Source organism: Diospyros lotus, chromosome 15, assembly GCF_014633365.1.
Source record: "Diospyros lotus cultivar Yz01 chromosome 15, ASM1463336v1, whole genome shotgun sequence".
Classification (NCBI taxonomy): Eukaryota; Viridiplantae; Streptophyta; class Magnoliopsida; order Ericales; family Ebenaceae; genus Diospyros; species Diospyros lotus.
Window position 1 is genome coordinate 27,532,324 of NC_068352.1, and position 72,089 is coordinate 27,604,412.

At 33.9% G+C, this 72,089-nt stretch overlaps 1 protein-coding gene and 2 long non-coding RNA genes across 11 annotated transcripts; 2 read left to right on the top strand and 1 right to left on the bottom strand.

Annotated features, from left to right (window-relative positions):
* The first annotated feature begins 8,299 nt into the window (after positions 1 to 8,299).
* On the top strand, positions 8,300 to 14,407 carry LOC127791863 (uncharacterized). Of its 2 annotated transcripts, XR_008021002.1 has the most exons (4): positions 8,300 to 8,793; positions 13,211 to 13,302; positions 13,524 to 13,608; positions 14,001 to 14,407. It is a non-coding gene; the product is annotated as an uncharacterized LOC127791863 (long non-coding RNA). The 2 variants fall into 2 exon arrangements; XR_008021001.1 differs by lacking the exon at positions 14,001 to 14,407 and having other exon boundaries at positions 13,524 to 13,963.
* A 1,909-nt stretch (positions 14,408 to 16,316) lies between these two features.
* Positions 16,317 to 28,072, bottom strand: LOC127791534 (uncharacterized). The gene is made up of 3 exons (XR_008020966.1): positions 27,570 to 28,072; positions 26,939 to 27,022; positions 16,317 to 16,483 (listed from the first exon to the last, which is right to left on the bottom strand). It is a non-coding gene; the product is annotated as an uncharacterized LOC127791534 (long non-coding RNA).
* Positions 28,073 to 43,355: 15,283 nt separating this feature from the next.
* Positions 43,356 to 56,869, top strand: LOC127791787 (probable disease resistance protein At4g27220). Of its 8 annotated transcripts, none has more exons than XM_052321838.1 (8): positions 43,356 to 43,571; positions 43,691 to 43,714; positions 43,921 to 46,652; positions 46,953 to 47,621; positions 48,222 to 48,890; positions 50,958 to 51,715; positions 51,842 to 52,026; positions 52,212 to 55,958. In XM_052321838.1, exons 3-7 carry the CDS (start codon positions 43,950 to 43,952, stop codon positions 52,005 to 52,007), a joined length of 4,965 nt encoding a protein of 1,654 aa, XP_052177798.1. In that variant the 5' UTR covers positions 43,356 to 43,571; positions 43,691 to 43,714; positions 43,921 to 43,949; the 3' UTR covers positions 52,008 to 52,026; positions 52,212 to 55,958. The 8 variants fall into 8 exon arrangements, 7 of the variants coding, with proteins under 7 accessions (XP_052177798.1, XP_052177800.1, XP_052177797.1 ...); XM_052321840.1 differs by having other exon boundaries at positions 43,926 to 46,652; XR_008020992.1 differs by adding an exon at positions 56,462 to 56,869 and having other exon boundaries at positions 43,356 to 46,652; positions 52,212 to 52,284.
* Positions 56,870 to 72,089: the final 15,220 nt, after the last annotated feature.

Consider the following 72,089-nt stretch of genomic DNA (forward strand, 5'->3'; position numbering starts at 1 on the left):
CATATTTAGCCATAAATTCGTAGAAAAGTAATTCTAAGTAAATATAAGTATTTTTTGAGTAATATATTTATTATTAGGAATAATATATGTATTTTATTTTTTACACATTTAATTTTTTTATTATATGATAACGTTATAAAATTAAAACATCACTTATAATACATAAAAAGAAAGAGAACATATTTGATTATAAATGTTAAAAACATAACTTTTATCTCTGTTACAATTTATCTTACAAAAGATTAAAATAAAATCATGTCCTGTGATATTATTATATTATATAATATTTATCATATATTATTACATATAAGGTTTAATATTTACCTAACAATATTTTTCAGCGAAAAAAGTTTTATTTGAGTTTTATAGTGTCTAAATAGTGGCATATAGTTTTATGAATTTGTTTAGTTTAAGCACTAAAATGATTTTAAAAAGTAAACAAATCATAATACATGATATGCTGCTGTTCAAATTACACTGCGTAAAACCTAAATCAAACAAAATCAAAATCAGAATGAGTCATGTTCAGAATGAGTCATGTCTCCTCTGTAAGCCCAAATAAATTGATAAACCGCCTCCCCACGCCGGAGAGAGAGGACGTAACGGCCACTGCTGGAGGGGATGGCGGAGGTGAAGGGGACTTCGCAGCCACTGCTGGAAGGGACGCGCCGAGGACCATGGTCGCTGTTGGAGGGGACGTCGGAAAAAGAGAGGACACCGGAGGAAAAGGGGACGTCGCGGCCACTGGTAGAGGGGACGGAGAGAGAGAAAGAGTAGAGAATCGCTGCTGGACGGACGCTGGAGGTGGAAGGCCGCTGCTGGAGAGAGAGATGCTGGAAAGAGAGTAAGAGTGAGACAGAGAGAGAGAGAGAGAGTTGCGTGAGAGAGTGAAGGAAAAAGTGCTGGGAGGGGGGGCGGGGGGTACATGGGGCCGTGTAAAATTAATTAAATATTTTTTTTAATTCTCTAATAACTCTCTACAGTTTACACCACCTTTTTAAGTTAACGGTGGATATGACACTGGGTAAAGTTACCCCAGTTAAATGGGGTGCACAAAATCGCACTCCCGCCACGTAGCGTCATGACTGACAGTCATGACACCTAGCATTGCTCTTATGGCAGGTAAACTTTTGACTGCCGCGTGAAAGAAATTCAGAATGCCGATTCCGTGAACGGGATAGTTTACAGTGTTGAAAAGGTACGTAATTTATGCTGCGATCCGTATAATATATATATATAGGAGGACTCTCAGGCTGCTAAACACATTAATTATTTAATCAGCCGATTATTGTTTGATTAGTTGTCCAATCAGTGCCGGACCTGAGTTTTTGAGGCCTGAGACGAGACTTGAAAAATGCCCCAAATTGTATAATAAAATATAAAAAATAAATAAATATTTATACCATAAGAATAAATTTTTTTTTTTTAAATTATCAATTAAAAATTACCATAAACGAAACGAAATGAAGAGGCAACTAACCGCTGAAACTTGAAGCAGATCTGGAGTTAGAACATCTGAGAAACAGATCTAATCTAATGACCCAATTGACAATTAAGAGGTAGCAAGCCACTAGCCACAACCCACAAGGGCGAGCGACGGAGGGCGATGGTGAGCCAGCGACTGAGCAAAGCAGCGAGAGGTGATGTTGCTGGGCGAGCCCCGAGCAGCGAGCCACCGGCCACGAGGGCGAGGTAAGTCGCTGAGGACGATCCATCACCGATCGAGCAGCAAGAGGCGAGAAAGCGAGGGCGAGGGTGAAGGGCGAGGAGCAACAAGAAGAGAAAGGGGCAGCGAGATACCGACAACGGAGTAGCAGCGCGAGAGGCGAGAAAGCGAGGGCGAGGGCGAAGGGCGAGGAGCAGCAAGAAGAGAAAGGGGCAGCGTGCTACTGGCAACGGAGCAGCAGCGAGAGGCAGGAGCGAGGGTGAAGGCGAGGCGCGATGGAGCCAAAGAGGTAGGGCTAGGGCAGCGAGTGAAAGAGAGAGAGGGAGAAGGGTCGCGAGAAGGGGGGCGAGGCACGATGAAACCAAAGAGGTAGGGCTAGGGCAGCGAGCGAAAAAGAGAGAGGGAGAAGGGTCGCGAGAAGGGGGTGGGCGAGCGGAAAAAGCATGGCGCCTGAGCTATGAAATTTTCATGGGCCCCTAGTTGTGAAATTTGCGTAGGCCATTTTCAATTTATGGGCCCCTAAATTAAGGTCCGGCCCTATGTCCAATGATGACGTATGGAAGTATGCCTCCATGGTTGAAATGCATAAGCCAACTCTACCTGTTGATGCAGACAGCAAAGGAATTTCTTAATTTCTTGCAAACAGCTTGGTATAAGATCCACCATCTAGATAGATAGGAGCCCTTACGGAGACTTTGAGACATAAAGTTTCAAGATCATCTTTGTTCACACTAATTGTTGAGTAGTAAAACATATTAGGCAAAATGTACATATTTTAATTCTTGAATTTGCATGTTTTTTCATTTAAACACTCAAACTTTTTGTTATATCAATTACACGCTTAAATAATCTATTTCAAGTTAATTGCATCCCTAAATTTTTGTCATTTCAATTACATCATTGAGCTATACTTAATTTATTATTTGTTAAGGTGTACAATTGATGCAAAATTACATAGTTTAAGGGTATAATTGAAATAACACAAAATTTAAAGAGTGTAATGGATTAGAAATCGCATAATTGAAATAAAAAATTTGAGTGTTTAAATGAAAAAAAACATTTTAAGTATAGAGGTTAAAATATGTGTTTGATCAAACATACAATCTGCAAAATATAATTGTTATGGAGATGAGAATGTTACGATAAATATAGTCATACAATGTCCAACTTTATATAAGATATAGTCATACATAAAAATGATTAGCACATTAGAATTCATGTTCCCTAACCCTCAACTATAACAAAATAACCTTTCGCTCGATTTTTTTTCTATGTAGCAAATTTTTGCTACAAAACTATTAAATTGTAGACAATTCAAATGAGTTAAAATTTTTTTCATCAAATATAATTTTTAATTATGAAAATTTTATCACGCTATAAGGGTGTGTTTGATAGTATTTAGTTGGAAAAGAAAATATTTTCTAACTTGTATGGAAAACAAAAATCACCTCCCCTAGTTGGAATTTTCATGAAAAATAGGTCAAATGATATTTTAATGGTTATACTATAGAATTCAATTCCACGAAAATTGTAATATGTCAAACGACAAACATGCAATTCAATTCATTGGATGAAACATTTTTCATATATTTTTCATGTTATCAAACACATCCTAAGTTTCGTAGATAAAAGTTAATATTTTACTATGTAATTATTAAATCGTAAGTAATTTAAATGAGTCAAATTTTTTGCCACCAAATAAAATTTTTCAATACGAAAATTTTATCTACGATTCTAAATTGTGTGTTTTGCCCTTATTACTTGGATTCATTGTTTATGTTTTAGTTATAAAAGCACACCATATGCTTGATAAAATGCCTATGCTTGATCTTTGCATGTATGTTTTAGTTGTACAAGGATACCATATGTTTCATATCTGTTTGATAGAAGACTCAATGAGACATTGAGTGATACAATGGGATGGTATTGGAGTTTTCAAAGATATTCAACAAAAATTATGCATGCATTGATTCTGCGTGAACACCCTTCATTCCTGGTTAATTTGATCAACTTTGGATTTCAGAATATGTGTTTTACAACACATCCAGTGATCCCGACACTTAAAATTATTGTTAGGCACATTTACTTGTATTTATTATGCATTGTACGTCATAGTTAAGAGTTGTTCAGTCCCAGCAAAATCCACCTATTCTTATAGCAGAGAAGATTGGTACAGAGATAAGAACTTGATTATTAAATTTATGCTTTTCTATTTCCAGACATGCCTTCTTTCTCAATGTAGTGAATATGCAGCAAAACAGTTGATTTGTTGCTACTTTTCCTTGGTCCACCTCAGCTTTATATTGCAAAGGTCTCTTACTTCATGATAAGCCTAAAAACTGACTTGCAGTAATTAATAATTAGTAAATTTCTTTAAAAATTGTGAAGTGTTATATGAATGTATGATTTGCGACGTGCTGAATTCTAACACTTAAATTTAAGTCTTTATGGAATTATTTTATGCAGAGAGAGTACTAATTTTACCAGTGAAAAAGAAAAAACAAAGTAGGGTCTATTGACCCCACTAAGTTGGTTTCTTTTCTTATATATATTAGATTAATTATAAAAGATGAAAATTTTCAATTGATCCAATCATTAGGAGTGGAAGAGAGAAAATTGAATGCAATTTTATTCCTTTTCCTTTTCTTAACATAATTCTTAAATTCTATAGTATGTTGGAATTAGCAGTGGTGGTGTTGTGTTGTGGTGTGGTGGATATCTGTATTTGAGTGACAAATGATTGGCTTAAATTCTTTATAGTTGGTGGGTAAATTTAGGTAGAGAGTCATCACTAGATTAGTTTAGTATAGTTATTTTTAAGTTATGAGTATAGTTAGTTCTCTTTATTCAAATTGTTGTAAATCTTTTATATTGAAATAAATTACACTAATTTGTCTAATTTTTTATTTACTTTTGTTTTTTAGGTTTTTGGCATGTACAAGTAGTAGAGGAAGAAAAGCGCTTGTAGCTAAATTTTTATATTGTGTTAACTATTTTCATTTTAAGATTTAATGTTGCTATCATTATATGTATTGATATTATGTACTAGTCACATTCAAAATACTTTAAACGGATAGTGGAGATTGTGGTTGAATTTAGTTTTATTTTATGTGATTAATTGAAAATTTTTGAAGTTATGTATTATGTTTTAAATTTCATCTAGATTATAAAAGTTGGTGTAGATTTAGAGAAAAATATTATTCTCAAAAAATGAATTTGTTTTGTGTTATGAAATTGAATTTAGAGATTTCATAGTGATATATTAATTATATATAGAATTAATTATGAAAATTTAACTTTTGACTACAAAAATGTTAATAGAGAAAATTAGTTTGTTACGGAAATTGGTATGTGAATATCATCAATTTGTTACGAAAATTAGTATGATTATTATAATTTGATGTGAAAAATAAGTGTTTTCTCTACAATATAACATTCGTAGTAGAAGTTATATTATTTATTACGAAAATTGATATCACCAACTACGAAAATCAACATCACCACTAGCGAAAATCGTCATCACCACCTATAAAAATTGGCATAATTAGTTGTGATATATGTCATAATAGAAAATCAATACTTTCGTTATATTTCTCTTATCATAGCGAAAAGTATATTATTTTTTATAACACGTTAAATCATAACTAAATATTATTAGTTACGAGCTTTTGACTACAATTCATATTATGAATAAAATTTCGTACTTAATTAGTTTTTGTTACAAAAATTAAATTTTTAACTATAAAATTTTTTGTAGAGAAAACAAAAATTTATTGTAGTAACGCTTGTTGTGTAGTTGATGCTTGGGAGGAGGGTGGTGGGAAGGATTTGCCTATGGTACAATTCCCATTCCCACCAAATCACTGCTTTGGATCCATTCAAAACTTTTTGCAACAAAATCATAAAGATAAGTCACAAAGCACTGGCCGGCTCCCCAATACAAATACTCACCAACAACATTTGACCTTTAGCAGCCCAGTCAAGTGAGCCCCCACTTCCATGCTCGGCTCCAACCAAGATGATATGGTATCCTGTCCAGCAGCCTTGTACATCTGGAAAATGTCGATTAAAGTCAAAAAATTATAAATGGCACAGTAAATTCTGGAGCCAGTTTATCAATATCTCCAGTTAGTGAAATCTTAAGAATCGTTAATTCAAAAGAAAAGGTTTGTCACTAAGACATAAATTAAATCTTAATAGGTGCTTAGAAAATGAAAATGTAAACACTAAGGAAAGAAAAAGAAGATGTCTACCAACTTTGTTGATAATGCTTCTGATTTCCACACTGACAAAGGATGCAGTCTGATTTAATGAGCTAAATTTAGAACTATAAATGAATGCAAATGGGGCTCTTACTAAGAGCAACTCATACTTTCCGAATTACATGGATCCCGAATTTATGCTCCTTGGAATGTTCCATAACTTTGCTGAGGAAATGAATTAGTTCATTTTTTTAAAATAGTCATAAGAATATAACCTTTTCAAACAAAACTATAAAATAACCATAGGCATAATAGACTGAGGAAAGATAAACGAGTGGGAAGAGAACACAACAAAATGTCTGAATAAAGAAACTAACCATTGCTGCATCAAACACGTAGAGTTTCTCCCCAGTTGGAATATGAATCGTCTTTGGCCCAACTTCTTCATTTAATAGCTTTGTTAACAAGACGTACATTTGCGAAGTTCCCCTTGCCATCACTTCATCATTATACTACCATAAGAATTGAAGTCCTTGCGCTCCACCACACGCTGAAGGAGATACTTGGCAGCAGGACTGTCCTTGTGAATGCTTCATGCTGGGGAAATGTGATCTGTGGTAATACTGTCACCAAAGTTCAAGATGCAATAGGCATATCCTTCACTGCACTGGGTCCTGGAGGATCCATGGTCATGTTCTTGAAATACAGTGGCTCATGAATGTAAGTAGAACTAAGGTCCCATGAGTACAGTTTGGATGAGGGAACAGATAACTGATTCCACATGGGATTGCCCTTTGTGATGGCCTCATAAGTGCTCTTGAACATATCAAGCAATACACGGGATTGAACAACCTAAACAACATCCGGCCAAAGTTATTTCATTTGACGATGTAACAACTTTTCTAAAATATCCATAGCTCAAGTCTATGTACCTCTGCAACTTCTTCTGTAGATGGCCAGATGTCCCTGAAATATACATCCTTGCCATCCTTCCCAACTCCAATTGGCTCCTTGTCAAAGTCAATGTCAACCTGTGAATCAAATTTCATTGTAAGTTGAAGCAAAGGATTGAGCACGTACTACCCATTATTATACAGACGAAATAAGAAAAAGTCAAACATGACTCCTTTTTTTATTTTCATCCCTCCACCCTTTTCAATTTTATATCAGGGAGAGAGAATTTTAAAAGAAACCTTCATCCATCCTTGAATATTAAACTCATTTCTACCATCCCACAATTCTAGAACCCTGAGTCATCTCTTAGACACGTAGGATGCTTTTGTTGCGCTGCATTAGATGTTCGATTACACAAATCAACAACGTATAAAGCCATAATGCCAATGCGCATTGGGCATGCTTGGAAATTTTATGAGAAGAGAGAAACCACATGTTCAAGATTTAAATCCCTTTGATGAAGATATTGGAAGTGTCCAAAAAATATGAGAAAACTAGAAAATTGCCATTGAACTCAAGTAGTTCCAGAGAATACAGAGACGATAGAATTGAAGAAATGAATCTCTCAAAAAGAAAATTTAGTTACAGAGAGTATTTATACCCCAGCCTTGTAAAACAGCAACTACAACAAACTATAACAACTTAGAAGGAGCCAAAACTAATATCACTGTCGGTGAGAGAAAAATAAAATGACAGCAAATATTATCTACAACACCCCCCCCTCCTCTCTCAAGTTGGAGGTTGGGAATCAAATGGCCCCAACTTGCGAGCAAGGGAGTGATGTTATAGGGAGCCCAATGGCTTAGCGAAAACATCGGCAAGCTGGGAACCCGAAGAAATATGAATAGGTTGAATAAAACCTTTCTGCAGATATTTGCGAACAACGTGACAATCAAGATTCACATGTTTGGTGCGTTCATGGAAGACGGGATTAGCTGCAATGTGTAGGGCAGCTTGATTGATGCAATGCAGTGGCACAGGAAGCGAAGGAGTGAGCTGAAAGTCACTGGATCCTGGTCATCTCTCTAGTCTAGCTTGCAACCTACGACTATCACGGGCACCTTTACCTGCTCAAACATATTCAATCTATGTTAAAAAGAATGTAATATGAAAATGAGAAGATAAAATTTATAAGTCAACATTCATAAGCTTGCTTTTCAAAATGGTCTTTGCATCTGTACCAGCTCAAACAAATTAATCTACAGTAATAGAATGTAGAAAGAATATGAGAAGATTAAATCATAATTCAACACTCTTCAGCTTTTTCTTCAAAATGGTCTTGATATCAATAAATACTTCAACAGAGCAAACTGTTGTTTGCTAACCCAACTTTAATGAAGCACAAACCTCTACTACGAAGTTCCGGGAGCCAAAAAGTACTCAACTTGTCAAGGGTGGCAGACTGATCACAGGCATAATTAAGCACAATAGCATCCGGTCACTTCAGTTCCTCAGCCAGTCTACCTCTGTTCTCCAAACTGAGAACAACAATGTCGCAGAACTATTCAATTTTGAACTTAAAAATTACAAAAATTGTGACAAAGAAAATTAGTCCTTAGGTTAGGAACCGTGGCATATTCACGCGCATACAAATCCAACGTACATTTAGTATAAAGTGGCAAAGAAAGACCTAGAAGAAGTATCGATAATTGGGACAAGGACTCGATCGGGGAACGTGTCAACGGGTAACCTGGTTGGTGGCAACACAGGGGGAACGTTGGTCGGAAAAGTATCCGCGACAGCTGTAACAATCAAGCTCGATTTCCCTGTGCCGGGGTCACCGTGACAGAGGAGTAATAAGGGAGATATGATCAAGTAGCAAGGATAACAGGGTCATTACAGCAAAGCCCGGTGCAGATAACATTCGGTTTGGATAGCCCCTTTGGTCGAGTACTAGAAACGGGTCCTCAAAACTCCAGCCCCGAAGCTACCAACAATGGCTTCCTCAATCTCTGCTTCTTTGTAAACCTGGTAAGTGTTATATGCACATCGTATTTGTCTAAATTGGTAATGTATTTTACTTGGGTCATTTCAATATCGTGAGTCTGAGATGGTTCTTCTTGATTTCAACACAAAACCGGGTTTTCTGGGTGTTATTTTCTCTGAGGAATTTATTCGCCTAAATATGAATTGGATTCTTATGATGGATTCCTGATATGGGTATGCAGTCTTATCTACTTGAACACTGGTTTAGGGTTTTTGCTTGGTGGTTGTTGTTCAGTAGTTTTATGGTAACGCAGCAACTGTTTCTCCTTTTGTTTGAATACTGAACAGCATCATTTAACCTTATTGGAATGGAGATTAATTCTGAGAAAATCTTTGGGTGGGTTTTTGGCCGTAATTGTTATGGTTCAGTTAAGGTAATTGTTATGGTTCAGTTAAGAATTATGGTATTTCATAATAGCATTAATGGGAGAGAAATGGAATAAATTTCACAACTCCAACTTTGATAGAATAGTTACTCTTTGATTGGTTGATGATCGGAGCATCTTCAGTGTAGAGTGCAGCATTAACGGGATCAAAATTATGTGATTGGTTGCTATTCATCAAGGGAGTTGGGAGGTTAGTCTGAATTTGGACCTAATGTTGCATCATTGCTACATTGTTAGACTCACACTTAGTTCTTGTTTTTGGCACTCGAACTTTTAGGTGTATTTTTTGGTCCCAGTTTTGCCAGTATGATTGGTTATAGTTATCATTGGAGAAGGGTATGAACTTCCTCTTTTGTGTAGCATTGGCCTTTTCAGGTTTAATTGATTTTGTAAGGGGTTGAACAGAGCTGTTTGATAAATGATCTCTCTCGTGGGCTGGTTCTGACTTAAAAGTTTCCACGCAGAAAGAGCTTTAATGTCATAGTTATTTGCTCCAATGAAACTGATCCAAATTAATTCTGACTTTTAAGAAAGTTGTATTCATTTCATGTCAGCAACTTGAGATCGGCATTTTGGGGAGAAAGAAATGGGATATGTGTTTCAAGCACTCCCATTGTAACATCTTGAAATTTCAAAATAAATAATAATTATAAAAAATAATAATTAAATAATTAGAGATTATTATTAAGTAATTGAAGGTTTAAAGAAAAATAATAATTTATGTTGTTTTGAGAAAATAAAAAATTAAGGATAATTAATTAAATTATTTAGAAATATTTATGAAAATAATGATGGAATTAATTAGATGAATTTTTGGAATGTTTGGGGTATAAGTGGAATAAGCGAAAATGGAAGTTCAGGTGCATGTGTAATTAAAGGGTATTGTGGGGGTTAAAATGTGATTTGCGAAAGTGGCGAAGATTCATTTTAAATTTAATTATGTGTATATAATAATGAAGGTGATGGTTGGCCGAGTGGCACGTGGGCGTGAGGGAGGCAAGCGCGGTTGCGGGTTCTAGTCCGCGGGAGGTTGCACGCATTAGGGAAGGAAATAATTATTTTGGGCAGCAAGGGGAGGCCGAAACGGCATCGTTTTGGGGCGCCAATTTGCGGCCACGTGGCGTGCGCTAGTGCGCCCATGCTACTTTTGATTTCACGAATTTTAAGGCAAATTTGGCAATGTATTTTGATTTTACTCCATGCAATTAAAGCTCTGAAATGCGAGGTAGGTTATTCAACTTGTATTAAACATTTTCTACAGATTAAATCTTGTTTTTAGGCTGTATTTTAGCTTATTTTAGTGTTATTATTATTATTTTACAGTGTGTGGGCATTTAGGGCTCAAAATCTACGAAATAAGGCAAACCCTCTTCACTTCCTAAATTTTAGTGATCTCTTATACCCGTAATGGCCTCAATTTTATACCGAATTAGCTAGATTATTGGAGATACGCGTATAGGTCTCGTATTGAAATTTTGTGTAATTAATAAAAATTATTAATTTGTGCAGCGGCAGAGTAAGGAGGTGGGAATTTGCTATTAAAAGGCAAGCTCTAAACCCCTTTTGTAAACCCTACAATCTTCGTTTAAATCCCCATTGTTTCTTGTATTTTACCCTCTCCCTTACTCCAATTTGTCGCTTAGCGTTATTTATTGAGTTATTATTCATTTGGTATAATTTAAATTAAATTCGGGTTTTCTAGAATTTTAGTTGTTGAAAGCCTATGGGCGGTTTGTACCGCCCCCAGTTCTTTTGGAATGATGCTGAACCCAACTTGGAGACAAGGTTCTTAGATGTATGGGTTTATTTATGGGTTTCTAAGAGGTGTGAGTCAGCTAGGGCTATCGAGCAATGGGGCAAGGGTTGGCTGTTTGGTGACGTTGGGGTAGACTATCGTACGGCCCTGAAGTGGATCGTCGGGCAGACACTCCTAGTTACTGACCCTTGACCGGTGCCGGATACTGCTGACTAGCCTTGTCATTATGTGATTTATTGCATGATTCGAGATGTTATTTTATCGTTCATGATTTGATATGCACATGGTACAAGATGCATGTTGGGATATCCATCTATTGAGTATGCTTGAACACGAACATTCTAGCATGGTTAGGCTGCATCTGGCACGGGCATATGCATCGCGTGTGGTTTACTATGTGGGTGGAGCATAGCCTAATGCCTGGATGTATGGGCGCTAGTGTATCTAGTTGATGCTCATTACGGTATTGCATTTTTATGTGTATTGTATGGTTACTATATGTTCAGCAGTCTCGGACGGGAGGATCGTTCCGAGTGAGCCTATGGCTCGGCTATTCTACAGCTCGGGTGTCGGGAGGACCGACACAAGCACGCCGGTGACAGGAGCACCAACCCGGGACAATGCGCACTGGTTTGTTGGAGATATATGTTGCCTTTCAGGGTAGTGGTAGGTTGGTATGGGACTTGGGTGTCGTGTGTCTTGTGTGGGCCCCAAGGACTGATATGTGCTTTTATTTACGCTTTTATACTGTGTTGGGCGTCTCATGGGTTGTGTGTGCTTGGGGATTCACGTTCTGGGAGAGTTTATTGGATATGTTCAGCCTTCAGTCTTCTTTCCTTTATGCTTACTGAGTCTCTCGACTCACTTTGTTTTTCATCATTCCAGGCAGTAGCAACGTGGGTTAAGGGCAAGGGAGTCAGCATTTAGCTGTAAAGTCGGTATGGTGTACAGGCAGTTCTGTCAGTCCCTGTCATTTCCTCCGTCTGCCCTAGTTAACTATGATGTTTGAGTGGGATTGACGCTATTATTATTAATTGTGCCAGGTCATTCCTCGTGTCTCATGTATGTCGACACATGAGTCTGTATTCGTTTATTTATCATGTGACCGTTGTGCTAGCGAAGTACCCCTGTATTGCATACATGTGTATAGCTTAGCTTCCGCTTTCTTAATTCTTGTGTATACATGCCAGGATAGTTTATAACGACCCGTTTATTTGTGAATTAATGTGAATTTGGGTGTGAGAAATTAATTGGAGAAAAATTAAAATTATCGAGTAAGTTTTGGTAATTATTCGAAATTATTTGAGGTCATTATGAAATATGTGAGAAAATGGGTAATTAATTATTTTATTTAGGAATATTTTGGAAATTGAAGATAATATCTCTTTTTCATTGTTTTGATACAATTGGCTTTGGAAATTAAAGGAATATAAATGATGACCCTTGAAAATTGAAGGAATATGAATGATAACCCTTGGAAATTGAACCTTGAAAATTGAAGGAATAAGCATGATGACCCTTGGAAATTGAAGAAATAAGCATGATGATGTTTCTTTAAGCTTTGCAGAGAATAAACTAAGTGAAGTGTAATAAATTGAGTGCAAAATTGAGTATAAATAGAGAATGTGGATGTAAAAGAATTGAAGGAGGAAATGAAGGAGAAGCAGAGGAATTGGCCATGAGCTTGAGCGGGAATTTTGGCAGTAAGTGAGAGTGTGATAAAAACGATAATCGGTCATTTAAAGGCAATTTTTCTTCCTAGTTTTCGTAAGTTCTTCTTCTTCTTTGTTTCATTTAAGAGACAAGATCTCAGTTTTCTTACTAAATTACAAGTTCTTCTCATATTTTATAAGTTCAGTTCCTCTTTTCTCAAGTTATGTTTTAAATTATAGGTTTTATTCTCTATCTCTTGTTATTGCAAGATCCCACCTCTTAATTTTCTAAATTGCAAGTCATTTTCCTATTTTACAAGTTATTTTCCTTTGCTAGTAAATTATTCTATGATTTACATTTATACCTATTGAGTTTCAAATAGGGTTTTCTATCATTCTATCTTTCTTTCGGAATGATTCTTTATTGAGGACATGTCAGGGTTTGATATTGTCTTGCATGAATGTTGTCTTGTTGTGCTTATTGTTTCGTTAATCGCATGTTAGTTATATATGAGGAGTTATTACAAATATGCATGTTATAAAAATGCATGAAGCATGTGCATGAAAATAGTTTTTAAAAATGTGTAAAGGCCTCATGATGCGTGCAGCGGACGAGTCCGCAGGATATATCCGTGGAGAAAGTGTTGAGCTCAAAGTTGGACTTCAGTCCCAAGTTTATGATATGGACTTCGGTCCCAAGGTTCGGACTTCGATCCCATGGTTTTGGACTTTGGTCCCATGATTATGGTTTTAAAATATTGCATATGAGCATGGATGCATGTTTCATCATTTTATCATGTGAAAGTACCCTAAATGGCATTCATGTCTCTTTTGCTTCTTGATACCCATGACTCTTATGCTCGTTTTTTTCCAATTATACTTGTTAGTCTTTGTGGCTCATGTTTGCTTGTATCATTCTAGGTAAAGGTAAGGCTAAAGTAGAGGGCAAGCAAAGTGAATCAGGATCCATGGGTTAACAGTGTGTACAGAGCCGTCTTAATCAAAGGTTCTTTGGGGTGTTTGGTGGTGTGTAATATTAAATTATGCTTGTTTATGTTTTAGGTTGTACCCTTGAGGGGATATGTTGGGTTTATGGACCTTGATGCGGTGTGTAATATTGAGTTACTTTTGTTTATGTGAGCATGTGGATACTATTGTGTTTGTCTATGAGTAAGAATGTATGAGTGTGACTTCCATTATCGAGGAGGATGTGTAATGTTTTAGTGGGTTTTGACAATTATGTCATCTTATTGTGGGTCCCTAATTAGGGGCTCCTACATAGTTTCTGTCTTGTATTTCATTCTTTCTCCTTTCGTAAGTTCTCCCGTTCGAATAGTCTGGGTAGTTGAGATATTCTGACGGGGTGTTTACACCTATCGCTTGTGTTGGTTTTATTAGGAAGACTATAGAATGTAAAGAATCCAGAATTGGGAAGCAACCAGTTGAAGTTTCATCCAATGTGACAATCACTTTGGAAGGTCAAGGTTTGCAAGTGAAGGGTCATCTAGGGCAGCATTCACTCACCTATCCACGTGAAGTAAAAGTTGAGAGGGAGGAGTCAGGTGCGCGCCCTTAGGGTTAGAAAGGCAGTGGAAACAAGACGGGCCAATCAAATGCATGGTCTATTTAGGTAAGGTCACTTCAATTTTGTTTTCTAATTAATTCAGTTATTTATTCATGCTTGGAGATTTATGTACCTCCTTCATTCTTAATATCTGTTTATTTTTGTAATTTTAGGACATAATTTGATTTGAATTATGCTGGTAGATCTTGTTTATGGAGCAGAAGATTTTGAAATTTCTTGATTTTCATGGTGTCCATGTGTACAATTCTCTGAATGAGTGACTAATAATAGTGATATAGTTGCATGACTCTATGAGACAAGTTTGCTACAAATGGTAGTTACATAAAATAATAGTGATTAATCTTTTACCATGCCAAGTTACCAAGAGATGGGCACTTTCTGCAAAATGCAATCAGAAAGTACAGGAAGAACCTACACTGTTGTCACTCCTAAACTCTGCAAGTTGATTGCTTTTGTTATATTGGAAGAGCAACTATTTCGAAATCGTAACAAAGGCATTCTGTTGAATAAAGTTCAAGATTATGGAGCATTTTAATCATCTTTTTCTTTTTCTTTTGGCTTAGAATACAAGCCTACCTGCTTTGGTTTCCTTGAGATATCAGCGGATAATAATATCACCTTCCTCTCCCCATAGGGGATGCTGCAGGGGCCTACCCTGCATTCATCCAATTTGTAAACTTGAATATCTTTCCTTCTCTCAGTATATAATGTAATATATTTATACTTATGGATGGATATGTGTTTACTGAAGAAAAGAGAAACAAATGACCAACTCAATTTCATTGAGGCTCTTTAAATTGAAATGAGAAATTTATAATGTATACTATTTGTAACAACTTTTAATCATGTTCACTTATGACTTAACAGATGCATGGTTTAGTTAGAGATATAATAATGGAAGAAAATGCGAATTTCATGCCCCCTGTCATCTTGGATGCATCGGAAGCCTTGAGGTTCATTGAAATCTTTTTTTTTTTTTTTTTCTTTGTCTTTTGTCTACTCAATATTATCTCTTTTTTTTTACATGTCACAATCTGGATTAAATATAATTGAAACATTTGTCATGACCGTTGAAACTCTTATTTGTTAGTCTCATAGCACAAACAATAATATCAAATGAAAAATTAAGCTTGTTACTGTATTTTTTTTTTCCCTAAAGAAATGGAAAAACAAGAAAATACCAAGATGGTCTTTTAATGATATGCTCATTGAAATATGTGTTTCTTTTTTTATAAAGAATTATAACTGTTAAAAAAATAAAATTATATTACATGGACTCAGGAAAGTTTTGTCACTATATGATAAAAAAATAACATAAATAAATTTATCAAATAGCTTTGTGTTTTTGTTTTTCAAAAATATATCATTTTCTATTACAATAAGCCTCTATAAAACCAATGGGTAAAATAAAGTTCTTACAAGCACATTTGTAGCGATACTCTCTAGAAATGTAAACAAGACATTACCTAATTCATCTTTTGAATGACCTTCCTTATTCTCCCATATAACCTAATTAATTAAATTAAAACAAGGTAATAAGCCAAGTAATTATATTTGAATGGTAAATTAGATGTGGCTTTGGTTACATATAGTCACCATGATAGAATTATTTCCAATTAATATTGATATTAAACTTGGCTACATATAGCTAATTAGATGTGGCATTGGTTAACATTAATGATATTAATGTTGTTAACATTAATGATGTGGCATTGGCAAAAAAAATTGGAGAAGTTATTGGTAATTTTCTTTTTTCTCCTAGCATCTTTTTTAACTTCTCTACAATGACATACTGTTATATTAATAGAAATGATAAAATTTCGATACGACATCAAATAGGTTGTCGATAATGTACACTTGATATTACGAGGCCTAACACACTGGCAAACTACATCTGGCGTGTAACGCCCCACTTTTCCCAAGCGAGCGTTAACTCGAGATTTCGGGAATATTTTTTTTTTTTTTTCAACATCAAACACACAACATAAGTCTCTCAATACATATACCTTCATCATAATCATTTCCCGTCAATCCCGATCGTACCTTCTTAGCATATTAAAATTTAATAATAAATAAACTAAGACAGGCATTAACAATCGCATCAACAGAAGCAAGATCGAAACCTCAATGATATATAATCGATAATTCCTTTACAATAACCAAATCGATGTTTCACATGAAAATATCAAAATATTACATAACCTCTGAACATCGTAATCATGGACAAAAACTACGAAAACTAAACATAGTCGCTACATCTCGATGATATTCTTTCCCTTGGCGCCACTGCTTTCACCTGGAACATTTGAATATTCCAGGGACATAGTCCAAATTAGATGCTGAATCATCTAAGTGAGAGTTCAAAAGCGTTTTCATGCAGATATGAAAAATCATATACAAAATCGATAAATCCCGACATGCACCAGCCTAAGAGAATCCTGATAGAATTGAGCTGATGTGATATCCACCAAGAGGGGGGGGGTGAATTGGTAAGAAAAAAAATTTCTTTTGGAAAGTGAAAGTATTTATTTATTTTTTTTTTTTTGAAGAGGAATAATGATGTGGTCTTATTGAAGATTACACAAAGTCAAAAGTGCAACGATGCAAGCTTAAAGGAGAAAGTATGAAGAGCAGTGAAGACACAGATTTATAGTGGTTCAGCCTTCCAAGCTTAATCCACTACCTTAGTTATCCACTAAGGATTTTTAAAACCAATATCACTATCAACCCCCTACTCAATATGAGTAGGTCCTCTAGTCCTTGACTAGGCAATGTACAACCTCCCAATTTAATGGGCCCTCTAGCTACTGCTAGGAAGAAATACAGACAATGAATTAGAGAGGCTAAGAGTACAACTCTTAGTTACAGATTTCTCTCTTTAAATAAATAAACGAGGCTTAAAAGAAATAGAACAGTATATATCAAAGCCTCTTAAATGAGAGTACAGAGAGAAAAGAAGTAAAAATCGATGTAACAGTGAAGGCACGATCGTTCAAGATATTCAATAGTTTCTCAACAGCCTTTAATGCATCTTCAACCACCTATTTATAGTTGATGGTGGGTATGTTTGAAATTTGGACCGTTGTGGGTGGTTGGCGAGCATTTAATGCACCAAAAACTAGCCGTTGTAAAATCTGATAAACAAAATAGTCGACAGAAGAAAAGATTAGTCAACTATTTTTACAAGTAAAACTAAGAATAGTCGACAGACATATACTGATAGTCGACTATTTTTAATACAAAAATCCAATAGTCGACAGACATACTTGAATAGTCGACAGTTGCTGAAATGTGAAGAAATTTTTGAATTTCATGAACAAAAATAGTCGACAGATCAAAAGGCATAGTCGACTATTTTTACTCAATAGTCGACAGATGTTAAAATAGTCGACAGATACTTAAATAGTCGACAGAACAATAAAAACAGTCGACTATTTTGAAACATAGTCAACAGAATAAACCTGATAGTCGACTATTCTTTTAGAAAAACTTAATTTTCAAAACAACCTTATTCGATTATTTAAAAACTCATTTTGATTATCTTTAAAACAAGTTGAGATTATCAAAAGTATGATTTTGAAACAAATCACTCTTAACAAATCAATCTTTCATCCATACTCAATATTTCATATCTTGCTTTTCCATATAGATTGATTTTCATATATTGATTTTCATATAGACATTCATCAAAACCATTTCATTACTCAAGAGTAAAATATCAATCTCCCCCTTTTTGATGATGACAAAACAAATATGAAAATCAAATTATTCAATTTATCTCCCCCTTTTTGTCAATATCAAATAATAAGAATACTCCCCCTTTTTGAAACGCACTGAGGCTCCCCCTTAGACCAAGGGCACATAAATAATTCAACCAGATCATTCAGCCCTATTTAAACATACATTAGCAAGAGTGAAATGTCAATACTAAAACATTCATTCATAGAGTAATAGTTGAGTTCAACAAAACATATAACAGAAGCTACTGGTAAATTTTCCAAAACAAGCATACATAAGGTAAAAATAAAGTGAAATGTATGATGAGGGCATCATCTAAACATCTGGAGAGATGGATGAAGGAGAAGACTGAGCGGAGGAAGGAGAGTCAACTGGTGGAATGGATGGAGATGCAGCAGGTGGAGGAAACTGAGAAGAGAACAACTGAATAAGGTACCCCATCTGAGAAGATAGATCTTCTTGCTGCTGATGAAGACTCTGTAGATCTAGCCTGACTTCTTCTCGAAATTCTTGTAGGCTGGCTTCAACTCTTGATATATCTAATTTAAGATCTGCCATTCCTTGAACCACTAAGTCTTCATGAGATGATGATGGTCCTTCTGATCTTCTTTTCTTGCTAGGCCTTTCAAGTTGGTCTGCTTTAACCCATTCCCCATCCCTGTGTGCATAGCCAGTTCTAATAGGTGTCTTGTCACTAATGTGTTGAGATTGGCTTAGATATACTTTTCTAGCACTGTCCATGTCTCCAACCAAACGATCCAGTAAAAGACTGACTGCCATACCATAAGGAAGGGACCTAGTTTTTGTGGAAAGAGCACCTACCATCAAGTTAATCATCAGATGACACAGATTTGGCCTTCTCCTGGCCTTAATACATTGGAGTAACCACAAGTCAAGTCTTGTAACAAGAGAGAAACTTCCATTTCTAGGGTGAATCATTTGACAACAAATCAGATGAAGAATCCTAGTGTTCAAGTCCATTTTGGATGTGTCAGAAATCTTAGATGTAAGTGAGTCATCTCCTATGACTTCTTTACTGGCTTGAAGAAAATCTTGAGTCCAGGAAGCATAGTCCTCTCCATCCAAAGGGATTTTAAACTGTTCGTGGATTAGCATCATGGTGATTTCCATATGAACAGCCCCAATGTTAGTCTTGAACTTCTTATCCGATTTTCTCTTATGAAAGATATTGTTGGCATTGGAATAAAAAGCCCTAACCACATCTTCATATATGCATCGATGAATTGTTAAGAAATCCCACCAACCGAAATCCTTAAATGTCTGAATGTAGGGAAAACCAATGGATTCTAGAAAAGATAAGTCTAAATAACGACCCTCAAGGACTTCACGAGACTCAAAGTACATGGAATACCTTTCTTGTTGTTCTTCAGAAATGAAAAGTTGGATTTGAGGTCTCGGATGGGATGGAGGACGGCTTGAAGAACCCGATTCTTTTTCTTTCCCTTTTCCTTTGCCTTTGCCCTTGTCTGTGTTCTTAGTCCTTGCCATATGGAGTGATTGAAACACGAAGCAGAGCAAGAGGGATAGACAGAGCAAGAGTAATCGTGCGAAATGGCCGAGAGATCGAGCGACAGATAGAGCCGAGGGATAGCGGATGAAATGAAATACTTTGGCACTTTGATGGAGCACGAGAAACCGAAATAACCGAATGCACTAGGTTAAGGAAAAATCGATACTTCGAGAGGAGGGAAACGACAATACGGACGGTTAGGGTTTTTAAAAATAAAAGAGGGCCGATAGTCGCCTGGTCTTTAAATAGGCGCGATGGGATAGTCGACAGATGCAATATAGCTGTCGACTAATTTGGCTTACACTATGCGAATAGTCGACTAGGTTGAAACTGCTGTCGACTAATTTGGCTAACACAAGGCGAATAGTCGACTAGGCTGAAACTGCTGTCGACTATATTTGGCTAACACAAGACGAATAGTCGACTAGGCTGGAACTGCTGTCGACTATATTTGGCTAACACAAGACGAATAGTCGACTAGGCTGGAACTGCTGTCGACTATATTTGAGAAAAATATTGATAAGCTTGCAGAGATGCCCCATCACAAATGAATTTTGGCTTGATAACATTCTGTCAATTTTATAAATTGATTTGACAGAATTGAATCTTTGCCTTCTCAATAATATATATGTATAAAAAAACATTTGAAAGGAGCACAACACACTTACTCATGTTATGATTAATCCTAGTTCACTTCTAAAATATTCAAACTTTTCTCCATCAAGAGGTTTTGTAAAGATATCTGCTACTTGATGATTTGTATCTATGAATTCAAGACTTATGTCTCCTTTTTGAACATGGTCTCTAATAAAATGATGTTTTACTTCTATATGTTTAGTTCTTGCATGAAACACTGGATTTTTTGTTAAAGCTATAGCACTAGTATTGTCACATTTTATTGGGATGTTTTGAAGCCTTATGCCATAGTCCTCTACTTGGTATTTCATCCATAATATTTGAGCACAACAATTTCCAGCTGCTACATACTCAGCCTCAGTAGATGATAGAGCCACTGTATTTTGTTTTCTACTTGACCATGATACCAAACAATTTCCTAAGAATTGACAAGAACCACTTGTACTTTTTCTATCTATTTTACATCCATCATAATCTGCATCAGTGTATGCTACTAGTTTAAAGATATTTGATTTTGCATAAAATAGTTCTAGATTTGTAGATCCTTTTAGGTATCTCAAAATTCTTTTAACTGCTTTCAAGTGAGATTCTTTGGGATTAGATTGGAACCTAGCACATAAGCACACACTAAACATAATATCAGGTCTACTAGCTGTTAAATAAAGCAGAGAGCCAATCATACTTCTATACAGCTTGTTATCTACAGCTTTCCCTAATTCATCTTTATCTAGGCTTTGAGAACTACTCATAGGTGTAGACATAGGTTTACAATCTTGAACATCAAACCTTTTGAGAAGATCTCTTATGTATTTTTGTTGAGAAATATATATACCTTCTTCTTCTTGTTTTATTTGCAATCCTAGAAAGTACTTAAGTTCTCCCATCATACTCATCTCAAATTCTCCTTGCATAAGAATTGCAAATTGATCACAAAGAGATTTATTTGTAGATCCAAAAATGATGTCATCCACATATATTTGAACTAATAATATGTCCTTATCATGACTTCTTATAAATAATGTTGTATCTATTTGGCCTCTTTTAAATCCTTTTTCTAAGAGAAACTTACTGAGTCTCTCATACCAAGCTCTAGGGGCTTGTTTTAGACCATATAAAGCTTTAGATAATTTGAACACATGGTCTTCATATTTGTGATTTTCAAATCCCGGGGGTTGTTCTACATAAACTTCTTCATTAATATACCCATTTAAGAAAGCACTCTTAACATCCATTTGATATAATTTGAAGTTTTTGAAACAAGCAAATGCTAACAACATTCTTATGGCTTCCAACCTAGCAACAGGGGCATAAGTTTCATCATAATCTATACCTTCTTCTTGACTATAACCTTGAGCCACTAACCTTGCTTTGTTTCTAGTTACAACTCCATTTTCATCCATCTTATTTCTAAATACCCATTTTGTGCCTATAATAGGATAATCCTTTGGTCTTGGCACTAGTTTCCAAACTTCACTTCTTTCAAATTGATTTAGTTCTTCTTGCATGGCAATAATCCAATTTTCATCTTCTAAAGCTTCTTTGATATTTTTGGGTTCAACTTGAGATAGGAAGGCAGCATATTGGCATTCATTCCTAATGGAAGATCTAGTTCTAATGCCTTTGGATGGATCTCCTAAGATTTCATTCATTTTGACATATTTCCTTTCTCTTGGAAATGTTGGTTCTTTTTCAAATTGATATTCTTGATCTTCTTCAAATGAATCGTTTTCTTGAGCATTAGACTCACTTTGTCTTATAGAAAGTTTTTCAAAATTTTGAGTTACATTATTTTCACCATCTTCTCTAGGTTTTGGAACCTCAAGGCTAATATCATCAACTATAACTTGGATTGTTTCCTCTACCACTAGGGTTCTTTTGTTGAATACCCTATAACCTTTACTTTGAGATGAATAACCTAAGAATATACCTTCATCACTTTTAGCATCAAATTTACCTAGAGATTCTTTTCCATTGTTGAGAATATAGCAAGTACTACCAAACACATGAAAATGACTTATGTTGGGTTTTCTTCCTTTAAATAATTCATATGGAGTCTTTTTCAATAAAGGCCTCATTGAAACTCTATTTAAAATATGGCAGGCAGTATGCACAGCTTCTGCCCAAAAGTACTTAGGAAGGTTTTTATCACAAAGCATTGTTCTAGCCATTTCTTGTAAAGATCTATTCTTTCTTTCTACTACACCATTTTGTTGAGGAGTCCTAGCACAAGAAAAGTTATGATCTATTCCATTTTCTTCACAAAACAGTTTGAATGATTCATTTTCAAATTCTCCTCCATGATCACTTCTAATTCTTGAAATACAAAAGCCTTTTTCTCTTTGAATTCTTTTACTAAAAATTTCAAATGACTTAAATGTTTCATTTTTAGATGCAAGAAAAATTACCCATGTGAATCTAGAATAATCATCTACTATAACTAAAACATATTGTTTACCTCCTAAGCTTAGAGTCCTCATTGGACCAAATAGGTCTAAGTGAAGTAGTGTTAGAGGTCTAGATGTTGATATTTCATTTATTGGTTTGAATGATATACTGATTTGTTTGCCTTTCATGCAAGTGCCACAAATGTGATCTCTTTCAAATTTAAGCTTAGGCAATCCAATAACAAGATCATGTTTTACTAACTTGTTTATTAGGTTCATACTAGCATGCCCTAACCTATTATGCCACAGCCAAGAATATTGAGATGACTTTGTAACTAAACAGTTTTCCATTTTAGGAGATTCTAGGAATGTGAGATAGATGTTCCCTACTCTATTTCCTTTTAATTTTATTTCTTTTGACTTAGAGCACACAACTTTACAAGAGTTAGCATCAAAACAAACTTCATAGTTTAAATCACACAGTTGACTAATGCTAATCAAATTATGTTTAAGACCATCAACAAGAAACACATTCTCTAAAGTAATATTTTCAAAAGAAATAGAACCCATACCTATAATCTTACCTTGAGAATTATCACCATAGAAAACCTTACCTCCTTCCTTGAGAACAATATTGCTGAGAAGATCTTGATCTCCTGTCATGTGCCTTGAGCAGCCACTATCAAGGAACCACTTGCTCCTTGGATCATTTGAAACCAATGCAGCCTACACAAGAAATCATTCACGTTGTTCCCTTTGGTACCCACATCTTCTTGGGTCCATTCTTGTTAGAAGATACTACATCTTTAGGAACCCAAACTTGTTTGAATTTTTGAGGAAAATTTCGTATGAAACATTTGTTAATTGAGTGACCATCTTTTCCACAGTAATGACAGGTAATACCTCTTTTTGAAAACTTTGGTTTGAAAAATGGTTTTCTTTGAATAAATTTTTGGTTTACTGCTTTAACAAACACTGTTTTACTAGAGCTTGCTTGGAATGGATCAAATCCAATTCCTTGTTTATTTCCAAAATTTCTTTGAGCTCCAAGTATCATTTCTAGTTTATTTTTACCTTCAACCAACTTTTCTAACGATTCCTTCATGTCTTTGTTTTCTTTCAAAAGATTTTCCTTTTCAGCACTTAAACTGTTTCTTTCATTTTCTAACAATTCTATTTTAACATTCAGATTTTTTACCTCATTTTCTAAGGAATTTAATTCTCTTCTTAAATCAATATTTTTCTCATTCATATGCTCACATTCACATAGCAAGTCATTAAATGCATCATGAAGTTCTTCAAAAGTAAAGTCAGAGGATAGATTAGGATGCTGAGAGTTTACCTCATCCTCAATATTGGCCATAAAGCAAATGTTGGCAACTTCATCATCTTGAGACTCATCACTTGATGAGAGATCTTCTTCACCCCATGCAGCTAGAGCCTTTTTCTTCATTTTCCTTTCCTTGCGATCCATCTTTTTCAGTTGGGGGCAGTCACTTCTAATGTGACCTAGCTTCTTACATTCAAAACATCGAAGCTCATTAGATGGATTAGACTCTTTTTGATCTTTTTCTTTCCGAAATGTCTTCCTTTGATTAAACCTACCTTTCTTCATAAATTTCTTAAATTTTCTAGCTAACAGAGCAAAATCATCATCTTCACTGTCCTGAGAGTCTTTTTCTTCCTTTTCAACTTTAAAGGCTACATTCTTATCTTTCTTTGGTTCAGCATTATCACTTCGTTTCATCATGATTTCATGAGTCATTAGTGATCCTAGTAGATTATCAAATTCAAGTTTGTCTAAATCTTTTGCCTCAGTAATAGCAGTGACTTTAGGATCCCATGATCTAGGTAAGCTTCTTAGAATCTTCCTAACTTTTTCACCATTTGTAAAAGTTTTTCCTAGAGACTCTAAAGTTGAAACAATATCATTAAATCTGGTGTACATGTCTTTAATGGATTCATCTTCTTTCATAGTAAATAATTCATAGTCATGAACCAGAATATTTATTTTTGTTTCTTTTACCTGGTTTGTACCCTCATGAGTTACCTCTAGTTTATCCCAAATTTCCTTTGCTGTTTTGCATGTTGATATTCGGTTGAATTCCTCTGGGCATAGTGCACAAATCAATGTGTTCATTGCTTTTGCATTTGTCTCCATGTTCATTCTCTCTTCAGCTGTCCATTTGTCCATCTTTTCCATGTCAGCCAAGGTGACTCCTTTCTTAATAGCTTGCATAAGACTTGAGTCCTGCATAAGATAGATATTCATTCTAGCTTTCCAGTAATTGTAGTTAGTACCATCAAAATAAGGTGGACGAGAAGTACTCTGTCCTTCATGATGAGAGGAGCTAGGAAAGTATGCCATTATGTGGATCTTGACCCTAGGTTGTTAGACCTAATTGAAAACAATGGGAACCACGCTCTGATACCAATTGATAGAATTGAGCTGATGTGATATCCACCAAGAGGGGGGGGTGAATTGGTAAGAAAAAAAATTTCTTTTGGAAAGTGAAAGTATTTATTTATTTTTTTTTTTTTGAAGAGGAATAATGATGTGGTCTTATTGAAGATTACACAAAGTCAAAAGTGCAACAATGCAAGCTTAAAGGAGAAAGTATGAAGAGCAGTGAAGACACAGATTTATAGTGGTTCAGCCTTCCAAGCTTAATCCACTACCTTAGTTATCCACTAAGGATTTTTAAAACCAATATCACTATCAACCCCCTACTCAATATGAGTAGGTCCTCTAGTCCTTGACTAGGCAATGTACAACCTCCCAATTTAATGGGCCCTCTAGCTACTGCTAGGAAGAAATACAGACAATGAATTAGAGAGGCTAAGAGTACAACTCTTAGTTACAGATTTCTCTCTTTAAATAAATAAACGAGGCTTAAAAGAAATAGAACAGTATATATCAAAGCCTCTTAAATGAGAGTACAGAGAGAAAAGAAGTAAAAATCGATGTAACAGTGAAGGCACGATCGTTCAAGATATTCAATAGTTTCTCAACAGCCTTTAATGCATCTTCAACCACCTATTTATAGTTGATGGTGGGTATGTTTGAAATTTGGACCGTTGTGGGTGGTTGGCGAGCATTTAATGCACCAAAAACTAGCCGTTGTAAAATCTGATAAACAAAATAGTCGACAGAAGAAAAGATTAGTCAACTATTTTTACAAGTAAAACTAAGAATAGTCGACAGACATATACTGATAGTCGACTATTTTTAATACAAAAATCCAATAGTCGACAGACATACTTGAATAGTCGACAGTTGCTGAAATGTGAAGAAATTTTTGAATTTCATGAACAAAAATAGTCGACAGATCAAAAGGCATAGTCGACTATTTTTACTCAATAGTCGACAGATGTTAAAATAGTCGACAGATACTTAAATAGTCGACAGAACAATAAAAACAGTCGACTATTTTGAAACATAGTCAACAGAATAAACCTGATAGTCGACTATTCTTTTAGAAAAACTTAATTTTCAAAACAACCTTATTCGATTCTTTAAAAACTCATTTTGATTATCTTTAAAACAAGTTGAGATTATCAAAAGTATGATTTTGAAACAAATCACTCTTAACAAATCAATCTTTCATCCATACTCAATATTTCATATCTTGCTTTTCCATATAGATTGATTTTCATATATTGATTTTCATATAGACATTCATCAAAACCATTTCATTACTCAAGAGTAAAATATCAAATCCCACATAGCACTTAACCCTAACGGGGGAAAATGCAATCTCTCTAAAGGCGACACAACCACTTCGGCCCATTGGCAAAACAGTCCTGCTTAAGAGGGACAACCTCGGCATATGAACCCGGGAATCACCCCATTGTCATTGTAGGCTTTACGCTCCAACTCAAAAGCATTCCAAATCCCAACGCAACCCTAGCCCCAAGAGTGTCACATCAGTACTATCCTCGGAATCGACGTCACCTTGGCATTAATGCTATTGCTCAAAGGAACCTGGGGTGGTGTCCACTCGCAGCCCCGCCACTTGAACCAACAACCGGGGTGGTGTCCACTCGCAGCCTCGCCACTTGAGCCAACAACCGGGGTGGTGTCCACTCTCAACCCCGCCACTTGGGTCCCGTAGGGTGAAGTCCGTCTCAGCCCCGTCCCAAGTGGGTCACCTAGCATTAATCCTAGGTACGCATCCCGAGTGTTGTCACTCTAGGCTACGTCACAAGTTACCAACCCACGTCCCACATGGACGACACAAAACAAGCCAATGCCGAAAAATCATAACATGCATAAAAATCAACATCTCAATGTATGCAATTTACTGTACGAAATTCAATGCATGTGTAAATAACTGTTTGGACAACCATAATACACCAAGCCATAGGGATGAGCATTCACAGTAAACCATTCACATGTCACTCAAGGTCCCTTTGGTAGAACCACTCATAAGTCAAAACAAAGTTGGGGGCGAACACTCACCTTTGGCGATATTTCGGTACCCCTCGATTTGCGTGCCTTCTTCGAACTTCGCACGAGTCACTTCGTCTCAACCCTCAAGGCACCCTAATCATCACATTTATCCAACAATTATAATTTTCCTTAATTTTCTCACAATTTTCCTATTTTTCTCCCATTTTCTTCTCTAAGAATCCAAAATAAATATCTACACAACTATTTTCTCAAATATTTTTACATAATAATTCATAAAACAATATTTATAAGCCTATGGGATTTTCTGGAAATTTTCCAGATTTTTCTCCTATTTTCTCAAATTTCCATAATTACTTTTCCTTGAGAAAATTTATTTCTCATCGATTTACTTCGAATATACTTCAATAAAAATCATGAAAACTCATCAAATAAATTCCTTATACTTCTGGAATTTTTTCAGAATTTTATAAAATTCCTCCTATTTATTTTCTATTTACATTTCCTTTCAAAAATAAAAAATAATTATTTTCTCAAGAAATTTCCAAGATAAAAATTCATCAAAATAAACTATTCATCTTTCTAGAATTTCTGGATATTTTTCCAGAATTTTAATTCCTTTAATTCTATTTTTCCTCTAATTTTCTTTATTTTCAGTATTTAAAAAAAAAAAAAAAAATACCTCCGGTCATCTTCTCCCGTGACGGTACACCGGAAAATTGAAGCGACGACACCAGGCTGTTCCTCTCCCTTAGTCGATCCCAATGGTACCAATCTTGCTCGAAAAATACCACCGGAAGCCTTCCGATTTGGCCAAAAACAGTCGGCCGAAGCTATCCCGCCACCGAACTCCGGCGAATCAAATTGACCCTCGATTCGAAGTCCGATTGGCACCAAACTTTCCAGATCAGTTACCCATCACCTTGCGAACAAAAGCCCCTTATTAGATCGCTCGATCGATCACTCTACAACCCGATTTGGTATTTCACGCAAAATGTATATATATATATACGGCCGAATGTATATATATGCAAAAACACCCTCTATACTACCCCAAAAATTCCCAAAATCTCCATAAATGATCCTCTTCCCTCAAGGATCAAAAGCCCCTTATTGGTTTCCCTCGATTTGCTCTCAAAACCGAGCAATTTGATGCTTCATTTTCGGCTGAAACCCTTGGCTATTTATAGCCAAATTCGACCCCCACGTGGCCGATTTTCAGCCAAAACTCCTCCTACACGCCACCAGGACAGTCCTTGGCCATGCCCTGATGATCCTAGGCTGCCAAATGGCTGGATTTTCTGGCCAAATCTATGGCCAAATCGGCCATGCTTGTACAATTTTTTGAAAATTGCACTTTGGTCCTTTGAAATTTCTCTTTTGCATTTTGGCCCTTACCCTCAAGCCCCTGATCTCTTTAGTACCCTCACTAAGACCCTCAAGATTAGGACTTCTCATTTCTCCCTTGAAATTTCTGAAAATTTACCGTTTTGACCTCCCTCGGGCATTTTAGAAAATTACACTTAGGCCCGACTGATTTATTTGACCTCAAATCCACTCGATTTAACCTGAAACCTCTTAAGGGTTGTTCTATACATCGAATACTAGTCCTTGACACTCTCCATTAACTTTTTGGATGTCGTTTACAGCAATTCGGTAATACGACCTAATTGGCAGTTGTATTTTTGCTGTACCGAAAACTGTTCCCGATCTCATTTCTTTCATCACTAAAAATCATAATTTTAATTGCTCGTCGATACTATACCATTTTCCTTGGCTATCTAGGGTCCGAGGTACTCCCTCTGATTAATTTGGTCGTCCAAAGCTGTGTTAGTGTGCCCTATAGTCTTATTTTTTCCAAAATTCCAATTATGCCCTTTATCAAACATCATTTTTTTATCCTCAAAATTATTCTCGGGTGTTACATGGCGAACGACATAAATTGAGAAAGAAAAAACGGGTTTGAGATGTTTCCACTTTGGGGTTAAGTTTTGTAATTCTTAGTCCCATTTCGATGGCATTTTGATTCCATTTGTAGTTGGCTCCGAGCTACTTAGTAAAATTAAGTTTACTTTATGAATGATCTTTACTTTGGCCCATTTCAATGGCATTTATGAATGATTTTTACATAAAATACTATTTTATGAAGAGATTAATGGTATATTTTCAGTGACTCGACAAATTTCTTGATGGTGCCCAGTAAATAAGCAATGCGAGCTGAATTGATCTCTGGTTCAGCCTGGTGTTTGGTTGGTCGCTCATTTGCTATCTTGGCCTTCTCTAGCTACAAAAGGAGCTTGCAACATATAAATGAGAGATTCGGCCTGGCTCTTTCGGCCCCATCCATGAGCAATTAGCTTTTGGGCTTAAGCTTGATAACTACTTGCAATTGGTGGGGCGGGGTTAACCCGATGGTGCAATGGGACATTGGGCAGTATCCCAGATTTAAAAATCTAATTTTGATTAAAAAGGATTGCAACCCAGAACTATTCATATTTAGATGGATCTTGTAAATTTAGATATGATTTTATAGTCTTTAGGAAAAGACAAAAGCATGGTAGTTTTGTACTCATCGTGTGACTGAAGATTAATGTGTAGCTTGTCATCTCTATTTATAAATATAATGAAAAATATAGTAAAATAAAGATTTTTTTTCCTGTTTGGAAGACTTCTTTTGTTGAGTATCCTATTTAATTGACTTAATTTTGGGGGCGGGAATTTGGAGGCCATTGCTCAAACCCCATTTGCATTCTCACCGGAGTGAGGAGGGCATTTTGAGAATTTATAAAAAAAATAACCATACGTTAATTATGAAAAAAAAAAGTAATTTGTGATTATAAAGCTCAATGAAATACATATTAATTTTTAAAAATATAAATTTAATCAATATAATTTAGACAAACTTCATTGGTAATCTATAAAATTTACATTTTTTATCTTTGCTTAAAAATCTGAGTGTAACTCACAAAAAAGCAAAATTATCTTTGCAATCTCTATAAAATTATTTTCTTTGGTTCTATTTAAATAGTATCTATCATTTGTTTGTATACGAGTAATTATGTTTAATTTTTAAATTAAATATTAGATGAGTTTTATTTTATTTTCATCATAAATTTGTGTTAATATTGTTATATAAAATTTTTTAGTTGTAGGATAATTAAAATTACTTAATACACTTTTAAATCTATTAAATCTTATGTGATTTTCATATTAAATTTTTATATCATAATTGTAATTGATATATATTTATTTTATTCTATAAAAACACATCTCTATTTGATTACAGTGCAAACATTAAATCGTGAATCTCTCTTCTTTTTTTTAAAATTCAAAGCCTTTGTCCATTTTTATAAATATTGTTAGCTACATCAATAATGAAATATCAAGAAAAATAATTTTAATAATAATTTTTAATTCCATCTTTGGTAGCCATCAAAAACTTAGTATTCAATCAATTTATATAAAAATTTAATAACAATTCTATTTTTTTAATTATATTTTTCCCATGATGTAAGTATTAAATTTAATACTTGAAGTTGGGTTAATTTCAAGGAAAATAATTTTAAAAATAAAAACTTGATTCAATGATTGATAGCCCATCTTTGTCATTGCCAATGCGGAAAGTAGCATTTCTTTCAACGTTCCCTTTCTATTGGCACACTTTTCCAACCCTCTTCTCTCTCTCTGTCTCACAATAATGTTCCCTCTCTTTATTCTTTTCAGGCTACATTTTCTCTCCCAGCAAATTTTTCTGCATTTTTTCATTATTATCAAAATTAAGTTCTTTATCAATACAATTTAAAATCTGTATTGATTTTGGTTCAACTATATGTATATATTCGATTTAAGTTATACGAGTTGTAGTTTTAATCTCATCATTTATTGTGAACGAAATCAAATTTTATTTTGTTCATTTAATGAAAGCATCATAATACATACTGTAATCAATTAATTTGAAGCAATGAAAAAGGATAAAATAGATCCCATGGACTGAATCATGCTAGTGTCTAAAATATAACAAAATCTGTAATAGAAAATCATGCGAGTCTCTAAAATAAGATCCCATAGATAATTAAAAATAACATTTGTTACTCATATTACAAGGAAATACACAATCACAGCATCTGAATTTAAGATAAAAAAGAAAACTATAAGCGTAAATATTTATATTTTCTATTCATAAGATCAATAAAGTGTATAAATTTTAAAAAATTATTATAAAAAAGTAAATTGAATAGTAATAAAAAATATGATATGAAGAAATTTAGTGGGAGAGGAAATGTGGTGTGAAAGGGATAAAGAAGAGAGAGAAAAAGTTGAGAGAGGAAGAGGAGAGAGAGGGAAAGTTTGCTAGGGAAGTGTGTAAGTGTGCCAAAAATCCTAAAAAAATATAAAAAGTCTATAATTATAGATTTTATATTATTTTTTATGTCACTGCTGTCCATCTCCACCAAGATGGATAGCAATTCTCAAAGTTTTAATACCAAATTAAATCACTTCAAGATAAGCTCTGATAAGAGAAAAGGATAAGACGAGAGAGAATAGGAAATAGAAAGCAGAACAGACAAACTACATGTGGAGATGGATAACAATACTCAAAGTTATACTACCAAACCAAATTACTTCAAGACAAGCCCCATGAGGAGAGAAAATGATAAAATAAGAGAGAATAGCAAGCAATGAAATAGAAAGTAGAACAGGCAAACTATGTATGGAGATGGATAGCAATACTCAAAAGTTATAATATCAAATCAAATCACTTCAAGACAAGACAAGCCCCATGAGTAGAGAAAAAGACAAGACGAGAGAGAATATCAAGCAATGAAATAGAAAGCAAAGCAGACAAACTACGTGTGGAGATGGATAGAAATACTCAAAGTTATAATACCAAATTAAATCACTTCAAGATAAGAGAGAATAGCAAGCAATGAAATAGAATGTAGAACAGGCAAACTACGTATGGAGATGGATAGCAATACTCAAAGTTATAATATCAAATCAAATCACTTCATGACAAGTGTAACGCTATGTAAATGACAATTTAATTTAATTTTGGTGTAATTTAATTTAAAAAAATATCAAAATAATTTGTTATGATTAAATAAAAATAAATAATCCAGCGGCTGGCCGCGCGCTGTCACGTGGCGCCTCCTACTCCGTTCATTTTTGGCCACATTTAAGTCCAATTTTGGGCGTGATTTGTGCAGCACGAACAGTAAATAAATTACAGAAAAGAAGCAGTGTGCGCGGGAGAAATTTAAAAAATTTTGGGGCCAAAATTCAGATTAAATTCTGTTTAATTCCAGAATTAATATTCCAGATATGTAGACAAACTAGTAATTAATATTCTGTGCGGTCGAAATTTTGTTTAGAGTCCAATTTTATTAATTTTGACAAATAATTGTGATATTACAGTTTATATAACTTTGATCGCGTTTGGTCAAAACGAGCCTAAGAATATCTTTGGAAAGGTAAATTCTTTATACCCTCATTGTCGATTCTTTCAATGTCAATTTATTTAACCTCCCTTTGTTGGTTTTGGCTGTTAATAAATTATGAAATTTTAAATGGTGTGCTTTAATAATTTAATTTATTAACCTGGTTTCGAGGGTTTTATTCGTTGGTTGCCTACGGGGGTTTATACCACCCCCAAACCTATGGAAATGATGTCGTACTCACCCGGGGTTAGGTTCTTAGCTGTCGGGTATTATTATTAGATTTTTGGTTGTTTATTGGCTAGACTGGTTGTGCAGTAGAGGCAAGGATTGGCTGTTCGGTGACGGTGTGACGGTTGTACGGTCTATCTTAGGCCGTCAGATGGTCTCTGCTGGTCACTGACCGCTGACCGGTGCCAGGCACTGCTGACTAGCTCTGTTGTTATGTGATTATAGCATGCCTGGTTATGTTTTATTCTTGTTGCATGGTTTGGTATGCACATGGGTACGAGCTGCATGTTGGGATTATCATGATTTGGTTATGCTTGATCACAGACATTCTAGCTTGGTTAGGTTGCATCCAGCACGGGCATATGCATCGTGTGTGATTTATTATATGGGCGGAGCATGGCCTGATGCCTGAATGTATGGGCGCATTGTATCACGTTAATGCTCATTACGCCGATGCATTTTATGTGCATTGCATGGTTACTGGTCGTATATAGTTCTTGGACGGGAGTACCGTTCCGAGGGAGCCTATGGCTTGACTGTTGGAAGTACCGACAGGGATACGGGTGACGGGAGTACCGACTCGGGACAGTGCACACAGGTATGTTGGAGATCTATGTTGCCTTTCAGGGCAGCGGCAGGTTGGTAGGGGACTTGGGTGTCAGGTGTTTTATGTGGGCCCCAATGATCAGTATGTGTTTTTATTATATGGCACTGTTGCATTGTTACGTCACATGGCTTGTATGTACATGTGAGTTTATATTTGAAGTGAACTCCTCTTCTGTTTCATTTACAGCCTTCATTTTCATATAAACTTGTTGAGTTTTATGACTCACCTTACTTTTCATCATTTCAGGTAAGGGTAAAGCAAAAGTCGAGGGCGAGAACCGCGCCACCTAGCAGCCAGTCATGTCGGTAGGGTGTATAGTTAGCTGCCCCCATCTTCTCTGATGTTTTGTTAGGAGTTTTGACTCTCATTTTTTACTGTGCCCGATTGTTTCTTGTATCTTTTATTTGTTGACACAGGTGTCCGTATATTTTTATATATTCCTTGACCGTTGTTCCAGCAGGGTACTTGTGGACGTGCATGCATATTGTTTTGTTTCCGCTATTGTATTTTTTGTTTGTATGCATGTTAGGGTATTTTTGTCTTATGCCTATTTCTATTTTCTTATGTAAACGCTTTCGTTCGAATAGACCGGGTGATTGGGATATCCGAGCGAGAATATTTACGACAAGTCCCATGAGGAGAGAAAAAGACAAGATGAGAGAGAATAGCAAGCAATGAAATAGAAAGCAAAGCAGACAAACTATGTGTGGAGATGGATAGAAATACTCAAAGTTATAATACCAAATGAAATCACTTCAAGACAAGCCCCATGAGGAGAGAAAATGACAAGATGAGAGAGAATAGCAAGTAATGAAATAGAAAGAAAAATAGACAAACTAGTGTGGAGATGGATAACAATACTCAAAGTTATAATACCAAATAAAATCACTTCAAGACAAGTCCCGTGATGAGAGAAAATGACAAGATGAGAGAGAATAGCAAGCAATGAAATAGAAAGCAAAATAGGCAAACTACGTGTGAGAGCAAGTGATAAGATTAGAGTGAGAGCAGATAAACCACGTGAGGAGAGAAAAGTACAGAAGGAGAAAGAAAAGCAAGCAATGAGACAAGCCACGTGAAGAGAAAAAAAAAGGACATAAGGAGACGTGAGGAGAGAAAAAGACAAAAGAAGAGAGAAAAGTAAGTAATGGGATAGAAAGCACAAAGCAGAACTACAGAAAGTAATGGCACAGAAGCAGAAGTATTTTTTTTTTTTAAATTACGCCATGTCGCTCCCACCAACCGATCTCATGGACGAGTAAATTAGGAATCCAGCATTGGGTTTCGATCCTAAGCACACTCGGATATGTAGAAGTCGCCCTGAGTGCTGGGATATACCCGGGGGCAAAGCTGAAGTATTTATTGAGTGCATAAAGGTGAAATTTTTATGGCTCCCTACCCACCGTATCAGGTGAGTGGGAGAGGTTAATTATTGTATATGATAGCGTATTAGATAGGAGGTACAATATATAATATCTGTAAAGAGTCATCCCTATAGGAGAGTGAAACTATCACACTGTAATTTATATTGCACGAAAACACTTTATAGAAGTTATTTTTTTATTTCTAAAATATTTTTTATTTTTATTTCAGACCCTATTTATGTATATTTTTTTAAAAGAATGTCCGTTTCAACGTTTCTATTTTTTATCAGAAACTTTTTCCGTTTTCATGCAATATAGACTGCAGCTACCATGATTCAAACCTACTTCATTGGATACAATTTGTTATCTGAGAATTAACCGTGTTACGCCCATGAAGCAAAACTGAAGTATTTATTGTTTGAGTTGTGTGTGGGTATACTGTGTGATCTTTTTTTTTGTTTTAAAAAAATTAAAAAGAAATAAATTATATATTTGATGATAGTGAGAAATTAACCCACTAATTATGATTAACTATATACTGTGATCTTTTATTTTTTTTAGGTCACCGTTACTATGGATGGATGCAATCAGAGTAATTAATATTACTATTGCCATCAAAGCATTCAGGCAAAATTATCAATCTATAAAGTTTACACCTTTTATCTTTGCTTAAAAATCTGAACCCTAACTCACATAAAGGGAAAATTATCTTTGCAATCTCTGAAAAATAATTCTTTTTTTTTTCTATTTAAATACTATCTATCATTTGCTTATAAAAGGAATAATCATGTTTAATTTTTAATTTAAATATTTGTTGAGTATTATTTTACTTTCATCATAAATTTGTGTTAATATATTGTTATCTAATATTTTATAGTTGTAGGATAATTAATATTACTCAATACATTTTTAATGTGATAATTTTTTAAAAATTTTATATCATAATTATAATTGATATATATTTATTTTATTCTATAAGAACACATCTCTGTTTAATCACATTGCAAACATGGAATCATGAATGTCTCCTCTTTTCAATTCAAAACCTTAGTCCATTTTCATGAATATTGTTAGTTACACCAATAATGAAATATCAAGAAAATTAATTTTAATAATAATTCTTAATTCCATCTTGGGTAGCCATCATAAACTTAGTACTCAATCAATTTATATAATAATTTAATAATGATTTTAGTTTTTAATCATATTTTTGCCATGATGTTAGCATTAAATTTAACACTTGAAGTTGGGTTAATTTAAAAAAAAAAAAGAATCAACGGCACTTGAGTTTTTAATTTTTAAATAAAGTTTTTATTTTTTGTAATAGGAAATTATATTCTTTAGTACCATAATATCTAAATGTAACGTTTTATTTTAAAATCAAACATTTAATTTTGGTCGGTAGCCTTTGTCGCTGTTGCTATCGATGGATGGATGCAATCAGAATAAATTCCTATTCCATCGTTGAATTAACAAGCATCTTTACTATCAATATTTAAAAATTTAAATAAAGTGGAAGGCGTCCAAAAAATGGCAAAATAATCAAGAATAATAATAATAATATAAATAATGACACAAAGGATGAAATTGAGGTCAAACTCACCCAGAGAGGGGTTGAATAGATAATTACTTTCATTACACCAATAATGAATTATAATAATAATTCTTGATTCAATCATCGATAGCCCATTTTTGTCATTGCCAACGCGATGACAAAAATGCGGAGTCAGGTCCGGTGTCCTTTGCACAGCCAAGCGAAAGTTATAATATCAAATCAAATCACTTCAAAATCAAATCAGACGAGTCAATTGTAGCGTTGGATATGAGGAGAGAGAGCAGAACAGACAACCCACGTGATGAGAGGTGCAAGCATTTGAGGAGAGAGAAAAGCAAGCAATGAGAGTAATAATTTTAAATAATAAAAATATAACAATCATTTAAAATTAAAATTAATTAATACTGTAGCTAAACGAAAAGTTCATTGCAAAATTCAAAAGATAAAAAAGGAAGATAAATTTTAGTTCATATTTGAAAATTTACGCTAAATTAAGCATATAAATACGTACATTGACATACAATAATAATATACTAAATCTTAATTTTTCTCAAAAAGATAAATATATAGACATATGCATAATATTTTATTTTACTTTCTCTATTTTCACTACTCTAAATTCCAGACATATGCAAGGGGAAGGAATCATATTACGCTTTACGAAGCAGGTAGGAAGGACGGGGAGAGAGTCGGATCCCCTGCATGCTGTGGTGGATGGATCTGAGATCCAAAAGCTTTGGTTGGTTGAAGAACACTCCACGTGAAGTTTTAATTTTTGTTGACAATTTTTTATTAAATATTTTATATATTTATCTTTTTAGAGAATTTTGTATTAATTAATCTACCCGCCAATTGTGTGTGGTATGGTGTGTGATTTTTTTATTTTAAAAAAAATAAAAAAGAATAAACTATATATTTGATGATATCTAAAAATTAACCCAATACGTTCTCGAGTTGTTGGTTTGACTCTGCTTAATTTTTTATATTTTATATTTGAAAAATTTGTACAAACTCACAAGTAAATCAATTAAAATTGAAATTCCTGCTTTAATCAAGATTATCATTGAAATCTAGTAATTTAATTGAATCTAAGTAAATTTGAGATAAACATATTCCCTTAACACTTAGGAAAGTGGTATGTTAAGCTTTATCTTGATTCTTTTGAATCTATTTATGATAATTATTCTCAAATATTATTTAAAAACGAATCTTATTTTAAATAAAAAATTATCTCTAAATGACTATAAAAAGAGAAAGTCTTTCGTTTGGAGTAAGCATTTATTCTCAATATTATTTGCAAGCTATATCAAGGTCCTTGTTTTTTTTTAGGGTAATTTTTTAGTTCTAGTGACTCAAGGCCTATGTTACCAGCGCCATCGAGTGCACTACTTTTCTGTAAATATATTAGTTATTGGATTTGTAAAATTTCAAGTACTTTTACAATTTTGAAGCGCCATATTCACTTAATAATTAGGTACAAATACTTTACTTAATGTCAACATTTACACTTATTTTTAATATATTTAAAAATAAAAAGAAAATTAATTTGCGAGTATGATCTGTTAAAAGTAAAAATATAAAGTTTAGGATAAATTGTCAAAAAATAAACTTTTACTTTTTAATTTTAAATTTAACTTTAGTTTTGAACATAATAACAACTATATTTTTTTATCTCAGATGTTTAATTTAATATAATTTTAATTCAAAATTGTTGATACTCTTTCATTAATAAAAACTATTAGATATTAATTAGGTTTTGTAATTGGTTTTGTTAAAATCTTGGCGAGCATTCAATTTACCAATAGCCTCGTCATGTTCAACTCACAACACTATTTTACATTGTATTGATGACAAAGTTGTTATATGTTGGTTTATTATTGTAAGCACTCCTGTCTGGATATCCCAACCGATCGATCTATCCGAACGGAAGCGCTTACATGGAAGGAAGAGAAATAGACATAGGACCAAAAATATCCTGACATGCATATATACGAAAAATACAACAACAGAAGCAAAACAATATACATACACGCCCACAAGTACCCCGCTGGAACAACGGTCACGGAGTATATATATACACACAAACCATGTGCCAACGAGTAGGAAATACAAGGGATAACCCGGCACAGTCAAAAATGAGAGTCAGAACTCCTAACAAAACATCAGAGAAGACGGGAGCAGCTAACTGTACACCTTACCAACACGGCTGACTGCTAGGTGGCGCGGTCCTCGCCCTCGACTTTTGCTTTACCCTTACCAGGAATGATGGAAAGCAAGGTGAGTTGCAAGACTCAGCAAGTTTATATGAAAATGAAGGCTGAAATAGAAACAGAAGAAGAGATCACCCCAAATATAAACCCACATGTACACATAAGCCATGTGACGCAACAACGCAACAGTGCCGCATAATGAAAGCACATACCGGTCCTTGGGGCCCACATAAGATACCTGGCACCCAAGTCCCATACCAACCTGTCACTGCCCTGAAAGGCAACATAATCTCCACAAACTTGTGTGCATTGTCCCGGGTCAGTACTCCCGTCACCCGTATCCCTGTCGGTACTCCCGACAGCCGAGCCATAGGCTCCCTCGAAACGGTACTCCCGTCCGAGAACTAATAACTACCAGTAACCATGCAATGCATATAAAATGCAAGGCGTAATGAGCATCAACGTCATACAAGGCGCCCATACATCCAGGCATCAAGCCATGCTCCGCCCACGTAGTAAATCACACACGATGCATATGCCCGTGCTGGATGCAACCTGACCAAGCTAGAATGTCCGTGATCAAGCATAACCAAATCATGATAATCCCATCATGCAGCCCGTACCCATGTGCATACCAAACCATGCAATAAGAATAAAACATAATCAGGCATGCTATAATCACATAACGGCAGAGCTAGTCAGCAGTACCTGACACTGGTTAGCGGTCCGTGACTAGGAGAGACCATCTAACGGTCTAAGATAGACCGTACGACAGTCGCACCGTCACCGAATAGCTAATCATTGCCCCCACTGCACAACCGCTCTAGCCAATAAACAACCAAAAATTCAATAATAATACCTGACAGCTAAGAATTTAGCCCGGGTGAGTACGACATCATTCCCATAAGCTTGGGGGTGATACAAACCCCCGTAAGCAATCAACGAATGAAACCCTCGAGACTAATTTAATAAATTAATTTTTAAAACAAACCGTTTTAAATTCTATAATTTATTAACAGCCGAAATCAACGAAGGGAGGTCAAATAAATTGACATCGAAAGAATTGACAATGAGGGTATAAAGAACTTGCCTTTCCGAAGATAGCCTTAGACTCGATTTGACCAAACACGGTCAAAGTTATACAAACTGCAATATTTCAATTATTGACAAAATTAATAAAATTGGACTCTAAACAAAATTTCGACCGCACAAAATATTAATTATTAGCTTAGATACATATCTGGATAATTAAATCAGGAATTAAACCTTGAATTAATCCAATTTTTGGCCCCCAAATTTCTGAAATTTTCCTCCCGCGCACGCTGCTTCTTTATGTATTTTTCTTATTGTTCGTTTGCTCAAAATCACGTCGGAAATCGGGCTAAAATTGAGTGAAGGGAGAGGCGCCACGTGGCAGCGTTGGGGAGGCCGCTGCCTCATCCGAAACGCGCAGCCCCCAGGATTCGAACCCGCGACCGCCCCCTTGCCCGTTTCGCGCGCGAACCACCCGCGCCACACGCCTCATTCAACATATATATAATTTCAGTTATATTTGAAGTGATTTTTGGGAATTTCCGCAATTCACACCAGCCACCCCCAACTTCCATAAATCACACTCTCACCCCCTATAATAATTACAGTAACACCCGGAACTTTCAAAAATCACACAACTTGGTTTATTTTAATTTTTTTGAAATTCCAGAAATTCCTAAAATAACAAAATTAATTATCTTAATTTCTTATTTCCTTAAAATCACATAATTTAATTTTATTTAATCACAACAAATTATTTTACTATTTCTTTTAAATCAAATTATCCCAAAATTAATTTAAATCACCATTAACGGAGCGTTACAATTATAATATCTCAAGAGGTCAAAGAAGAGTAGTATATATCGAGAATAAGTAAGAAAATAAACAACACTGGGTAAATATCTTTTGGGCTGAATATAGATAAGGAACTGTCGGATAAAGCGTATTTAAGCTAGGGAAGCTCAAGAATGGGTGACCCCCTGAGAAATTTACATAGACCCATCAGGGTAAATTATTTCAGTCCTTCCTATCGCTCAATACAGAATGTTATATTTATACATATATATATATATTTGCTTGTATGATTCATTAAAAATTTGTTTATATATTTTATATTTAATTATTTATTTATATTAAGCCAATGTTTTTAATTTGACGTGGCAGTCACTTAATCTAACCTCTCGTTGCCACGTTAGTATTTAACAATTTTAATTAATAAAAATATAACAACCATTCAAAATTGAATAAAAATTAAAATTAATTAATACTGTAGCTAAACTAAAAGTTCATTCCAAAATTCAAAAGAAAAGAAGGAAGATAAATTTTAGTTCACATTTGGAAATTTACGCCAAATTAAGCATCAATACATTGACATAAAATAATAACATAACAAATCTTAATCTTTCCCAAAAATATAAATATATAGACATATGCATAATATTTTATTTTACTTTCTGTATTTCCACTGCTCTAAATTCCAAACATATATAATCATTAAAGAAAGTGTATATTTCATGCATTTGAAGTAAAATCTTGTATCATCGTCGTATATTATAAAAGTTAGTTTTACTTTACTCCTGAGGATTACTTCAAGTGGCAACCCGACGACTCCTATAGACATCCTGTCACATTTGAGGAATTGTCTTGGGCTAAAGGCATATCCAGCCTCCTCACATTTTACCATTTAATCATTTTGCTCCCTTAACTTAAATAAGGATCTATTAGTCCCCTTAACTTCTAATTTTGCATCTTACAGATACCTAGGTCAACACGTGTATTACACATGCGATTGAGGTGCGTGCAACACATCACCTCCTTCTTCTTCTTATCTCCGACGACCTCTCGTTCTCTGCCTCTCTCCTCCCTCTTATTGTCTCTCTTTCGCTTTCGCTCTCTCTGTTGGTGGTAGCCAACAGTGTCGGAGACCGTTAATAGCAGCAACAAGGTGTGGGCGGGCAGATCTGGGCGATGGTGTCGATTGGGGTCGGGGGGTGGCGTGGGAGGTAGGTTGCGGGCAGATCTGGGCGTTGGGCGTCAATTGGGATCAGGGGGCGGCGATGACATCTTCCTCTTCCGCAATCGTTTTCTTCCTCTCTCTGTCTCTCTCTAGCTCTCGCTCTCTCTGTCTGTCAGTCTCTCTTGCATCTCTCGCTGTCTATATCTCTCACTCTCTCTCGCTCCCCCTCTTTCTTTCTATATCTCTCGCTCTCTCTGTTAGTCTCTCTTGCATCTCTCGTTGTCTATATCTCTCACTCTCTCTCGCTCTCACTCCCCCTCTTTCTTTCTGTATCTCTCGCTCTCTCTGTCTGTATCTCTCACACTCTCTCTTTCTGTATCTCTTGTTCTCTTTGTCTGTATCTCTCATTATCTCTTTGTTGTTTCAGGCAATTATCCGATGGCGGCAGCGGCTGGCCTTCTTCATTTCTTACAGATCGAGACACGTAGCACACTTCCATTGATTTGGTTAATGTGGGGATCATATCAAATGGCATGTGCAACTCACGCAGCAATGCTTGCTGCACTAAGATATATAGTTATTACAAAATTAGTAGTTAAGATACATAATAGGTTTAAAATTAAGAATTGAAGGGGCTAATTGTTTCTTGTTTAAGTTAAGAGAATAAAATAATTAAATGGTAAAAGCTGAGGAGGCTAAATATACCTTTAGCCAAGTGTCTTGGGATCAAAATTGAGAAAAAGCTCGAGCACTATTTAACCTTCTCCCCTATGGTCTAGGGCAGCTGGGGAGAGGGGGTGTAAACTCAAGAAATTAGTTTTACTTTTTGTTTAGTTTTACTTTTTATTTTTTTTCATAATTTTATAATTATAATTTTAAGTAAATTTTTTAAGATAGTATTTATTAATTAAGATATAAGTTAAAAAAATTAAAATATGAAAAATAATTTAGATAAAAATATTTTTTATTATATTTATAGAATTTATATTACAACTCACAAAAAAAAATTACGAAACATTTTATGTAAGATTATTTACATAAATTTATCTATTTACGTGTAGATAAATTTATCTGAAATCTAATAACTAAGAAAAAATAACTCTCATATCTGTTAATATATTCTAAAAAATTTAACAGATAATTTAATATAAAAAATATTTCAACTATATTAAACTCTACACCATGCATATTAATTAATCTTGTAATAAAAGCTCTCTCTCTCCCATGTATGTATGTATATATATATACATATATATACATGTGCGCGTGCACACATATATAACTGTCAGTAAATACATGAAAATAATTTAATACTTTTATGAATTTATTTAAATTTTTTAATTTTAATAATTAACTCTAAATTAGATTAATTAAGTATAATTTTATCTAATGTAAAACCGACTTAGATAGCGTGTTCATTGATTTAATATATTAAGTGTTATATAATAATAATATTATAAAAATTATATATACACAAATAAAAATAAAAAAAAATCTAACTTGTTACTTATGTGTATATGTAATTTTTATAAATATTATTATTATTATATACTAACATGTTAAAATAAACATGAACATAGTTTCTGTAAATTGATTTTATATGCTGAATAAAATTACACCAAAACCCTTAAACTAGGGACAATATCGTTGAAATTGGATTATTCTAACAAATTACTAAGACTTATCTTTTTTTTTAATTTTATTTAAATACTACTTATCATTTTGTATATATAGATAATTATGTTTAATTTTTAATTTAAATATTTGATGAGTTTTATTTTACTTTTATTATAAATTTGTGTTAATATTGTTATATAATTTTTTTAATTTTATAATAATTAATATAACTTAATATATTTTTAAATTTATTAAACCTTATGTGATAATTTTTATATCAAAACTTTAATTGATATATATTTTACTTTAAACACGGAAGGTAAACTTTCCGAATCTCCTTTGCGCCAATAATGAATTATAATGAAAAATAATTTTAATAATAAATCTTTGATTCAATAATTGATAGCCCATCTTTGTCAATGCCAACGCGGAAAGCTGCATTTCCGATTGTCCTTTGTGCGGCGAAGTCGGCTTTCGAATTCCACTTGCACCACTCATCATTGCTATGGATTGCAAAACGCGGAGGATAGCTTTCCCAGAGTCCTTTGCACAGCCAAAGTTAGCTCTGTTACAGCGAAAGGCGATTCCTATGCTTATGTGTTTGAGAGCACTAATATTGCATTTGGGATTTGACGGCCTTTCTTTCCTCTGGATTGGAGCTTTGGTTGAAGATTAGGTACATCTCTAAAACACACCAACAGCACCAATATTCCGTTTCTTCTTATTATTCTCTTCTCTCTATTGTCCCTTTACATTACAAGAAGAGCTACTCACCTCTCTCTTCTGTCTCTCCAGCTGCTTCCTCTCATTTCAGGCGAGGTATTCATTTGTTCCTTAATTCTTCTTCTCTCCCTTTCTTTGATTTTCTTTGGCAGTTGAATCAAGATATGAGTTCGAATGGTACAAACCTAGATAGAATAAAGAACGAAGAATTTTGTTTGGATTTTCTGTTCTTCTTCTTCTCCTTAATCTCCAGACGCGCACACAAACACATATAGCTACCTCTTTGAAATCTCATTTCACAGGACAGGAGAAAATTGCTTTTGAGAAATTCATGGATGCATGTGTGGGGAAGATTGTCGAATTGCTCGCAGATGGCGTGGTTAATTATGTCAAGCGCCATGGGGCCTATGTGATTCGATACAAGAACAAGGTCCAGCTACTCGAACAAGAAAATAAGCAGCTGGGTGAAATAAAGGATAGGATCCAGAGAAAGGTGGATAGAGCCGAAAACAATGGAAAAGTCATTGAAATTCAGGTCTCTAGTTGGCTAAAAGAGGCAGAAAACATGGAAGGAGCCATTGCCAACTTCCTGCAACAAGAAAACAGAGAATCCTTCAAGTGTTTTAAGGGCTGTATCTGTCCCAACTTAATGTGGCGTCACAAGACGGGTAAGGAAGCTGACACGAGGAAGTCGGACGTCAGTAAACTGATAAGTGGGGGTGACGAACTAGAGAAGTCGCCAGTGGCGCGCGATGCCCCTTTCGAATCGGATCTGAAATTTTATTCTTCTCAGTATTACACCACGTTCCAATCAAGAGCTTCAGTTGTTGAGGAAATCAAGAATGCTTTGAAGGATTATGGAGTTGACATGATTGGGGTCCATGGGCCTGGTGGAGCTGGGAAGACGACGATGGTGAAGGAGGTTGCCAAAGACGCTGAGAAACTAGGAATTTTTCATAAGATTGCGATTGCAGTTGTGTCTAAAGATCCAAATACCTCAAAACTACAAGAAGATATTGCAACCCAATTAAATCTCGAGTATAAAGGAAAAAGTGAGTTAGAAAGAGCAGATGGGCTACGAAAGGCATTGTTAAATGGGAAAAGAAAGATTCTGGTAATATTGGATGACCTTTGGCAATTTCTAGACTTGACAGCAATTGGAATTCCTACTTCGGCCCTTGGCGTCAGAGGTTGCAAAATTTTGCTGACCTCGCGTAACATAGAGGTCTTCCACATGATGGAGGTTCGTTTATGTTTTTCCATTGGGTACTTGGAGGAGGAAGAAACATGGGAGCTATTTACAAAGGTGACAGGAGAATTTGGAGTCGATGGATCGATAGCAAGAAAGGTAAGCGAGAGATGTGGAGGTCTGCCTATTGCTATCGTTGCAGTTGGAGCTGCATTAAGGGGCCAGAAAGAGTTTGTGTGGAATAATGCACTTCACCAATTAGAGAAGTGCCCCCTAGAACACATTGAAGGAATTCATCCAAAGGATTATACCCCCTTGAGGTGGAGCTATGATTTTCTAAAAGAAAAGGATGCAAAGTCGTGCTTCTTGCTCTGCTGTTTGTTCCCCGAAGATGCTGAGATTTCTATTGATGATTTGGTTAAATATAGCTTTGCCTTGGGGTTCCTTAGAGAGGTGGATACGCTGAAAGTTGCAAGAGATAGAGTAAAAGCCATGGTTAATATGCTGAAAAGTTCATGCTTGTTGCTAAATGGAGAAGAGGAGAATTTTGTTAAAATGCATGACGTTATTCGTGACCTTGCAATTTCTATCACAAAGGAGAAGCAAACTGAACACGGCGGTGGTCATGATTGGCCAGGGCAACAACGGTTCATGGTAAATCATGATATTCGAAAGTGGCCGAAGAATGATGCCTGGAAGCATCACACAGCAATCTCCTTAAGGATCAATGATGACAACTTTCCTTTTCCTTGCGACGTGCTCAATTGTCCCCTAGTGCATACGCTTGTGTTGGAGTCTGGAAAATCTTCACTTAAAATTCCAAATAATTTCTTTCAAAGCATGAAGGAGGCAAAAGTTTTAGATTTGAAAGACATATTGTTGGACCTTCGGTCATCGATTTTGGAGTTGGATTATCTTCGGATGTTACGTCTAAACAATTGCCAATTGTTAGGAGACATGTCTACAATTCAAAATCTAAAGAATCGCATTGAGATTCTTAGCTTTAAAGAATCTACTATAGAGGAGTTGCCACAAGAGATTAGAGAATTGACTCATTTGCGATCCTTGAATCTAATGGAGTGGAATAGCCTAAAGCTGATTCCAAAGGGCGTGATATCCAATTTGATCAATCTAGAAGAGTTGTATGTTACAGAAGACTTTAAGGGATGGGATACTACAATATATGGTGGGGGAATGAGCAATGCGAGCATTGCTGAGCTAAAATCATTGACTCAATTAACAGTTTTATATGTTAGTATTTCAGCAGAAAGTTCCAAGATTATGGTGCAGGAATGCCCTGACTTATTTAAGAAATTGATTAATTTTAATATATTTATATCCATTGCCTACCCTTTTCATGATCAATCCCGGAATGTTTTGAAAATTGAAGATATTCACCATATAGATGATAAGTTTCATCTCTTGATGGATAAAGTTGATGTGTTGAAGTTGTCCAAGATTCAAGACTTGAGATATTTGTTTGGCAAGCCACAACTACAATTTACACCAAGTGGTGGGAGATCTTTTAGTAAATTAACCTATTTAGGTATTGTTGGATGTAATAGCCTTAAATATCTCTTTTCCCCATCCTGTGCCAAAGCACTCAAACTCCAAAAACTAAAGGTATCGAATTGTAGCAAAATTGAACAAATAATTGGAGTAGGAGATTATTATCATGAAGAGGAAGGTGTAATTGATGAAGCAATTATTTTCAGTCGGTTGAAAATTTTGACTTTGCGCAGCCTTTCACAATTTAGAAGCTTTTGTCCCAAAATGGAGAAGACAACAATTGAGAGAGACCCTTCAAATTGGACTACAACAGCAGAATCTATTTTTAATGAAAAGGTACGTATTAAATTTTAGCATGTTATTTATTTTTTATTTTAAATATTTTCTCTAGGAAGTTGTTTGATAAAATGTCACTAACAGAATTATTTTATTCGTTAAATTATTTTTTATCATTTATGAAAATAAAATTAGGACAAGTTAACTAGTACATTATGTTTTTATCATTTAAGAAAATATTTTCTTTTTGTCTGTATTGTCAAACTATTATTTTTTAAATAATTTTTATGTGTTGATAATAGTAAAATCAAAAACTAAAATAGAAAAGTGTATGTTCTAATATTAAATTTTATATGACAGGTTTCTTTTCCCGTCTTAGACATATTGAATATTGATGACTTACCGGTGAAAGATATTTGGAACAATCAAATGATCCAATCTCCAAATGGATCAAACAAAGTATCTTTTTCTCAATTGAAGGACGTAAGTGTAGTCCAATGTCATAATCTAGTAAATGTGTTCCCTTCAAATATGCTCCCACAATTGCAAAATTTGGAGAGGTTATCTGTTAGGGATTGTTCTTCTTTGGCATTGTTAATTGAAGGCCTAAACTCTAACATCCAAAGTCCTAGAGTTAAATTTAAATTTATTGATGTGTTCTCAAAGTTGAGAGATCTTGACTTAAGGTATTTGCCCAAGTTGATGAAAATATGGCTCAATGATGAGGACTATTGCTCCTATGACAATTCTGTCCATTTATACCTACAAACTATATCAATCATGAGTTGTGGTAGTTTGAGATATGCATTTTCAGCTTTTGTTGCTAAACATCTTGCGCTCATCCAATATTTAAGCATAAAAGCTTGTCCTGAAATGGAAGTGATAGTGTCGGAGGCTAAGGGAGAAGGAGAGATCGATGATGGTACAATGACATTCAAGGAATTAAAAGAATTGTTGCTTGAAAATTTGCCAAATCTTAGAAGTTTTCATGAGTACAAGTCTGAAGCATCACATTTATTTAATTATCAGGTACGATTACTCCAACTCTTTTAATGGACATATGTAATGAAAACAAAAAATAAAATTATTGTTTTAAAGTATCAACATACAATTATAATGCATCATCTCTTAATCCTCCTCTTAAGAAGTTAAATATATTAACATATTATAAATATTTTATTTTAATTTTTATTGTTTTTATTAGTCTAGATTACAAATGTAGTCCTAATAAAATAAATATATATTTTCACATTAAATGCACCTTAACACGAGTGTTAAAAGAGCATAGATATGTACTAACTAATCTATCTTTAGTATGAAAAAATATGTACTAATTAACTAATCTTTCTCGCCATAACATGCTATCTATTTTTTTATTTAAAATATTTTCTCTAATATATTTTTTGATAAAATGTCACAAACAAAATCATTTTATTCTTTAAATTATTTTTATTATTTTAAAAAATAAAATTATGACAAGTTAACTATTACTTTATGTTTTTATTGTCAAGTGAACTATTAATTACTATCTGTTTTTTAACCCTTTTTTTTTTGTTGATAATAGTAAAATTAAAAATTAAAAATTAAAATATAAAAGTGAATGGCCTAATATTAAATTTTATATGACAGGTTTCTTTTCCCGTCTTAGAGGAATTGAAGATTGATGAGTTACTACTGAAAGATATTTGGAGCAAGCAAACGATTCAATTCCCAAAAGGATCAAATAAAGTATCTTTTTCTCAACTGAAGAACGTGAATGTAACCCAATGTCATAATCTGGTAAATGTGTTTCCTTCAAATATGCTGCCACGATTGCAAAATTTGGAGAGATTACGTGTTAGGGATTGTTCTTCTTTGACATTGTTAATTGAGGATCTCAACCTTAACATCCAAAGTCTTACAGTTAAATTTAAATTCATTGATGTGTTTCCAAAGTTGAGAGATCTTGAGTTATGGTATTTGCCCAAGTTGATGAAAATATGGCTCAATGATGAGGACTATTGCTCCTATGATAATTCTGTCCATTTATGCCTGAAAACTATATCAATCATGAGTTGTGGTAGTTTGAGATATGCATTTTCAGCTTTTGTTGCTAGACATCTCGCGCTCGTCCAACATTTAAGCATAAAAGCTTGTCCTGGAATGGAAGTGATAGTGTCAGAGGCTAAGGGAGAAGGAGAAATCGATGATGGTACAATTGCATTCAAGGAATTAAAAGAATTGTGGCTTAAAGATTTGCCAAATCTTAGAAGTTTTTATGAGTTCAAGTTTGAAGCACCGCATTTATTTAATTATCAGGTATGATTTCTCCAACTCTTCTAATGGACATATGTAATCAAAACAAAAAATAAAATTTTAATTTTAATATGTCAACATACAATTATAATATATTAAGTTTTAATCGTCTTTAGAAGTTAAATATACTGGTGTACAATAGATAATTTTATTTTAATTTTTATTATTTTCACTAGTTTAGATTACAAATATAGTCATAATAAACCAAGTGTATATTTTTCACATTTGAAGTTGAATCTTCTATCATTATTAATTAGATATTATCAAGAATTCATTTTATAATTTTTATTCTTTCGTTTGATTTTGTAATTATAGTTTTAACTCTACTTATTAAGTTATGCATTAGCCAATTATAAGAGCCTCGATCTCTAAACTAGGGTTTCTTACCAAATATGTCACACCTATGCTTTGGCCATTGGCAACCCATCCTCCTATCTAGCAGTTCCAAATGTTGGATTCTTTATTAACATAATATTAAAGCTTCTCTTGATTTTTTACCTCTTCCAGGCCACCTTTCACATTGATGGTCAACGTCTCGTTCGTCCACGATAATCCCATCACCCAACGTACAAAGATCCTTCCCTCACAAATCTCATTTTCTTTATCCCTATTTTTCTCACTAGCGACTTCCCCTTTCCCTCAACATCAACCACCAAAAACCACCCACAACCACCATCACACCTAGAACCTCCGTTGACCCCACACAGCTCTTTCGAAAGCACCCTACATAATCCCTTTAAAATCTTAGATTTCCTCTGTAAATCTTACCCTAAACCATTCTCACCATACTTCTGCATAAATGGGAAACATTCTCTTCCTTTGTTCCCTCAAAATAAGCCCTCAACCTCACCATTATCCTCGCTAGGAGGTCCTTTTCACTATCATCAGTATAGAGTTTAAAATTGATGGTCATTCCATGACCGCTGCACACTTCTCTTCCTCAATTTCCCAAGGTTGGCCCCTCGACCAAGCTTTCTTAAATAAATACAATCAGACGAATGAAGCCCTCTCGACGAGACAACATTGGGATTTAAATGGGGGCTTTCTGTGACCTTTCCCAATCAAGACATGATGATGATGGAGTTATCATGCTCAATTTACTGTTAATTTTTAGCTTGTTTGTTTGTTTCAATTTCTCTTAATGCTGGGTATCTTATTTCTTCTTTGCATCCCGTGGTGGCAGCCTTGTTGGGAAATTTGGCTTTAGCTAGCTTGGAAACAGCCTAAATGCAAGCAATAAGCTTTCTAGGTCACCTTCCCCCCTTCCTTAAAGAAGCAAAAGTTAATTAGTTACCCTTAAGCAATACGATGAATTTTTTGCCTTGCTAGTCTCTACTAAATCCCCCCACACAAGACTTGCCTATTTCACTCTGCTTATGTTTTTGTGTTCTTAGGACTTGTTTTCCCTTGGTTGTCTTGTTTTTGTGTTCTTAGGACCTGTTTTCCCTTGGTTGTCTATTTCACTCTACTTATGTTTTTGTGTTCTTAGGACTTGTTTTCCCTTGGTTGTTGTTGCTTTAGGCCTTTTCTTACTTAGCCAACTTGTTTTACTGGGTTCTTCCTCCCTTTGTGAGCTTTGTTTTTAATCTACTTTCCAAGAAAAAATTAAAAAAAAAAAATCATCACATGAATGAGACTAATGTACACATTAATCTTTCAATTAAAAGTGTCTTTCTCTTTGCATATATAACTGCTATTAAGCTCTTAACAGGAACAAAACAAACCCATTTCTCTGTGTAGTCCAAAAAATTAATGGTAGGTAATTTGCCTCGTATATTGTGAAGGAAAATGTGAAATATAATATTCATTCTTGTTGATGATTGCCATCATAAATTAAAGAAATTTAATTAGAATTTATGGCAACAAACTTCAACTCATATAATTAGGCATTATTTTATTTTAATCAAGAATTATTTTGAAGTTTACAAAAAATATATGAATATATAGATTTTAAGAAAGTAAAAATTACACATATATATTATATATATACAAATTTTATTTTTTTATCATTTTTTTAATTTTATTTATTCTAAGAATAAGGATGATAATTCTAAACATAAATTTTTGCAGGATGCTTGTCCAAACGTGAAAACTCTCTATTTGGGAGACTTCAAAAGTATAGGAGAGATACAAGTCTGGGATCTAGCTACCATACAAGAACATCTACACAATGTGAGCTTAATTAGATGTCAAGTCTCAACCAAGGTTTTTTCTCATCATATGAAGCGAAGCTATAGAATGATACATTTACAGAATTGCCGGGGGTTTAAACACGTTATCGACCTTGTTGGCACAATAAGCGTTGGTGAAGAGCACTTTATTGATGTGAAAAGATTAAAGCTCTATGACTTACCTGAGTTGGTGTCTCTATGGAATAATAATTTTCATGAAATTGGAGCCATTCGAAACTTAAAGTACATACATATCAAAAACTGTCCTCAAATGAAAAATCTGCTCACAGATTCTATGCCTACAACTCTTCAACACCTAGAAACGCTAGCGGTGCAATCTTGTGAAATGATGGAAGAGATTATTGTTATTGAAGAGAATAATATTAATATTATAGGGGAAGAGAAGGCAACTTGGATTGAATTTTCAAAATTAGAATCTTTGATTCTAATTGACCTACCAAACCTCAAAAGTTTTTGTAATGATGAGAGAGGTTCCTTTAACTTTTCATCATTGCGCGGAGTTAGGGTGGAGAATTGCCCAAAAATGAAGACCTTTGTTTTTGGACAAATTTGCTTGCCGTCCCGAATGATGCAAGTCCTGGAAGGAGATAATGAGAATGTTGAAATCACAAATCTCAATGCATATTTTGGGGTCAGGTAAAATTGTAAAATCTTATACAATTTGTGAGCGCTTCCTTTATATTTACTCAGTACTATTTTATATACTTTTTAATTGGTTCCATTTTAAAAGTCCGTGGATATTATCTTGCCATTTTTTGACAGGAATGAGGATAGCAATCACATGAGCAAAATCATACATTGGGGGAATAACTTCGGGTACTTTGAATTATGTAACCCAGAATATTTCTTTGATGACGAGGAAATCGTGAACCTATATAGCTATGAACGTGAACAAGAACGAAAACGTGAATATTACAGGGATGATTAGTACATCACGGAACACATAGGTTGGTGATAAACCCTTATTGTAAAAGAAATTTTTTTTCCCAGTTTTCTAATTAAATATAATATCAAATTTGCTTAGTTTGCTATCAACTCTTTGTTTAGTGTGGTACAATTTGAAATTTTCCTTGCACCCATATAAAAAAACTAAATACAAATCTTAACACATTCGGATGCATATTTGATACAGCAAAACCTATACATAAGGTGAGCAATTCAAGATCGATGACATGATGATGAATTAAGTCCATTGAGTTCCATTGGTAGGTACTTTTGAATCATTTATTATTTCCCTGTGATGATATATATATAGAGAGAGAGAGAGAGACAAAAACTTTTGTTGTGAGTTGTTGCTCTGTTGTCTTTTTTTTTTTTTTTTTAAATTATGCGTTACCACTTACGTTTTCAAATCCATCTCAGAGTCATCACAATGGAGGAAATGTTTGATTGTCTTTCTTAACGTTACGGGTGTTTGCTAGATTGCTTTTGGGACATTGTGCACGTGGTTACATATATATATATATATATTGTTCATGATGTTGGGATGTGTAATGAAGGATTTATTTTTATTATTAAATTAATTATAACAAAGTGTATGCTTTGGACTTTTAATTGCAGAATTTGTTATAAATTTGGTTTGTATAATAATATTAAGCATTTTTGTTTAGTTGGGTCTAATGGATATATATATATATGGATAAACTCGATTACTTATAATTATATATTTATTTTTTGGTTAATGTTTCCCTTTATTTTTGGATACCATTTATTTAAGTTTATATTTGTCTTGTTTAAAAAAAAAGAAAAAGAAACCAAAAAACTGTGTAGAATGGTTTTCAATTAAAAGAAACAATCTATTGAAAAAGAAACATAAAAATTGCTTGGTGGTGGAGCAAAAATTAATACCTTAACACGAATCTTGAGAAAAATTGTTTGGTGGTGGAGCAAATATTTGATTTATTCATTCACAGAGCAATAGTTTCTTTTTGTCAACTCACTTGTCTAAACCTATTCGTAGCTGCTTCCACCTGTAATTTAAATTTAATTTTCATCAATAATTAAAACACTGGCGACTATAATAAAAATTTATATTTGCTACCATTGAGGATGAATTTGGTGAAACATGTCTAACAACAAGACTATTTTCACTGAGTTAATGACTTTATAGTTTTATCTCATTCAATTCAAGTCCTTTTTGAGTTTGACATAATAAGTGTAACGATCCGTTGTTGGGTCTAAGCGTTATTGATATTTTATTTTGGACATTAGAATTTTTGTCTTTATTAAGTTATTAATTTGTGAAAATATTATATGTGTTGGTAATGATGTGGATTAAAGGAAATAATATTTTTGTGGTATTATAATGTAAGTGGTTTAATATTTTTGTGTATTATTATTATTATTATGTGATGGAGCAAGAGAATGAAGAAAGATTTGCAAATGAATTACATATGTTTGTGTGTTATTTTATTTGGGCCTAAAATGTAAGTGAGTCATTTTATTTAATTGAGCCTAAGCCCATGTGTATTGTGATATGTTTAATTGAATTGAAATGACATGGATTGTGTCCCAAGTTGAAAGAGTGCCCATTGGGCCTAAGAATGTGTTGGACTTGGGTCCATGTGCATAATATTTGTTTTTAAATAAATAGAATTATATATATATATATTGTGTATTATGTGGATTAAAAGGAAAGAAGAAAGAAAATGTAAAATGCAAAGTGACCAAATGGTTCTTTCTTTATTGAAAAAGGTAAGGGCAATTAAGAAATTTCATAATGGGGTTGAATAAAGAAAATGAGAAAGAAAAATAGAAAATAGCAAAAGTCTAAAATGGGCATGGGATATTTTGTGTTGTGTGTAATGTGAAGGGCATAATGGTCATTTGTAGGGGTGGTAGTTGGAAGATCACATCCCCGTTGTCTCTTCTTTTTTTCTCATTCTCCCTATTTTTCTTCTTTCCCGTGCGCATTCTTCTTCTTCTTTCATATTTCTGCTATATTTGGAGCTTTAAGAAAATGGATTGTTTGGCATCTGGGCGAGCTTTTTCGATTTTCTTTTAAGGCAAGTTCTTCTTGCACTCTTATTTTATGTGTGCAAGCTTCCCTTGTTTTCCATTGTGATGTTGTAATGTTTCATGGTTCTTAGTCCTCTCATTGATAAAATTATTTTTGGTATCGATTAGATATCTTATTTGAACCGTATCTTATGTCAAAGATTGTGTCAGGTCTTTGTGTTAGTCTCGTTGGGGTTTGTTCACCCCATTTTTCATTCAAGGAATGACATTTGTGAACTAGGAAGCTAGTGGTGTTTGTTTTGGGGTATTTTGGGTCCATTTCGTGTCTTCTGTGTGCGTTGAGTCGACTATTTTTGGGGCTTAATCAACTCAACATAAACCTGTTTTCTTAGATTTTTGGTGCCAACCTCGGTCCAGTCGACTAATGGGGGTTGATTAGTCGACTCATCAAAAGTCGACTATTGCCTCCTTAAAAGTCGACTAATCAATTCTTTTTTTAGCACTGCGCATGTTACGCTATTTTGACCATAACTTTTGGTGTAAAATTCAAAATTACGATCCGTTTGAAGCGTCATAAACTAGACTTCGAGGGCTTTGGTTTGATATATAATATCATATAATTTGGTTATTATTTGAATTGGTCAAGACTTTCCTTAATCCAAAATAAGCATGATTGTTTATCTAAGATGTTATTAATTGTTTCCTCTAGCATCCCTCAACCCTCCAAAATACTAAGATGTGATTGAAGATATGCATATGTGTATGCATGGGCTTATGAGTGAATGTGTTATTGACACATTTAAATGTGCATGATGTTCATGATGTGTACATTTTTATAATAGAGCATGTATGTTATACTTATGTGAGATTCCATAAGCATTGCATGATATTATGATTTGTGCCCCTATTACTATTATTTTAGAGTTGCGGCTATGTTCTGCAAATGGAAAAAAAAAAAAAAGTGATATCCTAAAAAACGCCTGACACGGGTGAAGTAGCCATAAACCTAGTAGGCAATGCTCAAGCCAATGAGCGACAAATTGATTACATATATATATATATATGTATGTATGTATGCATTCATGCATGTGAATAAAGGGCTTTGAGAGCCAATGTGATCCATGTATATGGAAGGCTGTGTGAGCCAATGCGATGTATGGAGATTTATGTATTCATGAGAAATGAAACGATGCATAAAATGCATAGTGACAATGGCATGGGAATGATTTTAATGATAGGAACTAATGGGAAATGCTATTTGTACTTGGGAAGTTGAGTCTATTCCACTTTGATTTATCTATGCCTTAACTCTATCACTCCATTTGCTATAATATATGCTTGCTTATGGAATGGTATTATTAATGAGCATTGAAGGACGGCTTTAAATTGTTTTGGGGATCGAGTCGGATGTATTCTATTTTGTTATTCATCCCTTCATTCTTGTTTCGTTGTTATATATGTAAACTTGACGAGCCTTATGGCTTCCTTTGAAATATGGTTTTGATGGATCATAAGAAAGTGAATTTCTTTGAGGATGTTGTTGTCCAATCTAAAAGGCATGAACCCAATGGGTGTCTAGATGTCAGGTAATGATTTTATCTGGCTCTGAGTTGTTTATGCATTCGTGTATCGTTCTATGGGTACTTCCATTTGCTATATACTTGCTGAGTCTCGTGGCTCACATTGTTTCTTTTGTCATTTCAAGTAATGAAAGATAGATATTTTTGGAGTGAGTTCTGGTTAAATGTGTACAAAGATGTTCCAACCTCAAATATTCATGGGTGTATGTTGAGAGCAAGAAATAGAGGGTTTATTTTATTTTTAAAGCGTTAGTACCCTTTTATTTTCAAAATGTATGGGCAGTAAGCCCAAGATGATGATGTAAGGAATGTCATGTAATTTATTCTGGCTTCTATTGTTAGTGAGCAAGCTCGAAAAAGAAACTTCTTTGAAAATTTTGAGTATCTATATCCATTCTTAATAGACCTTCTCTCGGACTTCTTGTATTAGTGGAAAAATCTGGGAGCAGGCCCTGACAATGAGATTTAATATCTTAGTCTCCCTTAAGTAGAAGATGAAAAATGTCACCCTAATCTCCTTTCTTGGTGGTGGCAATGTTAAGGAAACATAAAATTGTATGGATAAAGAGGAAATAAAAAGGCACAAACATGTCCCTCAACTTGAGAGTTTTAGCCGTTTGTGTCCATAAACTTGAATAGGACCTATCATGCCCTTCAAGTTCTAATTTTGAATCTATTACACACCTGAAATCTCAAATGTGTGCACGTTTGGACAAAAGTTTATATTAATACAATATATAAATATTGATAAATTATATATAATTATTTTATTATTAGATAATGATAAATTATATATAATTATTAAAAAATATATTAATACAATATATATGTTATATATACACAGTGATGGGGGCAGACACCGACAATGAAAGAGGCGGCAGAAGGCACGAGCGAAGAACGACGACAATAAAACATGAAGGAGACGGACGATGGCGACAGACATGGAGGAGGCATCGACGGAAACTAGAGGCAACGGTTGCTAGGGATAGGGATGGGATTGGAGGCGATAGGGGTGGTTGTCATGGAGGAGATGGAGGCATCGATGTCGATGGAAAAGCTAGGGATGTGTCTAAAGAGAGAGAAGAAACCCATTTCATAGCTCACCCTTCTCAACTGCACCTACTTTCACGTACGATGCTAATTGGACAATGAGATACATAATGAGTCTAAATTTAAGATTTCAGGTGTGTAATAGGATTAAAATTGAAACTCGAGAGACATGATAGATCCCATTCAAATTCATGAACACAAACAGCTCAAAGCCCCCAATTAAGGGGTATGTTTGTGTCTTATGTCAAATAAAAACTAATGACCTATTTGTTTCAATATGCTCGAAAGGCGACCAACATTACTATTGGTTTGCCGACTACACCACCACCCAACATGACTGGTCATATTCCCAGTATACCCCATACTTAGCCATTATCCTTTCCTCTTATATGCTATAAACAAAATTTAATTTAGCAAATTAAAAAAAAAAAAAGAGAGGGGCGCTTAAATGGAGCATACCTTAGCCCTAAGTTCGAAGTAAAAGCCCATCGATGCGCCCAATGGCACTACAACCAAGTAATAGCACCCCACATTCACATATGCCGCAAAGGTTTGCCAGCCACAACAACAGCCACACCTTCACATTTGGGGTAGTTCAATTACAATCAATTAACCATATTACTAAAATTTTTAAGTAATGGCATTGGTAGAAGTTCAAATGGTCATCGAATGAGTCGAACTATTGGTTCACTAGTTCATTAACTCAACTAAGTGATTGACACTGGTTCACAAATTCGTATTTAAAATATAAGAAATTAAATTTTTTTATGAGAATAATTTATATCTTTAAAGAAATAATAGTTTTTTTTTCTTTTTCTCTACAAGAACTTACCCACTATGAAAGAAAAGAAATCTTAAAAAATTAGAGGCTATTTGGTCCTTTTGGATAAAAACTAAATCAGACCGATTTATTTGGTTTTACGAATTTGATCGGTTCACCAAAAATTAACTAAATGTTTTGATTGATTTATATGCATGTCTATTTTTTTTTTTTAACTAAATCGTTATGATGAGTAATTTGTAATGCAATAATTGATTTTAATAAATATACATGATTTAAGTGATAGTTTTTTTACTAGACAAAACTGGTTGAAATCCATTGAGAACCAAAATGAGCTCCACAAGCGCACAGAGATCCGAGACAGCATTTGCCACAATTTCGCCTTCTGTAAAGGCGTAGCTAATGACATTCCAGGGTAAATTTAATAAACATGAAGTGAACTTTTCTCATGTAACTACTAACTTTAATTGTTATTGCCTGTTCACTAAAGTTGATTAGCATTAATCATTTATCATTCGTTATATCACCGTGAAATTTATTCTATTAATTTTTTTATATTTGTATGAAAAAATTGAAATTCAATTCAAATATTGTATCTAATCTACATTTAGATGTTATAATTATTAATTTTATTTAATTATCAATTAAATAGTCTTATCTAATTTTATAATTTTGTAATATATATCAAATTTATGGATGAAACAAATTTGACATTTTAGAAATAATTTATTTAAATATTAATGGTTTAAATGTATTGATAAAATATAAAAATAAAGAATTTTTTATAATGTATCAACATATATATTTAATATTTTTATACACTAAACCTAAATTAATAAATATAAAGTATTGTATTTGTAAGCACCCCCACCCGGATATCCCAACCACCAGAACTATCCGAACGGGAGCCCCTACGGGAGGAGAAAGAATGAACCACAAGACCAAAACCATCCTAGCATACATACACAAAAATAAGGACAACGAAAGCGAAGCTAAACACATGCATGCACTACGGGTACCCCAATAGCACAGCGGTCATATGATAAATAAATATAGACTCATGTGCCGACATACACGAGACTCGAGAAAAGACCTGACACAATACAAAATAATAGAGTAAACCCTACTCAAACATCAGAGTTGATAGGGATTGACGGGACTGCCTGTACACCATACCGACTCTGCCGCTAAAAACTGACTTTCTTGCCCATGGCCCACGCTGCCACTACCTGGAATGATGGAAAAACAAAATGAATCGAGAGACTCAGCAAGCATAAGAGAAGAAAGGCTGAAGGCTGTACAAAACCAAAAAACTCTCCCCAGGATAAACCCCCAGGCACACACAAGCCATGAGATGCTACAACACAATAGCATAGCATAATAAAAGCACATACCGGTCCTTGGGGCCCACATAAGACACCTGGCACCCAAGTCCTATACCAACCTACCGCTGCCCTGGACGGTAACAAATACCTCCAACAAACCTGTGCGCGTTGTCCCGGATCGATACTTCCGTCACCAGTCCATGTCGGTACTCCTGACACCCGAGCCATAGGCTCCCTCGAAACGGTACTCCCGTCCAAGAACTATATACTACTAATAACCGTGCAATGCACATAAAAATGCAATGGCGTAATGAGCATCAACTTGATACACCGATGCCCATACATCCAGGCATCAAGCCATGCTCCGCCCATATAGTAAACCACACGCGATGCATATGTTCGTGCTGAATGCAACCTAACCAAGCTAGAATGTACATGTCCAAGCATACTCAATAAATGAATATCCCAACATGCAACCTGTACCCATGTGCGTATCAAATCATAAACAGTAATATAATGAATCTAAACGTGCAGTAAATCACATACTGGCAGAGCTAGTCAGCAGTGCCCGGCACCGGTCAACGGTCAGTGACTAGGAGTGTCCACCCGACGGTCCACTTCAGAGCCGTACAATAGTCTACCCTAACGTCACCAACAACCGACCCCTGCCCTACTGCTCGATAGCTCTAACCAAACCATAAATAAATCCGAGAAAATTCGTAAATAAACTCGCACGTCTAGGAACCTAGTTCCCAGGCTGGTTTAGCATCATTCCCAAAAGGAGTGGGGGCGGTACAAACCCCCATAGGCTCACAAAGAATAAAATTCTAGAAGTCTCGGATTTAATTTAAATTAAAACAAATGAATAATAATTCAACAAATAAGGCTAGGTGCCAAATTAAAATAAGGGAGGGCATAAAATACGAGAAACCACGGAGTCTCTCACGGGAATTGAAGAACACGAGGAGAGGGTTAGGAGCTTGTGTTTACACAACCGTTTCTTCTCTTTCTTGCACTCCTGCTGCGAAGTAAAACGTTTAATAACTATTAATAAAACCTGTGGCTCACATTAATTAAATCTAACCGTGTAATATAAATAATTTAATCGTCTAAAATCCCACGTAGGCGCACCACAAGTAAAATCCCAATAAATCTCATATTTATTTTAAATTAAATAACGCCAATGACATCCTCAATTTATATATATAATTAATACGTGATACCGAAACGAGTTAAGGGAAGACAAGGGGTTCATAAAATGGAAAGAAATTGTATGGGTAGATAAGAGCTTGCCTGTATCTAGTCATTTACAGCGTTTCCACGCTTGAACACCATCAAATTAATATACGCTGTAAAATAGAATAATTCCCAAAATTAATAAAATTGGACCCAAAATAAAATTCTAACCGTACGGAATGATTGTTACATATTTATTTACTTACCTGATTAATTAAACCATCATTAAACATAGTTTAATCTTCAATTTTTTCTCCAAAAATTGGCCCTTGCGCGTGCTACTTCTTCTTCATTTTCTTTCCTCAATTTCCTTTCTGTTTTGTGCTAAATTTCGGGCGAAACTTCACTTAAATTGGCTTTTAAAAAGCCAAAGAATTGGGCCACCAGAAGCTGCCGCGTGGCAGCCAGCTGGTGCCACCGCCCAACCCCAAAACGACATAAGCTGCCGCATGGCAGCCAGCTGGTGCCACCGCCCAGCCCCAAAACGACATCGTTTTGGGGCTGGACTGCTGATTAAAATCATCATTTTTTCCCTAGCCGCGCACCTGCTTTCCCCAAGCCTCGAACCCACACCAGCCACCTGCACACGCGCACACGTAGCCGCTCCCGCCCGCACTCACCTTCAACCATAATATGCCTCCAATTAAATTTAAAGTGACTTCCAATCACTTTCCGAATTTTGTACCAACAACACTGAACTTCTGAAAACCTCACTTGCACTCTATATTTAATTACATAAACACCCCGAAACTTCTGAGAATCTCACTTTTATCCAAATTTTCAAAAATCTAATAAATTAATTTATTCTACTATTTTCATAAATACTCCTAATTAATTTAATTAAATATCTAAATTTCTTATTTCCTCAAAATTACATAAATAAACATTTTTCTTAAATTCCCACATACCCAAATAAATTAATATTTCCTTTTAACCCACAAATATTCAATAATGTCCTCAACACCGGTTTGAATAATTATTATTTATTTCTAAATTTTGGGATATTACAATATTAATATTTTTTTAACAATTATGTATAAAAGTATTTTATTAATTAGAAATTAATTTATAATTTTTTTGATCAAAAATAATATTTTTATATTTTTTAATTATATTTTTCAACATCATGTTTATTTTTATTTTTTTGTCAAATTCTGACAGCTTATCAATTTTTACAAATCAAACACATAACTATTAACTGATAATTTAAAAGTACATTTATTCAAGTACGTTATTAAGTTAAACACTACACAACTTTTAATAAAACACATAATTATTAACTGATAATTTAAAAGTTCGTTTATTCAAATATATTATCAAGTTAAACACTATATAACTTTTATACTAAAAATCAATTAACTTAAAACTCAAATAAAAAACGTTAAGCCAAACAGCCTCTTACACGATCCAACCAATCTAAGGAGGACTATCACAACCGCATAGAAGTACGTAGCCATCGTAGCGATCTTCCGCTCGAATGTGCTTAAACCAGGAGCAAGAGATGGAGACCTGATAGTGAGGCAGGGCGGCGACTTCCAGTCAAGGCCGTGGCTCCACCGGGAAACCGAGCACCGGAAGTGGCGAAGCGGCAAGGAGAAGACTGAGCCGGGGAGGAAGAGACTGCCCTAGAAACAGAATAGAACGCCCATGAAGACGAAGAAGAAGAGGAGAAGGAGGAGCAGGAGGAGTAGAGTCCCATCCTTGAGACTCTGCGAATCGCGGAAGAGTAGGCCGTTTTATGCATGACTAGTGATCACGTGGACTTGGCTGGTTTTGCTATATAAAAATGCGGAAGTGTTATTTTGGATATTTAATTATAATCTATAATACATTAAGATATAAGAGTTAAAAAATATATTTAAATAACACTTTTAATATAAATACCTGCTCCACGGTGCTACACATGTAAGAATTATTTTATAACTTACATAATAATTGATAAAAATATTTTATTAAATAAATGAATAAGAATTTTATTGTAACATGATAATTCTATTAGATAATTGACATAAATAAACATTCTGACATATCTATTACTGATAATTTCTGAATCACTTCCCATGGATTGGAAGGAGGTCAGCCTAACCTTCCAAAGTCTAATGGGCCTAAGGTCGAGAACATTTTAGCAAGGTTGCACAACGCTGAAACGCGAGCTCAGACCGTGAGAGTAAGCGAGCTTCTAGCAATACCTTTTAGCTCGCTGGTCGAATCGATCAGCTCGCAAAACAAACCAAAAAATAAGATAACCGAAGATAATGTCCACCTATCTTATCTGGAGCAAACTCGATCCCAGATAATGAGGAACCTTTTCCCGATTTGGTAAAGCTTATAAGGCATATTATTATCCTTATACATTTAGAAATCATTAAAAGTGCAAAGACCCTACTCTAAAAATAGGGGTCAAAAAATCATTGTATAAGCAGGAACAATTATATATTATTATTTTGTTAAGAGAACAGTTGTGAACTATGTATCATTTTGGCTAAATCACATAAAATTTCTTTCGCGTACTTTTTGTGATTGGTGTTGTTTGTTTCTTCCCTTCATATTCACGATTATTCTATTAGTGCCGGTCGATGAATCACGGTCAACCAATTTTAAATGTTGACAATATCATATTGAGATTAAAATTTATTAAATATTTTAATCAAGGGGAAGTGAATACTTATTCTCCAAATATCAATTTGATATATTTATATAATTAAAAATGATAAATAAATTAATAAAAAATTAATATTTAAAATATATTCATCGCACAAAGCACTATATATTAAATTGGGGAGTGAGTAGGAGTATATAATATAATATATACATATATATGGTGAGAGGGATTGAATTGGGAGTGTGTGAGTGCGTTTACATATATGATGTATATATGTAATATATATATATATATTGAAAAGATAATGATGAGGGCAGTCCTCGCTTTTTCAATTAGAGCGTGTCGTAGTCGAGTGAATCGTGTTATATATATTGACGGGATAATAGATTTAATTATCGAATTAAACTTTATAGATTAGATTTTATCATTGATCATTAAAGCGCCATCAACGAGAGAAGTCTGGAGCTTCATCTAGAGGCGATAACAATAAATCGGGTGAGAATATTTTTATTATTTAGTGCCTTCAATCATTCTCTCAATAATTTAATTATTTATACAAGTAATATTTTTTAATTTTTTTCAAAATTTTAGGCATGCAAATTGAGGCGCACACTCCGACTCTGGGCTTTTAGTCTCGATTCAAACAAGCTTGTACCAACAGGCTCCTATAAATTAAAGTTTCCTATTCATTTAAAAAAGACTTAATGCTTTTTTTTTGTCTCTAAACTAATAAAAAAAATAATTTTAAAGATATCAATTAAATTATACTTATTATTTATTTTTAAATAAAATAATTTTATATACTTTTAATCCTTATCTTAACGATCGTTAAAAGAAGTGTTAAACTTGCTTCTCAGCAAGAATACGTCATGCCAACTGACGCTGTTGGGCAGGTCACTTTCAGTCTTCTGCATTAATTAATTAATCATTATTAGTCAATCCCACAAATATGAATGCTAAGCTTGCTGGGTGAGGTGTGAATGATTAAATTAATAACACCTAAGCTTGAATGCTAAGTATGTGATTAGTCAACAAAATTACTTCTACTAAATACTATATATTAATATTAATATTACTTAGTAAAACCCAGACTCCATGGCCACCATCTTCGACGGCACCATGTATAGTAGCAGCGCCACTAGCAAGCACAGCCCCACAAATATGACAGTCGCCCGGGGGTCCCTCCAAGTCACCTCACTCTCACAACTTCGTTCCCGTTCTCGCTCGACATCTCGTTGAACTCCACATCCAGCATGTCCCTATCAATGGCCTCCGCCATCGACAGCTTCAGATCGAACTAGGTCGACAGCTTTCTCTCCCGAAACCTATAATTCCACGCTCCCACCACGAACACATAGAAGGCCACGGCAGGGATGACCGGGTTCGGGTACCACACCAGCATCACCACCAAGGCGTGCACCAGCACCGTGGCCCTGGGTTTCCTCCAAGGACGCGTGTTATTCACCCAGCTGGACGGATTTCCCCCCTATCTCTCTCTCTCACAGCCATGGCTGCCGTCGAGGAGTCCAACTGTGGTGGCGGGCATGGTGGGGTGTATGTATATATATATGTGTGATGATGTGGCAGTGTTGACGAGACAAATTTAACGCCTCTTTTAACGATCATTAAGACATGAGCTAAAAGTGTATAAAGTTATTTTATTCATGAATGAATAGTGAGCACAATTTAATTGATATCCTTAAAGTCATTTATTTGATTAATCTAGAGATTAAAAAATGCATTAAGCCTTTAAAAAATAATGAACACACTTATTAGCATAACTTTTCAATTTGATGCAATATTTAATTGAATTTTTTGAAGTTGTCTACTAAGTTTAGGAAGTTGGCTCTCCAACTATGTAAAAGAGAGAAAGAAGAGATCCTATGCTGAACCCATGGTCGACGTGCCCTTGCACCGCTTTCTTTCCTCCAATTTTTCACCAATTGGCCAATAGGGGAGCGCCACATGTCTTGTGGCAATGCCCCCTACTTCTCTTGCTCTGTACGTACGTATGTATGTATGTATGTATGCATGTAAGTATACACACAGATAGATGTAGAGACGGCAACGTCTCCTCGTTTCCTCCAACAACTCTTCTATTTGTCCCCAACGTCTCTTACATCTATTCTAGCGTCTTCTTTCTCTCTTTCTCTCCGACCTCTTCTACATCTTTTCAACATCTCCAGTATGTCCTCTCTTTAGCTTCTAGATAAGTTTTAACATATATTAATTTGTTTTATTGAATTATTATAAATAAAAAAGATTATAAAATGATCTTTAAACTTATAAATATACACATGAAGAATATATAAATTTAAAATTTTGTTCTAAAATTGTTAATTAAAAATGTTTTATCATGATAAAGAGTCAAAATTTTAATTTTAAATCACTATTAAGCAAGTTTTGGTTATATTTTAAGTTATTAAAAGTTAGAATATAAAGAATATTAAAAAGTAAAAAATGTTAATTTTTTAATAAATATATATTTAATTATAATAAATTTTTTATTAACATACTAATAACATAAAATTTTACTCTTCATATTTTTTCCCTTGTAATTTTTTTATTTTTCTGGCTAGTTATAGTCTTTTTACAGCTTAACAAGGAGAAAAGATGGTTATATCTTATGTTGCACGAAAATGAAAATAAAAATGGAAAATGTTTTCGATAGGAAATGAGAAACGTTTTCGATAAAAAATGGAAACGCGAAAATAGATATTTTTTTAAAAAAATAAACATAAATAGGTTTCGAAACGAAAATAAGAAACGTATTAAAAATGGAGAAACGACTCCTATGAGGCGTTTCTATGCAACATAGGTTATATCTGTTACACAAGAAAGAGAAAAGATAATGGAAAAAGAAATAAAGAAAAGGGGCGTGCCTGCCTTCAAGACACGTGGCGCAGCCCTCTTGCCATGGTCCATGAATGGCCTCGGTGGACCAAGTCAAGCGTAAAAGTTTTCAAAAGAAAAATTGTAACATTCCCTGTTTAAAAAAAATAATAGTTAATTTATATATTTAAAATAATTTATTTATAATTTATTGATGAATTGAAAACTTTAATTTAGAAAAATGATCATGGTTGAATAAGGAGGTGATATGTAAATAAAGAGAGTCTGGTGGTTATGTGTGCACAAGGGATCCTATAAGCTGTGAGTTTGAAAGTAAAATGTTAAAGAGGTCACGGGTCGGAGTCTAAGTCAGGCGAGCGTATTTTCTTTCTGGAATTAGTTTTGGAGGCTGGCGCGCGCCCATACATGCGGGCTGACATGGCCGTGGGCGCGCAGGCGGGCGCGGCTGTACGGGGGCATGATTAGTGGGCAAAAGTAGGCGAATGATAATTAATAAAAAATGGGCAGAATAATTTAATACTAAATGAAGCACGTAGATGATAATTAATCAAAAATGTAGGTTAAGTGGAAGAATAGTTAATGAAAAGAAGATAATGGCAGAACAATTTAACACCAAGTGGAGGAGGTGGATGATAATTAATTAAAAGTAGAAGATAAGTGAGTAATAATATGAATAATTGGGCAAATTAAGTAGATAAATAAGAGTTAGTGAGAGTTAATCAGTAATTATGAAGTTAGAATATATTATTATACAATTCATAAATTAATCTCTTATAAATAGAGAAAGATTGGGGGATTGGAATTGGCCAGAGATTTAGGAGAAAGGACTGAGAGAGAGAGAGATTTGAAAAAATAAATGAGAGAGAGAGAGAGAGAGAGAGAGAGAGAGAGTGGGAGAAAGAAATTGAGATTTGGAAACAAAGAAAGATTGGGAGTGAGAAGTTGAGCTTCAGTGAAAGATTTGAAAAAAGTGTAGAAGGTAAGTGTAAAATATTTAAAATTAGATGAAAGTAGATTTTAGTAATATTTTGTTTATTAATTTTTAAAATTTTGAAGTGTGGCATAAGTGATTTTAACGGATTAAAGAAATCTTCCATGTAGTAAATATTATTTTTGTAAGGATTAATACATTTTCTGTATAAATTATTTTGTTATGACTTACATATAATGGCAAGGGAGTGGCTAGGTACGAGACTATGAATTTTTGATCGAATAGAACTCGTGTTAGGGTCCTAAAAAAAATCATATAGGATTACCAAAAGTCTAGGATAGATGAAGTGGACGGGCCATGTTTGATATATTTCATGTGTTTTCTATATTGTCATGAATTATGATTTGCTATTTTATATATTATATTTATTAAGTTTTAGGACTCAGCTCTTATTATTAATCATACAGATGGTTTGAGTTTTAGAAAAAAGAAAGCAATAATGGAGGAAAAGTCACCGGTAGACATAGTTGATGAACTATGAAAATGATTTTTGATATTTATGGTTTTTATTAACGGATTATTCTATTTTGTATTATATGTGTGTAGAACAAATGAATTTTGTAGTAAAATTAAAATTTTTATTATTTACTATTAAATAATAGATTTTATGTAAATTTGTTCCCATGATTTTATCATAACTTGTAACAGATTTGAGATTTTTAACATGTAGCCCGATCGAGATGTAAGTGCCCTCTCCTACTATTTTTCTTTAAGGGCTTCTCGACGAGCGAAGACGACAAAACGTAGATCCCACTTATGACACCTTAACTTGTAGGAACATAGCTGACCTTTAAAATTCGACAGGTGATCATGGTTATAACCGTGAGTTATGGTGACATCCTAGAGGTGGGACTAGGGGTATCACAGAAATAATCATTTTTTGCAACAAGTGGAAGGCCAGTCTTACGCTACAATAATGAATCCCGATTGAGTTGCCACGATCATTCTTGTAATATTTTTATGTTATTTCAATATTCATCCATAACACTCTTTACATACTTGGGTTTTAATATATCATATTTTATGTAATATCAATATAAATGTGTAACTTATGGGTGCATAAGTATCATTAAAAGTGCTAGAGTGAGTGTTAAAAAAAATGTCATAAATAAATACGGTAATTTATTATATATTATTTTAAATTTTAAAATAATTTTATTAATCAATAAAAATATCATAAAACAAAATACTTTTATTATTAACTAGGGTGTTTTTAGAATAAAAACAAACTACAATTACTACATATTAACTTCAAAAGAGAGAAAACTACAATAATCACTTACATGAGGTTTGATATAATTACAAAAGCTACCTCTATATTTTTAACATAGCAATAATCTTCTTATTATTAAATAATGAGAGAAAATAATCATTTTACTTTTTACTATCTCCCCTATTTTCTTTCGTTGTGCTTTTATCTTAATTATTTGATTTTTAGAAAAATAAAAGAAAAACAAACAGTGATTGTTGGCAGGGCAACAATCATTAGGCTATTTAAAAATAAAGAGAAAAAAGATGATAACCCATTTAATTCATTGGTAATTAACCCATAGGCCCACTAGGTTTGTCATAGATGTATGTGTAGCTCCACGGCATAGTTCAGCGATTAAGGGCGAGCACGACTTGCTCCCAATGAGACCTTGGACTGTAGATTGTTATATAGTTAGTTGTACGTCCATATTCGAATCTTAATTCTGAATTTTGTGATTTAATTTTTTACAAAAATCTTAAAATTGAGCTACAAAAACTTTTGAGGTGAGAAATTTCACTTTTTGCTCACATTAGATGTGTGTATAATAAAAATGAGAAATAAAGAACAAATGTCATGGTTGCCACCATAAGTAGTTGCCATAGCCATGAAGACCAATTGCAAATAGATAGTGAGATAGAAAGAGGAAAAAAATTTTAAATATAAGGGAATGTCGATTATTTTTTAATGTTTAATTGAGGCTAATTAACGGAATGAGAAAAATGTAATATAACATTAAATCTTAGGGATAGTATTGTATTTTTCAAATATTAAGGGTAATTATTATAATTATTTTAAATGTTAAGGAGAATTATATATAATTTTTCCCCAAAAAATATATTACTTCTAAAACAGGTGTTAAAGACAATGATCATTATGGAAAAAAAAAAGAAGCAAAAATCCCTTATACGCCTCCAAGTTTATAATTTGAGCACTTAAACATCTTATAATCTTATTTTGAGAAATTTCACGCAGTATTTTAAGGTTTATAACAATTATAAGAATTAGTCGGTTTAGTCCTAACATTTGAAAATAATACAGTGAATATCCTTCTGGTTTAATGATAGTTGCAATTTCTCCTCTTGTTATTTAATTGCCGTTAAAATTTTTTCGACTAAAATATCCTTATATTTAAACATTTTCTCCTACTTCTCCTTTTTCTTTCTCTATTAATTTATTCATCACATAAATATAAGCAATATACAATGGATACACTCAAGCAAGAATTATAACGTAAAGCATAATGAGATGTGTGCGCGTCAGAATAAAAAGAAAATATAGCCAGTAGTCAAGATCTATACCCACCCTTGTTGAATATTGTATGTCAGTTGGAAATGGATCTAGATCATCTTTAGCAGCAACAATGAGCTCATAGCCAGTCACTTCCCCATGGCTAGCAACTTTCACAAGCAATTCAGTTGCTCTCTTCCATGAGTACTCTTCAGAACTGGAGAACTCAAAGCATCAGTTCTCGGAAAACCAAAATGAAAATACAATGAAAATTGATATAAACTTGCAAAAACTACCAGTCTTGAACACCTCTATGGGACAACCCTTCTAGGCGTTCAAGACAGAATACCCAGAGAAAATATAATCTCTGTGAATCAATAAAATATAGTTTTTTTTTTTTCTTTTACTTCTTGATGGTAGAAACTAGATTATGAACAAAGTTAGATGTTTGTGGTGGGGGTGGAAGAGCCATTTCTACGAGTAAATAGAATTGGGAAAAAGATTATTCATAGCAGTAGCAGAGCAATGTATCATACTCGCTTCGAACTTCTAGTCAGCAGCATATGTGTTGTTCCTCTTCATACTTTATTTTATTAACTTTAGTGTATGAATTCTACAAACCCCTCTAAATATGTCTAGGTGTAAAAAAGGCATAGGTGGCTCACACAAAAGGTCTAAATATACCTTTTGTGTGACGAGTTTGCTACTTTTATTTATTTACCTGTTATTTAAATTTCATTTCTTTAATCCCTAGAAGAAAAACTGATGTGGGGATGAAGAATAAGAAAAAGAGAGGGGAAGAAACCAGTGAAGAACAGAGACTGAAAAGAAATCGGAGAAGAAAGGAAAGAAGAATTAGAGAGGAGAGAGGTTAAGAATTCTAAAATAATCAAATTTCATTCAATCTTAATTGTAGAATTTGCTGGAACACCTTCTGAAGTAATCCTACCTAATATACTAACCCAAAGAGACTTAAAGTATATCACAAAATCTGTAAAAAAAAACAACAATTTAAAATACAAATAATCCTGTTTAATAAAATTAATAATTTCCTTATTATGCAATAACAATAACAAATCAAGTCTTAATCCTATTAGGTGGGCATGGTTACATGAATCCTAGCTCATTTATCATTTCTATCTATTGTTATATGTTATATAAAACTCTTATAACTCGTATTGTAACTTAAAGGTTTTCAGCTAAGTTTTTCTTTATCTTCTTCTAACTCTTTTGCTAAAAACTTGTTCCATTTCATCCACCATTCCCACAAGACTCTCTACAGCTCTTCGTCTTACATGACAAAACTATCTTAATTGAATTTCATACATTTTATTTTTAATAAGAGTCACTATCATATTTTTATAAAGAATTTTGTTTCTAATTTTATCTTTCTTACGTAAGCACACGTTCGTCATAAAATGTTTATCTCGATCACACTCAAATTTGTATGCCATACAACAAAACTAGCCTTCCAGCCATCTTATTAAACTTTCCTTCTATTTTAGCAGAACCTTACTACAACAGATCATGTCGGATCTACTTTCCATTTTAAACATTTGACTTAATTCCATGGATAATATCCTCAATCAATAGATCTACTTGAGGTTAGCCAAAGGAGTCACTGAAGATGGTCGAATGGCTCATGTGGCACTCAAATTTTTGGCGAGTGCAGTTGATGCTTAAACAACTCTAATGAATGTGAGGAAATGAGGTATTCTGACAATTAGACCTCATCAATAGCTTGATGGATGAACTATAGATGGCAATGGACCAAATGTATCTTCACCATTATCCATACCCTTGCCCCTTTCCTAATACCTGTACCTATCGGATAATGTATTTAATCATCTACCCCATGCTCATTTAGTAAAGGATATCCATTTGATACCCGTACCCATTCAATTTAAATTAAAAAAATATATTTATTTAATTTTATCCCAAATTCTCAAACAAATTTAACACGTATGATGGTTTTTGTAATTTGCTTCACTTCACAGGTTGGTGGGCCTCTATGTGCAATTGGTGAGTAAAAAGAATCTGAACTGGGTTGGGCTTTGGTTATTAGATTTATAGATTATATCTTTTTTTAGTTTATAAATTATATAAACATAATAATAAAAATATCTTATCTTATTAATTTTATTTATTAATATATTAAAGTAGGATAGTTTTCTAAAGTATTTTACCAAGTGACAATCAATGGTGAATTGTTTTTCCTCCAAAATTTGTATTAAATTAAATATAGTTATTAATTAATTATATTAAAATAAAACCATTCATTATATTATATTTATTTATAAATATATTAACATTGAAAAAACTCATACATTAATCTTGAAAATGTGATATCTTAAATACTATGTTAACATCAACTTGTGATATCAGACAAAACAACCAATTAAATCTTCTCGAGCATTAACAGTGAACCAATTAGGTTGCATTCTTTTTGTTATTTTTAATTTATTTTTAATTTTTAATTTTTTAAAATAATGAAAATGCGTTCTCTTTGTTATTTTTAAAATTCTATTTTTGAAAATAAAAAAAATTATAAAAAAAAACTCAAAACAACAAAAACTTATTTTGACTGTTTTCATTCAAAATAAATTTTAAATTCAAAACATATTTATTTACTTATATTTTATTATTATAATAGAAAAAATATTACAAAATTCATTAACTTTAAAATGTATATTTTTTTAATAATATATTAACATTAAATATTTTTAATTTACTAAATAATCAAATTTATTGAATAAAATATTATTAAAAATTATTTTCAAATTTTCAAAGAGAATGCGTTTTCTAATTTTCTGTTTTAAAAAATAATTTTTCAAAATAATAAAGAGAACACATTTTTAATTTTCTAAAAACAGACTATTAAAACAGAAAATTAAAAATGAATTCAAACTCAAAATTAAAAATTGAAAAATAAAGAGAATATAATCTTAGCTTTTCAGGTCTCAAAAATCAAAATCCCTTGAACCTCAGAAACCAAAATTATACTATATCTTAACAATTTTACGACCTCTAAATGACAAGCATATCTCCCAAATCCCTCGCTGTAGCAATTAGTCATTTGGTATTATGAAATTGAGATTTTCTTTTTTAAATGAACATTGATTGACAATGTTTTGCCTCATTTCCATGTTTCTTCT

What these genes read in the sequence shown, in the direction of transcription:
- LOC127791787 (XM_052321837.1), top strand. Translation starts at nt 43,950, where the DNA reads ATGGATGCATGTGTGGGGAAGATTGTCGAATTGCTCGCAGATGGCGTG. An exon ending in CACATTTATTTAATTATCAG is followed by an intron (nt 47,622 to 48,221) that starts GTACGATTACTC and finishes TTTATATGACAG; the next exon opens with GTTTCTTTTCCCGTCTTAGA. An exon ending in CGCATTTATTTAATTATCAG is followed by an intron (nt 48,891 to 50,957) that starts GTATGATTTCTC and finishes AAATTTTTGCAG; the next exon opens with GATGCTTGTCCAAACGTGAA.